The 72,089-nt window shown below is 39.2% G+C and overlaps 3 non-coding genes across 3 annotated transcripts; all 3 read left to right on the forward strand.

The window, feature by feature from the left end:
* The first annotated feature begins 2,661 nt into the window (after positions 1-2,661).
* LOC112760008 (small nucleolar RNA R71) lies at positions 2,662-2,765 on the forward strand. Its single transcript, XR_003180467.1, has one exon. It is a non-coding gene; the product is annotated as a small nucleolar RNA R71 (small nucleolar RNA).
* A 31,203-nt stretch (positions 2,766-33,968) lies between these two features.
* Positions 33,969-34,076, forward strand: LOC112760079 (small nucleolar RNA R71). The gene has a single exon (XR_003180535.1). It is a non-coding gene; the product is annotated as a small nucleolar RNA R71 (small nucleolar RNA).
* A 13,397-nt stretch (positions 34,077-47,473) lies between these two features.
* On the forward strand, positions 47,474-47,581 carry LOC112761702 (small nucleolar RNA R71). The gene has a single exon (XR_003182084.1). It is a non-coding gene; the product is annotated as a small nucleolar RNA R71 (small nucleolar RNA).
* Positions 47,582-72,089: the final 24,508 nt, after the last annotated feature.

Consider the following 72,089-nt stretch of genomic DNA (forward strand, 5'->3'; position numbering starts at 1 on the left):
CGTGACTTCTACATGTATGCACACTTATTATTTGGACACCAAACTTAGTGTTTGGTCAAGTCTCCTGATGACATGAAATCCATATTGGTTGTCCTTAATGAATGTGCTTAATTCTAATAAATCATAGTCACCTTGGCTCTTTGATTCTAAACAAATTTACTACCCTAAGTAATTGAAACCAAAGCATTAAAACATGCGAATGGTATACTTGTCATGAATTTCGAAATCCAGAGGACTTCGTGCTTTTCATGAACCGTGTTCAAAGAGGAACACCAAACTTAATCTTTGGTTGTGCACTAAAAATTGAATGCATTTTGAATAAAATTTGGGGTGCCTTCGGGCACACCAAACTTAGAGGCAAATTGCATTTTACATGCAATGTTTAGTGCACTCTTTCAGCAGTTGTCCTGAGGATTCAAGTTCATGCATAAGAAACCATGCTTTATTAGATGCACAACAAAACAAAAAAAGTAAGGATATTAAAACATGGGTTGCCTCCCATGAAGCGCTTCTTTAACGTCACTAGCTTGACGGTTGTCCCTTGTTAGGGTGGATTGTAGTGCTTGACGTCTTCTCCTCTCACTATGAAAACGTCCCCACTTGACTCATTCATGACTTCTAAATGTTCCATAGAAAGAACTTTCCTGATTGTGAACACTTGAGGGAGCTGGGAAGGAATGGTTTTGAGGCCAGGTGGGATTGGCAGATAATGACTTGATATCACGTTATCTCCCGGAGAAAAGCCTTCAGTGGGAATTTTCTTGTTTCTCCACCCTCTTGGCAATCTCCCTATCACTTTTCCCTTTCTCTTGAGGATTTCTTCATTGACCCTTATGTCAGGAGGGTCCTTCTGATTTGTTTCCACTGATTCTTGTGGCTTTAACTCTTGCAACTCTTGTTTGCCTTCCAAGGACTGTTTTAGAGTTTCAGCTGCTAGATTACTTTCCTCCAAACACAGATGGCTACTATTATCCTTAGGCTTTTCAGGTTCTGGTTCAGGCTCAGATGTAGGTTTGAAAACTTTGAAAATGAGTTGTTCATCATGTATTCTCAGAATTAGCTCTCCTTGTTCTACATCTATGAGCGCTCTAGTAGTGGCTAGAAATGGTCTGCCCAGAATGATAGGGTGTAAGTAGCTTTCCTCCATGTCCACAATGACAAAGTCTGTGGGAAAGTAATAATCCCCCACTTTCACCAGCACATTTTCAACCACCCCTTCAGCTTGCTTCTGAGTTTTGTCGGCCAGTTGTATGATTACATCAGTGGATCTCACCTCATTCAGTTGTAGCCTCTTCATAAGAGTTAGAGGCATCACATTTATGCTAGCTCCTAGATCACAGAATCCTCTGTCAATTTTTGTTTCCCCTATGATGCAAGGGATATGAAAACTTCCTGGGTCCGTTTTCTTGGAGAGTGTGTCCTTCTTGATGAGAGCACTGCATTCTTTGTTCATTGTTACCGTTTGTCCTCCCTTCAAAACTCTTTTCTTGCTTAACAATTCCTTTAAATACTTGATGTGTGTAGGCATTTGATGGAGAATCTCAAGAAAGGGAATATTGACATGGAGAGAGTTAAATGTCTCTAAAAACCTTGAATAGGTTTTCCCTTTTTCACCTCCTCCTAACCTCTGAGGAAATGGTGCTTTTGGTTGGTATATTTCCAGCATGCCTTTTTGCAGTTCCTTGGCTTGCTCAGTTCCACTTTCCTGCTTAACTTCTTCCACACCTTCTTTCAAGATTTCTGGCTCCTGCTCTGAGGGCCTGATTCCTTCTTCTTCTGAAACTTCCTTCAATATGGTGATGGCCTTGCATTCTTCCCATCTCACTCTCTTTTGTTCCCCTTTAGGATTCTTTTCTGTGTCACTAGGGAACACTGCAGTTGATTTGACGGCCTGTTGAGATAGCTCTCCTACTTGAGACTCCATCCTCTTGAGCTTTTCACCATGGTTTCTTAAGGTAGCTCTCACATCATCCCTGAAGCTTTTCAATTCGGTTATGTCTTGACTCATGGTTGCCATCATTCCTTCTATCCGGTTTAATTGATCTTGAAATTGTTGGTTCGGATTAAGTTGGTAGGTTGATTATTTTGGCCATGATATGATGGTTGGGGTAAGTATTTTGTGTGGCTTGGTATGATCTTTGGTTGGAGTTTTGGTATGTGGAATTGTTATGTTGGTTGTGGTTGTAAGGTTTGTGGTTTTGTGGTTGGGTTTGTTGGTTCCCCCACCCAAAGTTTGGGTGATTTTTCCATCCTGGGTTGTAAGTGTTGGAATTTGGATCATATGATTGCCTTTGTTGGTTTCCCACATAGTTGGCCTCTTCCCAATCACCTCCTTCAATGCTTACTTCCTCTTGATCTTGTGTGTGTATTGCAGCCACTTGCTTTGTTTCTAATTGCCTGGTAAGCTCTGCTAGTTGCTTGGCAAACACCTTGTTTTGGGCTAGAATTGTATCAACATGGTTCAGCTCCATGACTCCCTTAGTGTTGTGCCTTTCTGATGCATAGTAGTACTCATTCTCAGCCACTGTCTCAATCACTTCAATGGCCTCTTCCACAGTCTTTTTCCTGTTCAATGAACCTCCTGATGAATGGTCTACAGCCTTCCTTGATTCATAAGAGAGTCCATCATAGAAAATATGCAATTGCACCCAATCATGGAACATGTCTGGTGGGCATTTCCTTGTCAAATCCTTGAATCTCTCCCATGCCTCGTAGAGAGTTTCACCATCTTGTTGTCTAAACGTTTGAACCTCAGATCGAAGCCTATTGACCTTTTGTGGGGGGTAGAAACGTGCCAGAAACTTGCTTTCCACCTCATCCCATGTTGTTAGACTCCCCCTAGGGAATGATTCCAGCCACTTAGCTGCTTTGTCCCTAAGTGAAAATGGGAACAAAAGCAGTTTATAGGCATCTTCCTGGACTCCATTAGACTTCACAGTGTCACAAATTCTCAGGAATTTTGTGAGATGTTGGTTTGGGTCTTCATTAGCACTTCCACCAAATGAACAATGATTCTCCACAAGTGATATTAGCTGTGGTTTGAGCTCAAAATTGTTGGCCTGAATGGGTGGTTTCTGGATGCTGCTACCACAATTCCCAGAGGTTGGGTTTATCTATGAACTAAGAACCCTCCTCTCAGGAATGGCATTGTTTCCATCAGCTCTCTCATGGTTGTGAACTTCTCTATCCATGTTGAGGTCTAGAGCTTCCTCAAAATTATCCTCAGATTCTCCTTCAGATTCCTCTTCTCCCACTACTCTCTTCCCTCTTGCTTCCCTTCTCAGTCTATGAAGGGTCCTCTCTGGTTCGGTATATGGAGGAGTTGATGTCTCTCCTCTCCTACCTGTCATACAAGAACACAGCACAGGCACAAACAAGTGAAATACTCTTGGTTAATGGAAGAGTATGGTTAGAGCAATTGAGGAATTAATTCAAACAGTTAGTGAGTCAGTGAGTTAGTTGCTTGAATTTAAAGGCATAAAGAAAGAAAACATGTAACCGAGTGCAGAAATTAAAATTCAACAAGTAACTTGAACAGAATTAACAAAGCAAGAGAAATTGCTCAATCTAGTTAGCTTCCAATTGGAGAATTGTCAATCGAAGACCAATCCCCGGCAACGGCGCCATAAACTTGATGCGCATAAACTAGTTATGCTACGATTTAGGAAGTTGCACGATCGGCAAAATTCCTTCCGACAAGTGCACCGGTTATCGTCAAGTAAAAACTCACAATAGAGTGAGGTCGAATCCCACAAGGATTGGTTGAGTGAGCAATTCGGATTAGAAGTGTGTTCTAGTTGAGCGGAATCAAATTGAGATGAGAATTGCGGAATGTAAAATTGGCGGGAAAAGTAAATGACAAGAAAATTAAATGGCGGAATCTTAAATTGCATGAATTAAAGAGCAGAAACTAAATTGCTGAAATTAAAAGGGAATGGGGGTTGATTGCATGAATTGAGTTGCAGAATGTAAAGAGAAGATGGAAATCAGAATTGGGGGATTCATTGGGTTATAGGAGATATTGAGATCTCCGAATCAACATGTTTATCTCTTCCTCAAGCAATGCGTTCATTGAATTTTGCTTGGCAATCTTATATGATTGGATCCCAATCCCTTGGCTCACCAATACTCTCTAAAAATGAACAAATTCCCAATCCCTTAGTTTAAATGTTCATAAGAAGAGATGATGCTCGATCACTGATTATACCACACAGTTTCATGAACCACAATTTGGTAGGATTACATGTCACAATATCCATCCAAACCCCAATCCAATTCACTGTGAGAAAGCTTCTCTAGCATGAATCCTCCATTCCTTTCCCAAGGTTCCGAAGGATTCCAATTATGGGTAGTTTCTTTCCCAAGACAACTACCCAATGGAATTAGATCGAGAAGCTTTCTAACAAAATTCAAGAGAAAAGATTGAAGAAGAAGATAAACTATTATTGATTCATTGAATTACAATAGAGCTCCCTAACCCAATGAAAGGGGGTTTAGTGAGTCATAGCTCTGAATTCAATTACAAAGATATGAAAACTAGCTAAAAGTGAAGGTAAAAGTCCAAAAATCCCTTTCTAACTTAAATTCTATCCTATTTATACACTTTCTATATTGAGCTTTCTGTTGTGTTTCTTGGGCTTTGAGGCCTCTCCCTGCTTTCCTTTTGCTTTGGGTTTATGATCCATAATCTTGATGAGGCTGCTGATCCAAATTCTGTAACATTCATTGAGCCAACTTAGTGATAATCAAATAATGGCACATGACTCAATAAATTGAAATTTCAGACTCATCAATCCTTCAGGCCCAATCCCATAAACCATGATATTCAATTGGGTTTCATACCAGAATGAGTTTAAGTTAATGTTTGTGCTCAAATACTAACTTAAACCACAATATTTTTGGTCCAGAAACCTTTTCCAAGAGTGGCGTTTAAGTTGCAGTTTAAGCTTAAACTGCAACTTAAACGCCAGACACTTCCAGTGAGGCATTTTGTAGAAGCACGTTTAAGCTTCAGTTTAAGGTTAAACTGAAGCTTAAACGTGGAAATGGAAGAAGGCAGCCCTAGAGAGTCATGTAGTCGAACACGTTTAAGCTTCAGTTTAAGGTTAAACTGAAGCTTAAACGTGGATATAGGAAGGGCAGCCCCTGGAGGTCGAACACGTTTAACCTCCAGTTTAAGGTTAAACTGGAGGTTAAACGTGGAAATGGAAGGAGGCATCCTGGAGGTCGAACACGTTTAACCTCCAGTTTAAGGTTAAACTTGAGGTTAAACGTGGAAGCTTAGAAGAGTAGCCCTGGAGGTGTCGAACACGTTTAAGCTCCAGTTTGAGGTCAAACTGGAGCTTAAACGTGGAAATGGAGAGGGCAACCCTGGAGGAGAGTTCTTGGTCGAACACGTTTAAGCTCCAGTTTGAGGTCAAACTGGAGCTTAAACGTGGAATGGCTCCCTAGTGCTTTTCCCATTCTGGCGTTTAACCTCCAGTTTGAGGTCAAACTGGAGGTTAAACGTGGAACTCCTTCCTGAGTGGCATTCTCATTCTGGCGTTTAACCTCCAGTTTGAGGTCAAACTGGAGGTTAAACGTGGAATGCTTCTTTGGTGAGACTTTCCATTCTGGCGTTTAACCTCCAGTTTAAGGTTAAACTGGAGGTTAAACTTCAATTCCAGCATTCCTTAGCCTTCATGATTCTGGCGTTTAAGCTCCAGTTTAGGCTTAAACTGGAACTTAAACTCCCATGTGATATTTAAGCTTCCTTTATTGATTTTGTTGCTTCCTTGCTTAGCCTCTTCTTCCCTGAAATCATCCAAACAAATACATCAAAGTCTTGCAAAATTTCATGAGAAATCTTCCATTCATAGCATTCAAGTAATATAACTAAAACTCATGGAATTTGCATCAAAATCATATTTTTTGGATGGTTCATTGCTTTGTTCTTCATTTAACCATTTTTGGTTACTTTAAGCTCAAGAAAATGCATAAAACCACTAAAACTAACAGAAAAATACTAGTGAAACTAGCCTAAGATGCCTTGGCATCAGTGCGCAATCCCCAGAGCAAGTCTTTCATGAAGAACTAGACAGAATAACCCAAGAAGCAAGTCTCCTTAATAATGATAATCTCAAGTCAAGTTCTTCTAGTAATGAGCTTGCATCCGCGAGTGAATTCTCTGAGATCGAAGAATCTTCCCCAAGTGAATACGAAGATGATACGGAGGTAGATTTCTCTCAACCTTCAGTCTATGACTTAAGTGATGAGGAAGACATAGAATGCTTTGATTAGGACATGGATATGTTTGAAGAATCTTGCAAAGAAGTGGAGAAATTCACAGAAGAGCACAAGGGAGTAGAACTCACAGAACCACTGGAACCACCTATCCCAAGGCCATTACCACCCAATACAAGTTTCAAGTGGGTACAATCCTTAACCTTTAACTATGTTTTTCCACTTGAATATGGTTTGCTTAAAATAGATGACCAGCTTAGAGCTCTTTGCGGCTTTAAGAGTAAAAGGGAAATGGCTCGTACTCAGAGCTGGTGCACAAGGTTCAATAAGGTTCCACGCTTCGACTCGAAGTGGACAGATTGGCATCATGATCAATTGGATGGATCTCGGAAAATGTTTGGTCATTCTGGTGAGAATCTAATTTCTAAACCGCCCGGATGGAAAAATATAGATCAAGACGAAGGCGGATTTAAAAGCAAAGTTTGGGATCCTGGAATCTATGCTGACAATCATCACTCCAGGAGCCTGACAATCTGTTTGAAGCTGCTAAGAAGCTTCACATGCCTAGTTTGGGATCCCGGAGGCTATTGGCGTTCCAAGCATTGGTGGAGATTTCTGGATGAATTTAAGCATAAGCCGCCATAACAGGAAGCTCATCCAATGTCCAACTTAAGGACTTTAACTAAAAGTGCTAGGTGGGAGACAACCCACCATGGTATGATCGTTCCTTTTTCAATTTTTTTTATTTAGTTTTATTTGTTTTCAAGTCTTATTTCATTTTATTATATTGAACCTGGAGTTTTACATCGCATTCATATTGATCATTGCATTATGCATACTGCATAAAAAAAAATGGGTGCGCGACGCGACCGCATCATTCATGCGATTGCGTCAAGTTGCGAAAAATACTTCCCACGCGACCGCGTCATTCACGCGGCCGCGTGATCTGGAGATCGGCGTAAAGATCCAACGTCCAGAAAGTTAGGCTGGAATCGTGCAGCCATTGTGCATTTCACACAAACGGCCCACGCGATCGCATCCCCGACGCGATCGCGTCACTTGCAAAACATCAATCCCACGCGACAGCGTGAGTGATGCGATTGCGTCGCATGGATTACATAACACCCTAAAAGGAGACAGAGAGTTGCACTGAAACGATGCTGGATTCGTGCATTTAGCACAATTTCCAGCGACGCGATCGCATGCCCCAGGCGATCGCGTCATTCACTCTTTTAGCTATTCCATGCGATCGCGCCACTCACGCGATCGCGTCGACCCCCATTTCACTCCAGCCACGCGACCGCGTGCCCCACGCGATCGCGTGGATTCAAATTTATAACCCCCTAGTCACGCGAACCCTACCATTCGCGCCCCCCCAAACCCTTCTCCTTCCTCTCTTCTTCTCCGATCACACCACCACCACCCAGCCACCATCACCGACCGACTGCCACCCCGCCGACCACCCAGACCCCGCCGCCACCCACCCCCTTCCTTTCCCCCTTCTTTCTTCTTCTTCCTTCTTCTTTCTTCCTCACCGCCCCTGCCCTCCTCCGCAATCACCACCACCACGCCGCCATCACCGCCCAGCGCCACCCACTCCCCCTTCCTTCCCCTAACCCCCTACCCCATTACCCCTACCTTTCCCTCCCTGCCCCCGAACAGCAACCGCCGCCGCGCCACCCTCCTCTGCCGCGCTAGACACCACCGCCACCATCCCCAGCCACCTCTCTGCCCCACTCTCCTTAATTCGCCTACTAGGTTCCGACGAACGCCGCCCTTCTATCGATTTGTAGTTAATTCATATTTTTCTGTTTATGTTCATATTTAGGCTAGTTAGATATGCATGTTGTAGTGGATTCTAGGTTGTTAGGTAGCCTAGGATGTGGTTAGTGGATTTAGGTCTGTTTAATTACACTGTTCGTGTTTCTTGTTTTATCAATTTGCAATTCTGCTGTTGCTGTGAAGTTCGTAATGTTCATATGCTGCTCTTCAAGTTCATGCTGCTATGCTCTTTCTTATTCATACTATTTAATTGCAGCTTTAATTTTGATTCATATGCACTATTCTGTTGCTGTTTATTTTCTGGGACAATCCAATTTTAGCCGGAATGCTGCCCAAATTTCTGTAAAATGTTTCCATTCATGTCTTGGTTTTGACATTTTCAACTGTGCTTTCCTTAGATTTAACCAAACCAATTCATGAATGCCAGGGCAAGCTTTCTCATTCTCTTTGATTTTCTGGTTCATAATCTGCATTTTTTATGTTTAGATTCCAATTTTTTGCTATTTATATATCTATCTGAATCATCATCAACCTAATTTCCTTATTTGGTTATGAGTTACCTGTAGCCTTTAATTGTGAATGCTTGTTACTTAGAAACTTATCCTTATGCCACTTACATTAACCCACTTTTTACTAACTCACTAATTTCAACTTCTTCAACTCTTTTTCAATTATAACCAACCTAACCTTTCATGCTCTCTCTTCTTGGTTTTTCACTTTCTCCTTAACCTTCTAACCATGGCATACTGATAATTTTTCCTAATTAACATGCCTTCTATTACATTTTGGATTGTGAATTCTTCTTTTCAGACTTTTAACTCCTATACAATCCTTAATGCACATTTACTTAACTCATTTTCCTTATCCTATTGCTCCTTTGCCACTTTGTGTTTCTTTTGACTATTTGCCTACTTGTTTTCCTGTTTTATTATATCCTGGTTTTCTGTTTTTCAGGATGTCTGCCACCCAGAGAAAAGGAAAAGCAAAGGCTACTACTGGCAAACATAAAAGAGGAGAATCCGCTATGTCCATCCTGGATATCATGCACGATGACTCCTGGCGAGAGAAAAACTTTACTCCGCAGGAGAAGGCCGACCAGCTACTCCCTGCTACTGATCCAGTAAAGTTTGCAAACCGATACTGTGAGCTGAAGTATCCGGTGTTTGCAACCTCCAGGAACCTACACCTGGAGAGGACTTTGAAGATCCCAAAAGAACTCCAGCAATACACCTCTGATCATATCAAACAAAGAGGCTGGTTCTTCCTGGAGAGAAACCTGACAGAGGTCAATGCATCTTGGGTAAGGGAATTCTACTGCAATTACTTCAAGACTTCCCTAGATGCAGTGAACCTAAGAGGGGAGCAGATTCTGGTCACTGAAGAGGCCATAGAGGATGTTCTGAAACTTCTGCCTAAATCTGATCAGCTGGATGGTTATCAAAAAGTTGAGGAGGACATGCGCTTCATGAAGTTTGATTGGGATGCAGTCAAGGCCAGGATAGCCCTTGACCCAACCGTTCCTTGGATTATGGGTCCGAACACTACCATGCCAAAGGAAATCAAGCAGATTTACTTGAATGATGAGGCTCGGCTATGGCATCAGATACTTAGCAACTTCATTATGCCGAGTACTCATGAGACTGAGATACCAACCGCTATGATCACCCTCCTATGGTGTGTGATGGAGGGTAAGGACCTGTACCTGCCACGCTGTATCCGGTACTATATGGCCAGGGTCCACGTCCGAGGCACTCTTCCCTTTCCTTATCTGATTACACAGCTAGGCCGTCGAGCTGACGTGCCTTGGGAGGATGCTGATGAAAAGCCACCTGCTAGCAGGAACTTTCTGGCTTTGGGCTACAGACCTCCATTCCTCACTGCTACTGCTGAGACAGCCACACCATCTGCCGGCCCTTCTTCCTTTACAGCTACCCCTGCCACCACCACTGCACCTCCACCTGTCCCAGAGCCCGTCTATCATCTAGTGCACCGCCTGTTTCGACGGCTTGACCAGATGGAGCGTCGCACCAAGCGACGCTATGAGCACCTGAAGCTGATGATACAATCTGGCGACATCCCCTCCGAGCCTGACACACCATCCGAGGCATCTGAGGAGGAGGCGGATGATCACGAGGCAGAGACCCATCCACAGAGCGAGGTTGCGCAGGCAGGCACAAAGCAGGCCACATCACATCAGGAGGCTCCGCCTCAGATTCAGGCTGTAGACCCCGAGATCCCTATCCAGTCAGCACCTCCTTTGTAGCAGGCAGATCCTCAGACCACCACCACAGAGACTCCAGCTACCTGTTCTTTCAGTGATGACACACCTTCACACCCTGCTTGAGTGAGCATCAGGGACGATGCTTCATTTTAAGTGTGGGGAGGTCGCCATCTCTGGCGTACATTTTTTTGGTGAACCACTACAGACTCTCTTTATTTTATTTTGATACTTTTTAGTATTTTTCTTCTTATTTTTATTTTTCTTTTCTCAGTACTTATATATTGCTATTTTTATGTATTTTTACTTTATTTCTGCATTTTGCACTTTAGTTCATATTTTAGCCATTTAGTTTAGTAGCAATTCTAACTCATTAGTTATAGAAATTGTGGATTAATTAGTACAGTTTACCCTTTTTAGCATAAGATAGCTTAATTTAAATTGAAAAATATAAAAAGGGAGTAAACTAGGAACTTGAGCATAATAGAAACAACCCACACCTTGTATATATAGCATTATATGTTAGTTAGTTAACAACATTTCATCAAGGAGAAACACAAACTTTAAAGCCATTCAATATAAATTTTACATTGAGAATAATGGGAACTTTTAATTTTACTTGCATGACATACATAACTGATAAATGATTTTTGAGCTAGAGAACACACAGCCTGTGAGTTTTGAGCTTAATTGTATGGTTACATTCAAACCATAATTTTTATTCCTGTGTGTTCTGCCCTTCTTATTTATTCTGGTGGTCTTTACTTTGTTTTAATCTATATGTCCAATTATAGAATAGAAATACATACCAAGAGAGTGATTGAGGCCATTATTTGATTTTAGCTCACTTATCCCAAAATAGCCTACTTTTTACATCACCCTTGTTAGTCCCCTTGAGCCTTTAAGTCCCTCTTATTCTATCAGCCACATTACTAGCCTTAAGCAGAAAAATAAAATAAAAATCCCAAGTTGAATCCTTGGTTAGTTTAAGATAGAAATTGTGTAATTGTTTAAGTAGGGGAAACCTATTGAGAACATGGATGATAAAAACAAAAGGGTAGAAAAGTTGAAAAGAATAAAATTATTCAAATAAAAGTTTTGGGAAGCATGCTCATGTGAAATCAAAATAATTGAATTACCATGTGCAATAAAAAAAATGTGTTATTTTTTTCAGTATTGGAATAAAGGGGACACAAAAGAATTCCCCAAAATGTGAAATAAAGCAATACACATGGGATAAAAATAATAAACATTGAAACATGAGCATGTAACATCAAAAGTGGGAAAATATAGGAAAATAGGTAAAGAAGCTTTGCTTTACAAAGTATGTATGTTAGGTGAGATCTTAGACTAATTAAGGATTCACTTATTAGCTCACTTAGCCTTATACATATACCCTTACCTTTACCTTGGCCCCATTACAACCTTAACTAAAGACCTCATGATTTTTGGTATGTCTATATTCTATAATTGTTGATTGGTTAGATGAAGAACAAAGTTATAGAAAGTAAGAATAAAAAGAAGAATAAAGTGATTAACCCAATAAACACTGAGTGACTAGAGAGTAAACACAAAATCCAGTGAGGGTTCAATAGCTCATTAACATATATCTCTGCTTGAATTATTAATTGTCTTGCAAGTTTATAAAATGTTTTTCTCTCCCATCTCAACTGTAAAAGTGCTTTATCATTATCTAAGGTTTGGCTATATACATACATATATATATATATATATATATATATATATATATATATATATATATATATATATATATATATATATATGACTCCTTGAGAATGTGAATTAATTCAACTACATGTAAGCTTTATATACAAGTGAATAAAAATTAGAATTGCATGATGCATCTAGGTAGTTGCATTTAGATTAGATTGCATTGCATGGCATTCCACCACTTTAACCTAACATTACTCTTGGACTTAGCATGATGACATGCTATTGTTTAAGTATGGGGAGGTTGATAAACCCATATTTTATGATATATTTTGTGCTTAATCTGAGTGATTTATTCAATCCTTCACCCACTTATTCATATTATTTGCATGGTTTTACTTTCCCTTCTTTATTATGTGATGTATGTGAAAAACATGTTTCCTATGCTTTAAAATTAATTATTTTAATTACCTTTATTTCCATTCGATGCCGTGATTAGTGTGTTGAGTAGTTTCAGATCTTCTAAGGCAGGAATGACTTAAAGGATGGAAAGGAAACATACAAAAATGGAAGAAAAGCACAAACAGAGTTTTTGAAGAAACTGGCAGCCATGCGATCGCATGGGCGACGCGGCCGCATGCCAGCGCAAAAAGGCATCGACGCGGCCGCATGCCAGCGCAAAAAGGCATTGATGCGGCCGCATGACTGACGCGACCGCATGCCTCGAGCGAAACACATCTGACGCGGTCGCATGACTGACGCGACCGCGTGACAAGGAAAACTCCGAATGACGCGACCGCGTGACCCACGCAGACGCGTGACAGAGGCCACGCACCAGAAATTGCAGAAAATGCTCATAGCGAATTCTGAAGCCCTTTTTGGCCAAAATCCAAGTCCAGAAGGCATAGACTAGAGGTTATGAAGTGGGGGAATGCATCCATTCAAGGAGAGTCTCCACTTTAGTTAGTTTTCATGATTTAGATTTAGTTTAGAGAGAGGTTCTCTCCTCTCTCTCCTCTCTTTAGGATTAGGATTTAGAATTAGGATTTTATTCGCTTTCAGGATTATCTCTTTATCAGGTTCAATATTCCCTTTTATTTACTTTTGCAATTTAATTTATGAATTCTTCCATGTTACAGATTACTCTTTTGAATTAATGTTATTTGAGGTATTTCAGTTTAATATTGCTTTCTTTTATTTACATTATTGTTATTCCCATCTGAAGACATTTTTATTCCAGTAGATTTACTTTTCTCCTTTTTGGTCTTGGTTAAGAAATCAGTAACTCAGGAGTTATCAAACTCAAACATGATTGATAATTGTTATCTTTGTTAATTAAATTGAACTTCAATAATCCCAATATTTTCTTAGGAAATAAATAGGATTCGAAGATCAAACCAATTAATCCCTTGACCTTCCTTTATCTTAGTAAAGGTTAACAAAGTGGAATTAAGATTCGATTCTCATCATCATTGATAAGGGTAACTAGGATAGGACCTCCAATTTCTCATACCTTGCCAAAAGTTTATTTATAGTCATTTATTTATTTTACTTGCCATTTAAATTACTTGTTCTTCATTTACTTTATTTGCTAATTAGACTATTCACTTCTCATTCTCAAAACCCCAATTTACAATCTCCATAACCAATAATAAGAACATACTTCCTTGCAGTTCCTTGAGAAGACAACCCGAGGTTTGAATACTTCAGTTATCAATTTATTTAGGAGTTTATTACTTGTGACAACCAAAACGTTTGTACGAAGGGATTTCTGTTGGTTTAGAATCTATATCTACAACGCGACTATTTTTATAAAATTCTTTACTAGCAAAAATCCTAACGTCAGTCACCACATTTTCTTGGAATAGGTTCCATCAAGGAAGAAATTGAACTACGCAAGGATTATGTCTCCAATTCTCCTATCCTATCCTTGTGTGTACACAAGTCTTTCAAAAATTTTGCATACTTTGGAATTTGTTGAATAGCATCAAGGAGTGGTATGGTTACCTCAACCTTTTTGAACACTTGAAGCATGTTCAAATCAAATTCTGGTGTTTTCTTTGCCTTCTTCACCATGGAAGGAAATGGGATAGGAATGGACTCATCCACTATAGCTTTCCTCTTGGGTTCCTTGAGGTTTACTCCTTCTTCCTCATGCCTTTTATCTACCACCTCTTCTTCATGTGGAGCTTCAACAACTATCTCTTCCTCATGAATTTCTTCCATGACCCTTGGAGGTATCTCCTCTAATGTAGTCCCCGACTGTAGAGTGATGGCGTTGAATTAACTAAGCAAACGTGAGCAATTCCAATGAACAAGCAACATTCCACTTAATTCTATTATAAACCAAACAAGTAACTATAACTAAGGCAAATAGTTGAGAAATTTGGTTTTCAAATATGAATAATAAAAACAACTCTTGGCTAGGCATGGAAATTGGGGTCACCATCCTTGTCTAACAACCATATCTTGACAATTATGAGGAACCAAGCTCATTAAGTCTACTTCCAAAAGTCTTAAGTACGTAATATCTACTCCTAGACTTGAAGTACGTCAAATGGATTTGATCACATCAACCCATAAGTCCCAACCTACCTACTAATTAGATTAGTAGTGGGTTGGCGTCAATGAGTATCAAATTGACCACCAAGGGTTCTCAAATCACCAAATCCATTAGACCCAATGACTCAAGTTTACCCAATTCCCTTGGCCTAGGCCAAGAGTGAAGAAGACTACTCCATAATCAAAGTAAACAATTCATCAAACACATGGTAAGCATTAACAAAAGACATGTTTAAAATAGCAATTAAATTGAAATCTACAAGTACCCACTAATAATTATCAACATACAATCATCCAAACAACAAAACTAAACATAGAAATCATCAATGTAACATCAACAAGTCAAGATTCACAACATTCATGAAATGGGTATAAGATGACAATTAACAAGGATTCATAAAACTATCACTAGATATAAGCAAAATTGTAACAAGGAATTCAAATTGAACAATTAAAACTAGTAATTAACAAGATCCAATTCACAATCCAACAAGGGAAGATCAAATTAACGCTAGATCTAGAGAGGAACAAGGGTTTCTCTCTCTAGAATAACAAAGGAACCAAAAACTCTCTAGAATTGTGTCTTAGTGTAAAATGATTGATCCCCCTTTTCCCCTAGCTTCCTTGGGTCTTTTCCATGCAGAAACAGCTTGAAATTGGGCCTCATGAGCCTCAGAAATCGCCAGGCACGATTTCCTTTAATGAGGTCACGTGCAGCTTCCCATGCGTGCGCACCAAGTGCGCGTGCGCATCGATAGGGATCTCTTGATCCGCGCGAATGCGTCCATCCTTGCGCGCCGCTTCCAGCCACCTAAGACACGCGCGTGCGTGGAGTGCGCGGGCGCGCCGATGCTGCTCCTCCCAAGATTTCAATTTGATGAGCGGATATTTTATACGCTTTTTGGGGATAATTTCATATAGTTTAGAGTATGTTTTAGTTAGTTTTTAGTCTATTTCTAGTAGTTTTTAGGAAAAATTCATATTTCTGGACTTTACTATGAGTTGTGTGTTTTTCTGTAATTTCAGGTATTTTTCTGGCTGAAATTGAAGGAGCTGAGCAAAAATCTGATTCAGGCTGAAAAAGGACTGCTGATGCTGTTGGATTCTGACCTCCCTGCACTCAAAGTGGATTTTCTGGAGTTGCAGAACTCGAAATGGCATGCTTCCAATTGCATTGGAAAGTAGACATCCAGGGCTTTCCAGCAATATATAATAGTCCATACTTTGCACAAGGATAGATGACGTAAACTGGCGTTCAACGCCAGTTCTCTGCCCAATTCTGGCGTCCAGCGCCAGAAAAGGATAAAAAACTGGAGTTGAACGCCCAAACTGGCACAAAAACTGGCGTTCAACTCCACAAATGGCCTCTGCACGTGAATTGCTTAAAGTCTCAGCCCCAGCACACACCAAGTGGGCCCCAGAAGTGGATCTCTGCATCATCCATCATAGTCCACTCATATTTTGTAACCCTAGGCTACTGGTTTAGTATTTAAACAACTTTTAGAGACTTATTTTGTATCTCATGACATTTCAGATCTAAACTTTGTATTCTCTGACGGCATGAGTCTCTAAACCCCATTGTTGGGGGTGAGGAGCTCTGCTGTGTCTCGATGAATTAATGCAAGTATTTCTGTTTTCCATTCAAACACGCTTGTTCCTATCTAAGATGTTCATTCGCGCTTAACTGTGATGGAGGTGATGATCCGTGACATTCATCACCTTCCTCAAACCATGAACGCGTGCCTGACAACCACCTCCGTTCTATACACGATTGAATGAGTATCTCTTAGATTCCTTAATCAGAATCTTCGTGGTATAAGCTAGAACTGATGGCAGCATTCATGAGAATCCGGAAAGTCTAAACCTTGTCTGTGGTATTCCGAGTAGGATTCAAGGATTGAATGACTGTGACGAGCTTCAAACTCCTGAAGGCTGGGCGTTAGTGACAGACGCAAAAGGATAGTAAATCCTATTCCAACCGGATCGAGAACCAACCGGTGATTAGCCGTGCTGTGACAGAGCACGTGAGCGTAGTTTTCACTGGAAGGATGGAAGGTAGCCATTGACAACGGTGATCCACCAACACACAGCTTGCCATAGGGGGACGTGCGTGCGTGAACAAGAAGACAGAGGAAAGCAGAGATTCAGAAGACAAAGCATCTCCAAAACTCCAACATATTCTCCATTACTGCACAACAAGTAACTTTTAATTTATGCTCTACTGGTTACTCACAATTCAATTGATAAACATAGTTGACTTCCTGACTAAGATTTACAAGATAACCATAGATTGCTTCAAACCAACAATCTCCGTGGGATTCGACCCTTACTCACGTAAGGTATTACTTGGACGACCCAGTGCACTTGCTGGTTAGTGGTACGAGTTGTGAAAAGTGTGATTCACAATTCGTGCACCAAGTTTTTGGCGCCGTTGCCGGGGATTGTTCGTGTTTGAACAACTGACGAATTATTTTGTTGCTTAGATTAGGAAAAATCTTTCTTTTTTTTTTGGTTTAGAGTCTTTTATTATTTATCCCTTGTTAAAATACTTTAAACTTATAGCTCAGTTATTTAGAACGTGGTGTTTATGTTCATGATAATTGGCTATCATATTTTTTCAAACCTTTTTCAAAAATAATTTTTCTATTAAATCCTGTGCCAAACTTTAAGTTTGGTGTTTTCAAAAATAATCTTTCTAAAAATTTTTGAAGGTCCCATAACTCATTTGGCTAGAGCGTTAATCTGTGTTCTTGGTAATTGGGTTAGAATCTTTTATACTCTTTTCAAAACCTTCTTTTTCAAAAATATTTTTTTTCTATTAAATCTTGTGCCAAACTTTAAGTTTGGTGTTTTCTTATTGATTTCCCTTTGATTTTCGAAAATTTTGGTTTGGTTTTCTAAAAATTTTAAGTTTGGTGTTCTTCCTTCATGTTCTTGTGTTCTTGTGAGTCTTCAAAGTGTTCTTGAGTTTCCTTGTGTCTTGATCTTAAAATTTTTAAGTTTGGTGTTCCTTGGTGTTTTCCCTCCAAAATTTTCAAAAACAAGGAGCATTAGATCTAAAAATTTTAAATCTTGTACTATCTTATTGTTTTTCTCTCTCCTCACTAAATTCAAAAAATATCTTTTCAAAATATCTCCTCTAACTTCCTAACTTCTTATCTTTTCAAAATTTGTTTCAACTAACTAACTAACTTTTTGTTTGTTTCTTAACTTTTTCAAAACTACCTAACTAACTCTCTCTCTCTAATTTTCGAAAATATCTTCCCTCTTTTTCAAAAATTTCCTTTTTTTTAACTAATTGTTTTTAATTTTTTTACGAAAAAAAATTTAATTTCAAAATTCAAATTCTTTTTAGTTATTTTATTTTATTTAAGTATTTACTTCTTATAAAATAAAATAAATAAAAAGATAAATCAGTCCAAGTTATATCCATATATCCATCATGGACATAAGTGGAAATGAACAGTCCAGGAGGACTCTGGGGTCATATTCTAACCCCTCTACTGCTTCATATGGGAGTAGCATATGCATACCCTCCATTGGATTTAGTAGCTTTGAGTTGAATCCTCAGCTCATTATCATGGTGCAGCAAAGTTGCCAGTATTCCGGTCTTCCACAGGAAGAACCTACAGAGTTTCTGGCACAATTTTTACAAATTGCTGACACAGTACATGATAAGGAAATAGATCAGGATGTCTACAGACTATTACTGTTTCCATTTGCTGTAAAAGATCAAGCTAAGAGGTGGTTAAATAACCAACCTAAGGCCAGCATAAGAACATGGAAACAGCTGACAGAAAAATTCCTGAATCAATATTTCCCTCCAAAAAGGATGACACAGCTAAGACTGGACATCCAAGGCTTTAAACAAGGAGATAATAAATCTCTTTATGATGCCTGGGAGAGATACAGAGAGATGCTACGAAAATGCCCCTCTGAAATATTTTCAGAGTGGGTTCAGTTAGACATCTTCTACTATGGGCTTGCAGAAGGAGCTCAGATGTCTTTAGATTACTCAGCTGGTGGATCTATCCATATGAGAAAGACAATTGAAGAAGCTCAAGAGCTCATTGATACAGTTGCCAGGAATCAGCATCTGTATCTAAGCAGCAACCCTTCCATGAATGAAGAGGTTAAAACAGTAACTGCTGAATTCAGTACTGTAAAACAAGCTGCTGAATTCAATCAGCAATTAGATTTTCTAACAAAACAGCTAGCTGAATTCAAAGACAGGTTACAGGAGACAAGGATAGCTAATATACATATGGACGAACAGTTTAAGCAAACGAAGCAGCAGCTATCAAAGCAAATAGCAGAAGAATGCCAAGCAGTTCAATTAAGAAGTGGGAAAACATTAAATACCCCACCTCAAGGCATCAAAAATTCAAGAAATGAGCAACCCACCAAAGATTCCCCTGAGGACAGTAAAAGCCCAGGGAAAAATAATTCTGGCACTAAAACGCCAGAAAATGGGTGGAAGGCTGGCGCTGAACGCCCAGACCATGCCCAAAACTGGCGTTCAGCGCCAGAAACAAGGCAGGATTGGCGTTCAACGCCAGAAATGGGCAAGAATCTGGCGTTGAACACCCAAATGGGGCAGAATCCAGCGTTGAACGCCCAACAGGGGCACATTTCTGGCGTTCAGGCGCCAGGAACAGACGGTGAGCTGGCGTCTAACGTCACTCCAGCTTCTGACTCTGGCATTCAATTGCCAGTGAGGGATCAGACACACACAAGTGCTGACAACAACCCCTCTAAAAAGGCTTCTTTAACCACTAAGGTTGAGGAATATAAAGCCAAGATACCTTATCCTCAAAAACTCCGGAAAGAGAAGCAGGATAAGCAATTTGCTCGCTTTGCAGATTATCTAAGGACTCTTGAAATAAAGATTCCATTTGCAGAGGCACTTGAGCAAATACCTTCTTATGCCAAGTTCATGAAAGAGATCTTGAGTCATAAAAATGAGTGGAGAGAAACAGAAAGAGTTCTCCTCACTGAAGAATGCAGTGCAGTCATTCTGAAAAGCTTTCCTGAAAAGCTTAAAGACCCTGGGAGTTTTCTGATACCATGCATATTAGAAGGTGATTGCACCAAGACAGCTTTATGCGATCTTGGGGCAAGCATCAACCTAATACCTGCATCCACTATCAGGAAGCTTGGCTTAACTGAAGAAGTTAAACCAACCCGGATATGTCTCCAACTTGCTGATGGTTCCACTAAATACCCATCAGGCGTGATTGAGGACATGATTGTCAGAGTTGGGCCATTCGCCTTTCCCACTGACTTTGTTGTGCTGGAAATGAAGGAGCACAAGAGTGCCACTCTCATTCTAGGAAGACCCTTCCTAGCAACTGGACGATCCCTCATTGACGTCCAACAGGGGGAAATAACCCTGAGAGTCAACGATGACGAGTTCAAGTTGAACGCTGTCAAAGCCATGCAGCATCCAGACACATCAACAGACTGCATGAAAGTTGACCTTATTGACTCTTTGGTAGAAGAGATCAACATGGCTGAGAGTCTCGAATCAGAGTTGGAAGACATCTTTAAAGATGTTCAGCCTGATTTGGAGGATTCAGGGGACATGAAAGAGCCTCTGAACTTTCTTCTGAAAGAGGAAAAACCTCCTAAACCAGAGCTCAAGCCACTGCCACCATCCTTGAAATATGCATTTCTAGGAGAAGGTGACACCTTTCCAGTGATCATAAGCTCTGCTTTAAATTCACAGGAAGAGGAAGCACTTATTCAAGTGCTAAGGACACACAAGACAGCTCTTGGGTGGTCCATAGGTGACCTTAAGGGCATAAGCCCAGCTAGATGCATGCACAAAATCCTACTGGAGGATAATGCCAAACCAGTGGTTCAACCACAGAGGCGGCTAAATCCAGCCATGAAGGAAGTGGTGCAGAAAGAGGTCACCAAATTACTAGAGGCTGGGATTATTTATCCCATTTCTGATAGCCCCTGGGTGAGCCCTGTTCAAGTCATCCCAAAAAAGGGAGGCATGACAGTGATTCATAATGAAAAAAATGAACTGGTTCCTACAAGAACAGTTACAGGGTGGCGCATGTGTATTGACTACAGAAGGCTCAATACAGCCACCAGAAAGGATCATTTTCCTTTACCATTCATAGACCAGATGCTAGAGAGACTAGCAGGTCATGATTATTACTGCTTTTTGGATGGCTACTCAGGCTATAACCAGATTGCAGTAGATCCCCAGGATCAAGAGAAAACAGCATTCACATGTCCATCCGGAGTGTTTGCTTATAGAAGGATGCCCTTTGGGCTATGCAATGCACCTGCAACCTTCCAGAGATGCATGCTCTCTATTTTTTCTGATATGGTGGAAAAATTTCTGGAAGTCTTCATGGATGACTTCTCAGTATATGGAGACTCATTCAGCTCCTGTCTTGATCACCTGAAACTTGTTCTGAAAAGATGCCAAGAAACCAACCTAGTTTTAAACTGGGAAAAGTGTCACTTCATGGTGACTGAAGGAATTGTTCTTGGGCATAAAATCTCAAACAAGGGAATAGAGGTGGATCAAGCAAAAATAGAGGTAATTGAAAAATTACCACCACCTGCCAATGTTAAGGCAATCAGAAGCTTTCTGGGGCATGCAGGATTCTATAGGAGGTTTATAAAGGATTTTTCAAAAATCGCAAAACCTCTAAGCAATCTGCTAGCTGCTGACACGCCATTTGTGTTTGACACAGCATGCCTGCAGGCGTTTGAAACGCTGAAAGCTAAGCTGGTCACAGCACCAGTCATTTCTGCACCAGACTGGACATTGCCATTTGAGTTAATGTGTGATGCCAGTGATCATGCCATTGGTGCAGTATTGGGACAGAGGCATGACAAGCTTCTGCATGTCATTTATTATGCCAGTCGCATTCTAAATGATGCCCAGAAAAATTACACAACCACAGAAAAAGAACTACTTGCAGTGGTTTACGCCATTGACAAGTTCAGATCATACTTAGAAGGATCAAAAGTGATTGTGTATACTGACCATGCTGCTCTTAAATATCTACTCACAAAGCAGGATTCAAAACCCAGGCTCATCAGATGGGTATTGCTTCTGCAAGAGTTTGATATAGAAATAAGAGACAGAAAAGGGACAGAGAACCAAGTGGCTGATCATCTGTCCCGGATAGAGCCAGTGGAAGGGACGTCCCTCCCCTTTCTTGAGATCTCTGAGACGTTCCCTGATGAGCATCTATTTGCCATTCAGGAAGCACCATGGTTTGCCGATATTGCAAACTATAAAGCTGCAAGGTTCATACCCAAGGAGTACAATAGAATACAAAAGAAGAAATTAGTTACTGATGCAAAGTACTACTTGTGGGATGAACCCTATCTCTTTAAGAGATGTGCAGATGGAATTATCCGTAGGTGTGTCCCCAGAGAGGAAGCACAGAGAATCCTATGGCATTGCCACGGATCTCAATATGGAGGCCATTTCGGAGGTGAGCGAACAGCCACCAAGGTCCTCCAATGTGGCTTCTATTGGCCTACACTCTATAAAGATTCCCGAGAGTTTGTACGTAATTGTGACAGTTGCCAAAGAGCTGGTAACCTGCCTCATGGTTACGCCATGCCTCAACAAGGGATCTTGGAAATAGAGTTGTTTGATGTATGGGGAATTGACTTCATGGGACTTTTCCCACCATCATACTCAAACACTTATATTCTGGTGGCAGTTGACTATGTATCAAAATGGGTTGAGGCTATCGCCACACCCTCCAATGATACTAAAATAGTGCTGAAATTCCTCCAGAAACATATCTTTAGCAGGTTTGGTGTCCCTAGAGTGTTAATCAGCGATGGGGGCACTCACTTCTGCAATAAACAGCTTTACTCTGCCATGGTTCGGTATGGAATTCGCCACAAAGTGGCCACTCCATATCATCCACAAACCAACGGGCAAGCTGAAGTCTCTAACAGAGAATTAAAGAGAATCCTGGAACGGACAATAAATACCCGTAGAAAGGATTGGGCAAGGAGCTTGGATGATGCTCTGTGGGCTTACAGAACAGCATTCAAGACCCCTATAGGGACCTTTCCATACCAACTCGTGTATGGTAAGGCATGCCACTTGCCCGTGGAACTGGAACATAAGGCCTACTGGGCAACCAGATTCCTAAACTTTGATGCCAAATTAGCAGGAGAAAAATGATTGCTCCAGCTAAATGAGCTAGAGGAATTCAGATTCACAGCTTTCGAAAATGCCAAGCTTTATAAAGAAAAATAAAAAAAATTGCATGACAGAAAGCTGTCATCTAGAATCTTTGAACCAGGACAGAAGGTTCTGTTGTTTAACTCTAGACTCAGGCTATTCCCCGGGAAACTGAAATCCCGGTGGAGGGGACCATACGTGATTACAAGTGTATCACCATATGGTTATGTGGAGCTTCAAGATATTGATTCTGATAAGAAGTTCATTGTCAATGGACAGAGAATCAAGCATTATCTTGAGGGCAACATTGAGCAAGAATGCTCAAGGCTGAAGCTAGATTAAAAGCTCCGCAAGGTCCAGCTAAAGACAATAAAGAAGCGCTTGCTGGGAGGCAACCCAGCCATGGGGCAACAATCCTCTAAGCATTTTGCCCTATTTTTATTTTTATTTGTTTATATAAAGTTCACTGACACTAAGGTAAAGAATCATTTGCATAAGTTTACAGGGTTACAGAAGGAATCTACGCACAAAACAGAGATAGGGAGCTTACTGGCAAGAAAACGCCAGTGAAGGCCATTTTGGGCGTTCAGCGCCCAAAATGGGCATTCAGTGGGCGCTGAACGCCAGTAAGGATAGCTATCTGGCGTTCAACGCCAGAAAAGAGCAACAACTGGGCGTTGAACGCCCAGGAGAGCAGCATTTGGGCGTTGAACGCCCAAAACAGGCAGTGTTTGGGCGTTCAAACGCCAGGATGGTGGGGAGGAGCTCTCCTTCTACCCATCTCCTTCTTTTTCTTTTGCTTGAGGACAAGCAAAGCTCTAAGTTTGGTGTGCTTATCCGTGATCACTAAGATCATGGCCCCTAAAGGAAAACAACCCACTCCAAGAGGAGCAAGGGCGTGATTTAAAGGAACTGAAGCGCCAGAAATTCTCTCTTGAAGGACCAAGCACCTCACAGACTAGAGGAACATCCACTTCCCAAACCTCAAGGTTGTTGAGTTCTAATCTTAGCCTTAACTCTGTGATAACTGTTCTTATTTTAATTTTACCTTAGGAGTCATATAGTAGTAATTAGTATCTATTTTGATTTTATCTCCAATTAAGCTATAGTTTATTTTTCTCATCATCAACAAACATGAATAAAGTAGTAGATCTTTTGAATAAGAAGCAATAAAATTTCGAGTTTTAATAAGAGAAATTCTAATTAGTTAAATGTGGTGGCAATGCTTTCTGTCTTCTGAATGAATGCTTGAACAGTGCATATATCTTTTGAATTTGTTGTTTAAGACTGTTAAATATGTTGGCTCTTGAAAGAATGATGAACATGAGACATGTTATTGAGAATCTAAAAAATCATAAAAATGATTCTTGAAGCAACAAAAAGCAGCAAAGAACAAAGCTTGCAGAAAAAAAAAAAGAAAAAAAAAAGAAGAGAAAGCAAGCAGAAAAAGCCAAAGCTCTTAAAACCAAAAGGCAAGAGCAAAAAGCCAAAGCCCTTAAAACCAAAAGGCAAGGGTAATAAAAAGGATCCCAAGGCTTTGAGCATCAGTGGATAGGAGGGCCAAAAAGGAATAAAATCCTGGCCTAAGCGGCTAAATCAAGCTGTCCCTAACCATGTGCTTGTGGTGTGAAGGTGTCAAGTGAAAACTAGAGACTGAGCGGTTAAAGTCAAGGTCCAAAGCAAAAAGAAGAGTGTGCTTAAGAACTCTGGACACCTCTAATTGGGGACTTTAGCAAAGCTGAGTCACAATCTAAAAGGTTCACCCAATTAAGTGTCTGTGGCATTTATGTATCCGGTGGTAATACTGGAAAACAAAGTGCTTAGGGCCACGGCCAAGACTCATAAAATAGCTGTGTTCAAGAATCATCATACTGAAATAGGATACTCAATAACACTATCTGAATTCTAAGTTCCTATAGATGCCAATCACTCTGAGCTTCAATGGATAAAGTGAGATGCCAAAACTGTTCGGGAGCAAAAAGCTACTAGTCCCGCTAGTCTTCTATTTTATTTGTCTAGTTGCTTGAGGACAAGCAACAGTTTAAGTTTGGTGTTGTGATGAGCGGATATTTTATACGCTTTTTGGGGATAATTTCATATAGTTTAGAGTATGTTTTAGTTAGTTTTTAGTCTATTTCTAGTAGTTTTTAGGAAAAATTCATATTTTTGGACTTTACTATGAGTTGCGTGTTTTTCTGTAATTTCAGGTATTTTTCTGGCTGAAATTGAAGGAGCTGAGCAAAAATCTGATTCAGGCTGAAAACGGACTGCTGATGCTGTTGGATTCTGACCTCCCTGCACTCAAAGTGGCTTTTCTGGAGCTACAGAACTTGAAATGGCATGCTTCTAATTGCATTGGAAAGTAGACATCCAGGGCTTTCCAGCAATATATAATAGTCCATACTTTGCACAAGGATAGATGACGTAAACTGGCGTTCAACGCCAGTTCTCTGCCCAATTCTGGCGTCCAGCGCCAGAAAAGGATCAAAAACTGGAGTTGAACGCCCAAACTGGCACAAAAACTGGCGTTCAACTCCACAAATGGCCTCTGCACGTGAATTGCTTAAAGTCTCAGCCCCAGCACACACCAAGTGGGCCCCAGCACACCAAGTGGGCCCCAGAAGTGGATCTCTGCATCATCCATCATAGTCCACTCATATTTTGTAACCCTAGGCTACTGGTTTAGTATTTAAACAACTTTTAGAGACTTATTTTGTATCTCATGACATTTCAGATCTAAACTTTGTATTCTCTGACGGCATGAGTCTCTAAACCCCATTGTTGGGAGTGAGGAGCTCTGCTGTGTCTCGATGAATTAATGCAAGTATTTCTGTTTTCCATTCAAACACGCTTGTTCCTATCTAAGATGTTCATTCGCGCTTAACTGTGATGGAGGTGATGATCCGTGACATTCATCACCTTCCTCAAACCATGAACGCATGCCTGACAACCACCTCCGTTCTATACACGATTGAATGAGTATCTCTTAGATTCCTTAATCAGAATCTTCGTGGTATAAGCTAGAACTGATGGCAGCATTCATGAGAATCCGGAAAGTCTAAACCTTGTCTGTGGTATTCCGAGTAGGATTCAAGGATTGAATGACTGTGACGAGCTTCAAACTCCTGAAGGCTGGGCGTTAGTGACAGACGCAAAAGGATAGTAAATCCTATTCCAACCGGATCGAGAACCAACCGGTGATTAGCCGTGCTGTGACAGAGCACGTGAGCGTAGTTTTCACTAGAAGGATGGAAGGTAGCTATTGACAACGGTGATCCACCAACACACAGCTTGCCATAGGGGGACGTGCGTGCGTGAACAAGAAGACAGAGGAAAGCAGAGATTCAGAAGACAAAGCATCTCCAAAACTCCAACATATTCTCCATTACTGCACAACAAGTAACTTTTAATTTATGCTCTACTGGTTACTCACAATTCAATTGATAAACATAGTTGACTTCCTGACTAAGAATTACAAGATAACCATAGATTGCTTCAAACCAACAATCTCCGTGGGATTCAACCCTTACTCACGTAAGGTATTACTTGGACGACCCAGTGCACTTGCTGGTTAGTGGTACGAGTTGTGAAAAGTGTGATTCACAATTCGTGCACCACAATTCTTCATGTTCCTCTCTTTTTGTACATGCTTTCCTCCTCTCTTCTAGGTCATTCCTACCCTATAATTCCTGAAATTACTCAACAAATATATCACGGCATTGAATGGCAATAGAAGAGGATTAAAATATGGTAATTTTAAGGCAAAATAAGCATGTTTTCCATCATGGAGCAATATTGGGAAGTGAACACAAAACCATGCATTTCTTGCGAATAAGTGTGAGAAATATTGATAAAATCTCCCAAAATAAGCACAAGATAAACCACAAAATCGGGGTTTATCAATTGTGTAATGACGAATTTAGTGCTATGTTGGTGTGCTTTGGTATGTGGCTGAGCTGAATGCTGGTATAGAGGCTTGGTTTGAGATTGGTTTTGATGAAATTGAGGTTTCAAGTTTTTTTGTGTAAAACTGATTTTTGGCCAAAATTTGACGAGCCATAACTTGGCTTTCGGACCCCCAACTGGTTTCAAACTTATTTTATATTCAAATTGGGTCCATGATGTCTACGCCGTTCGAAGAACGGATGAAAAATATTTTAAAACAACAAAGTTATGCGCGTCAGAAGTTCAGAGGGAAAAACTAAAAATTCTGCAGCATTCAGCATTTTCCTGATTCTGCACTGCTTGTGTACACGACCACTATACGCGACGCGACAAAACTCTTCGGGTTTGACAGCTTGTGTACGTGAGCAGTGTGTTTGCGTACACGAATAATGATTTTTAAGGTGTTGCATACGCGACCACTTGCACGCGACGCAACCAACTCTTTCGGGTCAGGATTCTCGCATACACGAGCAGGGTGCTTGCGTACATGAGCATAGAAAATTATACGCCCACGTGTACGCATTACCTTTCAGTAAATGCACTCCCACGCGTACGAGTGGCCCCTTTTTCAGCAAAACTGGATTTTGTGTTTTTAAGCCTAATTTGAAACTTCTAAATCTCTATTTTCATTCTTTTAGCCCTAAATTATAGTAGTAATTCTTGTAAAAAGATGGAGTTAGGAAATGGAGGTAGCTTGGGGGTGAAGTAAGGTTGGAAATTGATGAATTATCAATGGAAATGTAAAAACACTTGGAGTGCATATGGTGTTATGACTTTAATAAAGATGATTATGCAATGATCACAAGTATTATGAATGCATTTGGCTTACGCACTCAATTATCCGAGATACGAGTTTCTCTGGGTAAAGTACCGTGACTTGCCACCACGTGTTCCAGGTTGAGACTCAATACTTTGTTGACCCTACGTTGTAAGGGTGACTGGGCACGTACAAATTATCGGGAATGGTATCCCCATTGAGCAATTTGATATATATATATATATATATGTGTGTGTTTTTGTGTGTGTGTGTGTGTGAAAAAGCTATGCATAGACTCTTGGCGATGCACGACGGGGGACAATCCAGGGTTTAGCAGCCGGACTTGTCGGGTTGGCTCGATAACCGACAGATGAGCCTCATCAGCCATAGGACATGCATGCATCATGTGCATATTGTTTGCTTGTTTGCTATGCATTAATTGGGAGTGCCTAATTCGTTATAATATGTTAACTGTTATACTTGCTATCTGTACTACTTGTACTCTATCTGTGTTTCCTTTTATCTGCTTGTCTGTTTATGCAAATTCAATGGAGATGGAAGAATAGAGGAAATATGGAAAGACTTAGACTTAAGGTTAAGTTCAAGTTAGGCTTAGATATCCTTAGAAGACCACCTGTTTATGGTTTTTATATTATCACTTTAAGCTTTAATATCTGAGTGTCGGCGTTCTAGGATTTCCTCTAGCATTTCCAAATGCAGGTCGAGAGGCACCTCGGTAGGCGTTTGGAGCGCTGCAGCGAAGTGGTTTTTGGGTTATTGTTTTGGTGTATATTTGTATATAATCTTACGTATTTAACTCTCCGACAACTTACCTTATTTTGGTACCTCTCAGAGTTTTTATGGAGAACTAGGGTTTTTAAACATGTATCTTTGGGTTAAAGGTTGTATATTTTGTATGTAAATATTCTTCAGTAAGCCTTAGCTTCGCAGATTGAGTCAGAGGCCTGTTATCTTGTATTCTTGATCTTCTAATCCTGTTTTCTGTTTATTTGTGGTATGCAAAATTATTACTCAGGTTGTAAAATTTGTTGCTCGTTCTCTCCCTGGCAATGGCGCCAATAACTGGTGCACAATACCATGGTCCAAACATAACTTCACAACTTCACACAACTAACCAGCAAGTGTACTGGGTCGTCCAAGTAATAAAACCTTACGTGAGTAAGGATCAATCCCACGGAGATTATTGGTATGAAGCAAGCTATGGTCATCTTGTAAATCTCAGTCAGGCGGATATCAAATGGATATGGAGTTTTCGAATAATAATAATAGATAAACAGAAAATAAAGATAGAAATACTTATGTATATCATTAGTGAGAATTTCAGATAAGCGTATAGAGATACTTTCGTTCCTCTGACCCCCTGCTTTCCCGCTGTCTTCATCCAATCAGTCTTACCCCTTTCCATGGCAAGCTTTCTGTAAGGGCATCACCGTTGTCAATGGCTACATCCCATCCTCTCTTGTGAAAAAGGTCCAAATGCTCTGTCACGGCATCGCTAATCATCTAGAGGTTTTCGATCATACTGGAATAGGATTCACCCTCCTTTTGCGTCTGTCACTACGTCCAGCACTCGCGAGTTTGAAGTTCGTCACAACCATCCCTTCCCAGATCCTACTCGGAATACTACAGACAAGGTTTAGACTTTCCGGATCTCAGGAATGGCCATCCATGGGTTCTAACTTATACCACGAAGATTCCGATTAAGGAATCCAAGAGATACTCATTCAATCTAAGGTAGAACGGAAGTGGTTGTCAGGCACGTGTTCATGGGGAATGATGATGACTGTCACGATCATCACATTCATGTTGAAGCACGAACGGATATCTTAGAAGCGGAATAAATTGAATTGAATAGAAAAACAGTAGTAGTTTGCATTAAATCATGAGGAACAGCAGAGCTCCACACCTTAATCTATGGAGTGCAGAAACTCTACCGTTGAATATACAAAAGTGATAATAGTCCAGGCATGGCTGAATGGCCAGCCTCCATACGTGATTAATATGATCCAAAGATGAACTAAAAAATCATAAGATGTCTAATACAATAGTAAAAAGTTATATTTATACTAAACTAGTTACTAGGGTTTACAGAAGTAAGTAATTGATGCATAAATCCACTTCCGGGGCCCACTTAGTGTGTGCTTGGGCTGAGCTTGAAGTTTACACGTGGAGAGGTCATTCTTGGAGTTGAACGCCAGTTTGTAACGTGTTTCTGGCGTTCAACTCTGGCTTGTGACGTGTTTCTGGCATTTAACTCCAGACTGCAGCATAAAACTGGCGTTCAACGCCCTTTTGCGTCCTCTAAACTCGGCCAAAGTATAGACTATTATATATTTCGGGAAAGCCCTGGATGTCTAATTTCTAACGCAATTGGAAGCGCGCCATTTTGAGTTCTGTAGCTCCAGAAAATCCACTTTGAGTGCAGGGAGGTCAGAATCCAACAGCATCAGCAGTCCTTCTTCTACCTCTGAATCTGATTTTTGCTCAAGTCCCTCAATTTCAGAAATCATAGAAAAACATACAAACTCATAGTAAAGTCCAGAAATGTGAATTTAACATAAAAACTAATAAAAACATCCCTAAAAGTAACTAGATCCTACTCAAAACATACTAAAAACAATGCCAAAAAGCTTATAAATTATCCGCTCATCACAACACCAAACTTAAATTGTTGCTTGTACCCAAGCAACTGAAAATCAAATAGGATAAAAAGAAGAGAATATACTATAAATTCCAAAATATCAATGAAACATAGCTCCAATCAGATGAGCGGGACTTGTAGCTTTTTGCCTCTTGAATAGTTTTGGCATCTCACTTTATCCATTGAGGTTCAGAATGATTGGCATCTATAGGAACTCAGAGTTCAGATAGTGTTATTGATTCTCCTAGTTCAGTATGTTGATTCTTGAACACAGCTACTTTATGAGTCTTGGCCGTGGCCCTAAGCACTTTGTTTTCCAGTATTACCACCGGATACATAAATGCCACAGACACATAATTGAGTGAACCTTTTCAGATTGTGACTCAGCTTTGCTAAAGTCCCCAATTAGAGGTGTCCAGGGTTCTTAAGCACACTCTTCTTTTGCTTTGGACCTTGACTTTAACGGCTCAGTCTCAAGTTTTCACTTGACACCTTCACGCCACAAGCACATGGTTAGGGACAGCTTGGTTTAGCCGTTTAGGCCAGGATTTTATTCCTTTAGGCCCTCCTATCCACTGATGCTCAAAGCCTTGGGATCCTTTTCATTACCCTTGCCTTTTGGTTTTAAGGGTTATTGGCTTTTTGCTCTTGCCTTTTGGTTTTAAGAGCTTTTGGCTTTTCCTGCTTGCTTTTTCTTTTTCCATTTTTTTTGCCATTTTTTCTCCTTTTTTTTTTTCGCAAGCTTTCTGTATTCACTGCTTTTTCTTGCTTCAAGAATCAATTTTGTGATTTTTCAGATTATCAAATAACATTTCTCCTTATCATCATTCTTTCAAGAGCCAACATATTTAACATTCTTAAACAACAACTTCAAAAGACATATGCACTGTTCAAGCATTCATTCAGAAAATAAAAAGTATTGTCACCACATCAAAATAATTAAACTCGTTTCAAGGATGAATTAGAAACCATGTACTTCTTGTTCTTTTGTAATTAAAACATTTTTCATTTAAGAGAGGTGATGGATTCATATTCACTACTTTAAGGCATAGATACTTAGATACTAATGATCATATAATAAGACACAAACATAGATAAACATTTAGCATAAGAAAACGAAAAATAGAAAGTTTAAGAACAAGGAATGAGTCCACCTTAGTGATGGTGGTGTTTTCTTCTTGAGGAACCAATGATGTCCTTGAGCTCTTCTATGTCTCTTCCTTGTCTTTGTTGCTCCTCCCTCATAGCTCTTTGATCTTCTCTAATTTCATGGAGGATGATGGAGTGCTCTTGGTGCTCCTATCCTTAGTTGCTCCCAATAATTGTGTGGAGGAAAATGTATCCCCTGAGGTATCTCAGGGATCTCTTGATTTGCAGTCAAATGTTCTACCACTGAGCTATAGACCCTTGAGATGAATCTCTCCATCTCCTATGACTTGGAGGTGGAAGCTTTTGTCTTCCCTTTCCTCTTCCTAGAGGTTTCTCTGGCCTTAGGTGCCATCAATGGTTATGGAAAAATAAAAAAAACTATGCTTTTACCACACCAAACTTAGAATGTTGCTCGCCCTCGAGCAAAAGAAGAAAGAATAGTAGAAGAAGAAGAAGAAGATATGGAGGAGATGGAGGGATGTGTGTATTTGGCTATATGGGTGGGCTTGGGTGGGAAAGTGATTTTGAATTTTGAAGGTAGGTGGGGTGTATGGATGTGAGTGGTGACTGGAAAAACAGAAGGGATGACTATGAATGGAGAGAGAGGGTGATATAGGATTATGAGGAGGTAAGGTGAGTGGAGGTATGTGGGGATCCTGTGGGGTCTACAGATCTGGAGGTGTCAAGGATTTACATCCCTGCACCAATTAGGCATGTAAAATGCCTTTGCATGCAATTCTGGCATTTAAACGCCGAACTGATGCTTGTTCTGGGCGTTCAACGCCCAGATGCAGCATGTTTCTGGCGTTGAACGCCAGTTCTATGCTTGTTTCTGGTGTTCAGCGCCAGATCCATGCTCTGTTCTGGCGTTGAACGCCAGCCAGATGCTCCTTACTGGCGTTTAAACGCCAGTGAGTCCTTCCTCCAGGGTGTGATTTTTCTTCTGCTGGTTTTGATTCTGTTTTTAATTTTTGTATTTATTTTGTGACTCCACATGATCATGAACCTAATAAAACATGAAAGAACAACAAAAATGAAAATAAAATTAGATAAATAAAAATTGGGTTGCCTCCCAACAAGCGCTTCTTTAATGTCAATAGCTTGATAGTGGGCTCTCATGGAGCCTCACAGATGTTCAGAGCATTGTTGAGACTCCCCAACACCAAACTTAGAGTTTGGATATGGGAGTTCAACACCAAACTTAGAGTTTGGTTGTGGCCTCCCAACACCAAACTTACAGTTTGACTGTAGGGGATCTGGTTGACTCTGTTTTGAGAGAAGCTTACTGTGCCTCTTTTCCATGTTTACAGAAGGATGTCCTTGAGTTTTATACTCAAGGGAGTCCTCATTCAATTGAAGGACTAGTTCACCTCTGTTAACATCAATCACAGCTCTTGCTGTGGCTAGGAAGGGTCTTCCAAGGATGATGGATTCATCCTCATCCTTCCCAGTATCTAGGATTATGAAATCAGCAGGGATGTAAAGGCTTGCAACCTTTATTAACATGTCCTCTACTTGTCCATAGGCTTCTTTTCTTGAGTTGTCTGCCATCTCTAATGAGATTCTAGCAGCTTGCACCTCAAAGATTCCCAGTTTCTCCATTACAGAGAGTGGCATGAGGTTTATTCCTGACCCAAGGTCACATAGAGCCTTCTAAAAGGTTATGGTGCCTATGGTACAAGGTATTAGGAACTTTCCAGGATCCTGTTTCTTCTGAGGCAATCTCAGTTGATCCAATGCATTTAGTTCATTGGTGAACAGGGGAGGTTCATCTCCCCAAGTTTCATTACCAAATAAATTGGCATTCAGCTTCATGATTGCACCAAGGAACTTGGCAACTTGCTCTTCAGTAACTTCTTCATTCTCTTCAGAAGAAGAATACTCTTAAGAGCTCATGAATGGTATAAGGAGGTTCAATGGAATCTCTATGGTCTCTAGATGAGTCTCAGATTCCTTTGGTTTCTTAGAGGGAAACTCCTTATTGATCACTGGGACGTCCCAGGAGGTCTTCCTCCTTGGGATTGACGTCCTCCCCTTCCTCCTTGGATTCGGCCATGATGGTTATATCAATGGCCTTGCACTCTCCTTTTGGATTTTCTTCTGTATTGCTTGGGAGAGTACTAGGAGGGATTTCAGTGATCCTTTTACTCAGCTGGCCCACTTGTGCCTCTAAATTTCTAATGGAGGACCTTGTTTCATTCATGAAACTCAGAGTGGCCTTAGATAGATCAGAGACTAAGTTTGCTAAATTAGAGGTATTTTGTTCAGAGTTCTCTGTATGTTGCTGAGTGGATGATGGAAAAGGCTTGCTATTGCTAAACCTGTTTCTTCCACCATTATTAAAGCCTTGTTGAGGCTTTTGTTGATCCTTCCATGAGAAATTTGGGTGATTTCTCCATGAGGGGTTATAGGTGTTTCCATAAGGTTCACCCATATAATTTACCTCTGCTATTGCAGGGTTCTCAGGATCATAAGCTTCTTCTTCAGAAGATGCCTCTTGAGTACTGTTGGATGCAGCTTGCATTCCATTCAGAATCTGAGAAATCATATTTACTTGCTGAGTCAATATTTTATTCTGAGCCAATATAGCATTCAGAGTATCAATTTCAAGAACTCCCTTCTTCATAGGCGTCCCATTATTCACAGGATTCCTTTCAGAAGTGTACATGAACTGGTTATTAGCAACCATGTCAATGAGTTCTTGAGCTTCTGCAGGCATTTTCTTTAGGTGAATGGATCCACCTGCAGAAGTATCCGATGACATTTTAGCTAATTCAGACAGACCATCATAGAATATATCCAGGATGGTCTATTCTGAAAGCATGTCAGAAGGACACTTTTTGGTCAGTTCCTTGTATCTCTCCCAAGCTTCATAGAGGGATTCACCTTCTTTCTGTCTGAAGGTTTGAACATCCACTCTAAGCTTACTCAGCTTTTGAGGAGGAAAGAACTTGGCTAAGAAAGCCTTTACCAGCTTATCCCAAGAGTTTAGGCTATCCTTAGGTTGAGAGTCCAACCATATTCTAGCTCTGTCTCTCACAGCAAAAGGGAAAAGCATGAGCCTGTAGACTTTAGGATCTACTCCAGTAGTCTTAACAGTATCACATATCTACAAGAATTCAATTAAGAACTGAAAAGGATCTTCAGATGGAAGTCCATAAAACTTGCAGTTTTGCTGCATCAGAGAAACTAATTGAGGTTTCAGCTCAAAATTGTTTGCTCCAATGGCAGGAATTGAGATGCTTCTTCCATGTAAATTGGAATTAGGTGCAGTGAAGTCACCAAGTATTCTCCTTGCATTATTATTATTTTCGGATGCCATCTCCTCTTCCTATTCAAAAATTTCTGTAAGGTTATCTCTGGATTGTTGTATTTTAGCTTCTCTTAGTTTCCTCTTCAGAGTCCTTTCAGGTTCAGGGTATGCTTCAACAAGAATATTCTTATCCTTGCTCCTGCTCATATGAAAAAGAAGGGAACAGAAAATAATAATAAGGATCCTTTTTACCAGAGTATAGAGGTTCCCCTGTGTGAGTAGAAGAAGAAAAGAATGTAATGTAAAGAAGAGAAGAGGAAAAACTCGAACACAGAGAGGGAGGTAGTGTTCGAATTTTTAGATGGGAGAGAAGTATTAGTAGATGAATAAATAAATAGAAGGAGATGAGAGAGAAGGATTTTCGAAAATTATTTTTGAAAAATGGTTAGTGATTTTCGAAAATTAAAAGAAGAAATAAATTAAAATAAAAATTTGAAACAATTAGTTAATTAAAAAGAATTTTTGAAAAAGAGGGAGGGATTTTCGAAAATTAGAGAGGGATAGTTAGTTAGGTGGTTTTGAAAGAGATAAGAAACAAACAAAAAGTTAGTTAGTTAGTTGAAAAAGATTTGAAAATCAATTTTGAAAAGATGAGAAGATAAAAAGTTAGAGAAGATATTTTAAAATCAAATTTTTGGAAAAGATATGTTAAACAGATATGATTAAAAAGATATGATTTTGAAAAAGATAAGATAAAAAGATATTTTTGAAAAGATATGATTGAAATTAGTTTTGAAAAAGATTTGATTTTTAAAATCACAATTAATGACTTGATTCACAAGAAATCACAAGATATGATTCTAGAACTTAAAGTTTGAATCTTTCTTAACAAGTAAGTAACAAACTTGGAATTTTTGAATCAAAACATTAATTGTTGAAGATATTTTCGAAAATATGATGTAAAATTAAGAAAAATATTTTTGAAAAAAAAAATATTTTAAAAATTTTCGAAAATAAATAAGAAAAATGAAAAAGATTTGATTTTTGAAAAAGATTTTGAAAAAGATAAGATTTTTAAATTGAAAATTTGATTTGACTCATAAGAAACAACTAAATTTTAAAAAGTTTTGAAAAAGTCAACTTCAAATTTTTGAAAATTTATGAGTGAAAAAGGGAAAGATATTTTTTGAATTTTGAATTTTTAATGATGAAAGAGAAAAACATGAAAAAGACTCAATGCATGAGGATTTTTAGATCAAAACATGTGATGAATGCAAGAACACTATGAATGTCAAGATGAACACCAAGAACACTTTGAATGTCAAGATGAACACCAAGAACATATTTTTGAAAAATTTTCAAGAAAAGAAAACATGCAAGACACCAAACGTAGAAATTTTTCTTGTATAGACACTATGAATGCAAGAATGCATACGAAAAATAAGAAAAGACACAAAACAAGAAAATAGGAAGATCAAACAAGAAGACTGGCCAAGAACAACTTGAAGATCATGAAGAACACTATGAATGCATGAATTTTCGAAAAATGCAAAGAATGTTTAGAAAAAAATGCAATTGACACCAACTTGAAATTGACTCAAGACTCAAACAAGAAACACAAAATATATATTTTTTTATTTTTATGATTTTATGATTTTTTTGGATTTTTCGAAAATTAATGTGAAAAAGAAAAATAAGGATTCCAAAATTTTTAAGAAGAATTCCAAGAATCTTTCAATATTAGCCCAAAGCTCCAATCAAAGGGTTGGATATGGCTTAATAGCCAGTCAGCTTTAGGATATAAATTAGGCATGCAACAGCTGATAATCAAATTAACTTGCCTCTATGCTGATGGTTGGAAGCCCCTATCCAAAAGAATTAGACCTGGCTTTACAGCCAGCCAGGCTTCAACATGCTTCATGAAACACTAGAATTTATTCTTAAAAATTTAGAATAATTTTCGAAAACAGATGAGAAATTTTTGAAAGATTTTTGAAAATTTTTTGAAAATAAAACAAAAAGAAAATTACCTAATCTGAGCAATAAGATGAACCGTCAGTTGTCCAAACTCGAACAATCCCCGGCAACGGCGCCAAAAACTTAGTATGCGAAATTGTTACTCAGGTTGTAAAATTTGTTGCTCGTTCTCTCCCTGGCAATGGCGCCAATAACTGGTGCACAATACCATGGTCCAAACATAACTTCACAACTTCGCACAACTAACCAGCAAGTGCACTGGGTCGTCCAAGTAATAAAACCTTACGTGAGTAAGGGTCGATCCCACGGAGATTGTTGGTATGAAGCAAGCTATGGTCATCTTGTAAATCTCAGTCAGGCGGATATCAAATGGTTATGGAGTTTTCGAATAATAATAATAGATAAACAGAAAATAAAGATAGAAATACTTATGTATATCATTAGTGAGAATTTCAGATAAGCGTATAGAGATGCTTTCGTTCCTCTGACTCCCTGCTTTCTCGCTGTCTTCGTCCAATCAGTCTTACCCCCTTTCCATGGCAAGCTTTCTGTAAGGGCATCACCGTTGTCAATGGCTACATCCCATCCTCTCTTGTGAAAAAGGTCCAAATGCTCTGTCATGGCATGGCTAATCATCTAGAGGTTCTCGATCATACTGGAATAGGATTCACCCTCATTTTGCGTCTGTCACTACGCCCAACACTCGCGAGTTTGAAGTTCGTCACAACCATCCCTTCCCAGATCCTACTCGGAATACCACAGACAAGGTTTAGACTTTTTGGATCTCAGAAATGGCCATCCATGGGTTCTAACTTATACCACGAAGATTCTGATTAAGGAATCCAAGAGATACTCATTCAATCTAAGGTAGAACGGAAGTGGTTGTCAGGCACGTGTTCATGGGGAATGATGATGACTGTCACGATCATCACATTCATGTTGAAGCGCGAATGGATATCTTAGAAGCGGAATAAGTTGAATTAAATAGAAAAACAGGAGTACTTTGCATTAAATCATGAGGAACAGCAGAGCTCCACACCTTAATCTATAGAGTGCAGAAACTCTACCGTTGAAAATACATAAGTGATAATGGTCCAGGCATGGCCGAATGGCCAGCCCCCATACATGATCAATATGATCCAAAGATGAACTAAAAAATCATAAGATGTCTAATACAATGGTAAAAAGTCCTATTTATACTAAACTAGTTACTAGGGTTTACAGAAGTAAGTAATTGATGCATAAATCCACTTCCGGGGCCCACTTGGTGTGTGCTTGGGCTGAGCTTGAAGTTTACACGTGGATAGGTCATTCTTGGAGTTGAACGCCAGTTTGTAACATGTTTCTGGCGTTCAACTCTGGCTTGTGACGTGTTTCTGGCGTTTAACTCCAGACTGCAGCGTAGAACTGGCGTTCAACGCCCTTTTGCGTCATCTAAACTCGGCCAAAGTATGGACTATTATATATTGCTGGAAAGCCCTGGATGTCCACTTTCCAACGCAATTGGAAGTGCGCCATTTTGAGTTCTGTAGCTCCAGAAAATCCACTTTGAGTGCAGGGAGGTCAGAATCCAACAGCATCAGCAGTCCTTCTTCTACCTCTGAATCTGATTTTTGCTCAAGTCCCTCAATTTCAGCCAGAAAATACCTGAAATCACAGAAAAACACACAAACTCATAGTAAAGTCCAGAAATGTGAATTTAACATAAAAACTAATAAAAACATCCCTAAAAGTAACTAGATCCTACTAAAAACATACTAAAAACAATGCCCAAAAGCGTATAAATTATCCGCTCATCAATTTGTGCTTATAAACTTTAGTTTTCTTCGCACGCAAGTAATCCTTAATTTTGACTGTTGCACTTTCTATTTTGTGATTTTGCTTTATCCATTTTCAAGGCTCGTCGTATACTGTATCCTTTTCAATATTATTATGTATATATTTTATTTTTAGAGGTCGTAATACCACACCACCTCTGTTTTACAGCTTAAGCGTAAAGCTATATGTGGTAGGGTGTTACAGCCAACACTCGAATAGTCATTTGAATGATTGGATGTCCTCATTTTTCATCAGGGCGCATCCGAGATGTGTCGACTGACCGTGGTGATTCACACCCACAAAAGAACCAAAAACTAGATTGTACCTGCAAAAATAGACACTCTCACATGGTTTTGAACCGAAAATGTGTAGATTCAGTGAACCTAAAAGCTTAATTTTGGTGAACCGAATACCTGTTTGTGTTGTAGGTGGTGTCGACTGAAATCATGTCTCCGAAATACTCGCATGCAGCCCTACTTCTTCCGTTGGCCTAGAATGAATTTTTGATGGAGTGATCGCATTCGAGGTTGAGCTCGAAAAAGAAATTTTGGTTCTTCTCTTTCATTCTTAATAAGTACTTCCCGAAATTTTTGGAAACATTCCGTACTTACCTTGTGATGTAATTCCTCATGTCTTTTTCTATAAAACTTAGTTCCCGATGACTGCCAGCTGGTACTACGAATGATTGGTAAATTTTGCTCGGTCTGCTTTTGGCTTTCTCATTGGTTTCGATGGTACGACGCACGAACATGCTTAGTATGACATTCCGAATTTTTGAAAATTAAATAATGAGTTATTCATGATTTATTATTTTATTTAAAGAAAATTATTTTTCTAAGAGTAATTAAATTAAATTTTGTGATACTTTAAGTTTAAAATCTATTAGAATTTTTAAATAATTTTTATTATAATGAGATACTTCGAGAAAGATAATTTTGTTACTATATTATCATTATTATATTATTACTTAGTTTCATTCAATAAACCAAAACCATTAAGGGGAACAAAGTAAAAGGGATTGAAAGCATGTAATGCATATATACATATATAATAATGACACATATTTTCTTTACTTTATTATCATTGACACCTAATACCACCTTAACACCACAAATCCTTAAATTTCACCATCAACCTTTACTCATCTTTATTTTCTTTCCTTCATTACCGAACTACACTTGGAAAAGAAAGAAAGAGAAGTGACCGAGAGTGAGAAAGAGAAACCTTGGAACCTCCAAGATTCCAACTCCAATTTCTTGAGATCCATAACTCCAATTAAAAATCTAATTCGATAAAAGTGTTCGTATCTTTCTTCTCTACACGTTGGCATCACTTTTGTTTGGTAAAAGTTGATGGTGACGTAGCTCCTCTTCTCCTTGAGTTCAGCCAATCGGAGTTCTAGGAGGCACAAACGATTTCTAATGTTTTCTTCTTCAGCAACTCGATCAAAGAGCTTCTCTAGAGTTTCCATTGTTTTGATTTCATATGGAGGGAAGGTTTGATAATTTTATAATTATTAAATGTGAATTTGATAAGTGAATGTTGGTTTGGTTGATTACTATTTAAGTTTGATTAAGTCTATCCTAAATTAATGTTGTTTGCTTGGGATTTTGGTTCGGCTATATATGAACAGCCTGCTGGGCATTTTGATTATTTTGGGAGTCAAAAATGGATTTTTAAAAGCTTTAAGAATTTTTTAAGCTAATTTTGAATTATTAAAGAAATACTTATGTTATGAGTTTTATCGAGAAAAGTATTATGTTTGAATTTGATTTATCAAGAGAAGGAGTTTAATGAAAGAGAAATGGATTTGAATTGTTTTTAAAGAGATGTTTTGATATTTGGAAAATACCTGGGCAATTCACAAGGGTTGTGGCTTTGTCCTACTTGCTCCGGGTCAAGATTTTAAAAGATTGTGGTTTTGAATGTGTGACCTAGCAAGGATCGTGGTGGTGTACTGCTTGTCTAGTGTCACGATGGACTTTGAGATCAAGGTCATTTACCGTCCACGGGTGTGCTGTTTTTCAATTGAAAATGTCTGTGGGAATCGAGGTGGTTTACTACTCGCAAATGGTGGGGATCAAGGTAGTTTACCGCTCATTAGGTGAAGATCGTGGTACTGTACCGTTTTCCAGTTTTCAAGAGGACAATACCCAGGTTAGCTACCGGACATGTCAGCTTAGTTATATAACCGACAAATGAGCTCATTAGCCATAGAACAAACATTCATCATACTTGTTTGCACATATGTGTTTGTGAGTGTGTTTTCTGTGATTGTAGGTGTGCTATATGATTGTTTGATTTCTATGTTCTTTATTTGTTAAGTCTAAATCTATTCTATTGCTCATTACTGTTGGCTATGTGGTGCATGGAATTCTGATCACACTTTTCACAACTTCGCACAACTAACCAACAAGTGCACTGGGTCGTCCAAGTAATACCTTACGTGAGTAAGGGTCGATCCCACGGAGATTGTCGGCTTGAAGCAAGCTATGGTTATCTTGTAAATCTTAGTCAGGAGATTAATGAAAATTGATTTTGTTTATAAAAAGTAAATAACATAAAATAGATGGTACTTTGGTGCACGAAATTGTGATCCCTGGTGATGGCTCCAAAAACTTGGTGCTCTAATCTTATTTCATAAATTGTCATAACCTCGATACAACTAACCAGCAAGTACACTGGGTCGTCCAAGTAATAAACCTTACGTGAGTAAGGGTCGATCCCACGGAGATTGTCGGTATGAAGCAAGCTATGGTCACCTTGTAAATCTCAGTCAGGCGCATAATAATTGATTATGGAGTTTTCGAAAATAAAGAAGAAAACAAGGATAGAGATACTTATGTAAATCATTGGTGAGAATTTCAGATAAGTGCATAGAGATGCTTTCGTTCCTCTGAACCTCTGCCTTCCTGCTGCCTTCATTCAATCAATCCTACTCCTTTCCATGGCTGGCTTTTTGTAAGGATGTCACCGTTGTCAATGGCTACTTTTAATCCTCTCGGAAAAATGGTCCAAATGCTCTGTCACAGCACGGCTAATCGTCTGCAGGCATCATCCTTGTCTATGGCTGCATCCCATTCCTCTCTGTGAAAATGGTTCGATGCGCTGTCACTGCATGGCTAATCATCTTGGAGGTTCTCGATCATACTGGAATAGAATTTACTATCCTTTTGCGTCTGTCACTACGCCCAGCACTCGCGAGTTTTAAGTTCGTCACAGTCATTCAATCCCAGAGTCCTACTCGGAATACCACAGACAAGGTTTAGACTTTCCGGACTCTCATGAATGCCTCCATCAATCTAGCTTACACCACGAAGATTCTGATTAGGAGATCCAAGAGATAATCATTCAATCGAAGGTAGAACGGAAGTGGTTGTCAGGCACGTGTTCATAGGGAATGATGATGATTGTCACGTTCATCACATTCAGGTTGAAGTGCGAATGAATATCTTAGAAGCAGAATAAGTTGAATTGAATAGAAAAACAGTAGTACTTTGCATTAATTCATGAGGAACAGCAGAGTTCCACACCTTAATCTATGGAGTGTAGAAACTCTACCGTTGAAAATACATAAGTGAAAGGTCCAGGCATGGCCGAGAGGCCAGCCCCCATGATCTAAGAACTAGGAGTCCCAAGATGATCAAAGGATCAAAAGATAATCCAAAGATCTCTTATACAATAGTAAAAAGTCCTATTTATAATAAACTAGCTACTAGGGTTTACAGAAGTAAGTAATTGATGCATAAATCCACTTCCGGGACCCACTTGGTGTGTGCTTGAGCTGAGCTTGAATGTTACACGTGCAGAGGTCATTCTTGGAGTTGAACGCCAGCTTTTGTGCCATTTTGGGCGTTGAACTCCACTTTGCAACTTGTTTCTGGTGCTGGACGCCAGAATTGGGCAGAGAGCTGGCGTTGAACGCCAGTTTGCGTCATCTGAACCTGGGCAAAGTATAGATTATTATATATTGCTGGAAAGCCCTGGATGTCTACTTTCCAACGCAATTGGAAGCGCGCTATTTTGAGTTCTGTAGCTCCAGAAAATCCATTTTGAGTGCAGGGAGGTCAGAATCCAACAGCATCAGCAGTCCTTCTTCAACCTCTGAATCTGATTTTTGCTCAAGTCCCTCAATTTCAGCCAAAAAATACCTAAAATCACAGAAAAATACACAAACTCATAGTAAAGTCCAGAAATGTGAATTTAACATAAAAACTAATGAAAACATCCGTAAAAGTAACTAGATTCTCCTAAAAACATACTAAAAACAATGCCAAAAAGCGTATAAATTATCCGCTCATCACAACACCAAACTTAAATTGTTGCTTGTCCCCAAGCAACTGAAAATCAAATAGGATAAAAAGAAGAGAATATACTATAAATTCCAAACTATCAATGAAACATAGCTCCAATTAGATAAGCGGGACTTGTAGCTTTTTGCCTCTTGAATAGTTTTGTCATCTCACTTTATCCATTGAAGTTCAGAATGATTGGCTTCTATAGGAACTCAGAGTTCAGATAGTGTTATTGATTCTCCTAGTTCAGTATGATGATTCTTGAACACAGCTTCTTTATGAGTCTTGGTCGTGGCCCTAAGCACTTTGTTTTCCAGTATTACCACCGGATACATAAATGCCACAGACAGATAATTGGGTGAACCTTTTCAGATTGTGACTCAGCTTTGGTAGAGTCCCCAATTAGAGGTGTCCAGGGTTCTTAAGCACACACTTTTTTTTGCTTTGGACCTTGACTTTAACCGCTCATCTCAAGTTTTCACTTGACACCTTTACACCACAAGCACATGGTTAGGGACAGCTTGATTTAGCCGCTTAGGCCAGGATTTTATTCCTTTAGACCCTCCTATCCACTGATGCTCAAAGCCTTGGGATCCTTTTTATTTACCCTTGCCTTTTGGTTTTAAGGGTTATTGGCATTTTGCTCTTGCCTCTTGGTTTTAAGAGCTTTTGGCTTTTTATGCTTGCTTTTTCTTTTTCTTTCTATTTTTTTTCGCCTATTTTTTTTTCTGCAAGCTTTGTTCTTTGTTGCTTTTTCTTGCTTCAAGAATCATTTTTATGATTTTTCAAATTATCAAATAACATGTCTCCTAGTCATCATTCTTTCAAGAGCCAACATATTTAACATTCTTAAACAACAACTTCAAAAGACATATGCACTGTTCAAGCATTCATTCAGAAAACAAGAAGCATTGTCACCACATCCATATAATTAAGCTAAGTTCAAGGATAAATTCAAAACTCATGTACTTCTTGTTCTTTTGAATTAAAACATTTTTCATTTAAGAGAGGTGATGGATTCATAGGACATTCATAACTTTAAGACAAAGTTACTAAATACTAATGATCATGTAATAAGACACAAACATAGATAAGCACTTTAACATAAAGAAAACGAAAAACAGAGAATGTAAGAACAAGGAATGAGTCCACCTTAGTGATGGTGGCGTTTCCTTCTTGAGGAACCAATGATGTCCTTGAGCTCTTCTATGTCTCTTCCTTGTCTTTGTTGCTCCTCCCTCATTGCTTTTTGATCTTCTCTAATTTCATGAAGGATGATGGAGTGCTCTTGATATTCCACCCTTAATTGTCCCATGTTGGAACTTAATTTTCCTAGGGAGGTATTGATTTGCTCCCAATAGTTTTGTGGAGGAAAATGCATTTGAGGCATCTCCGGGGTCTCATGGTGATGAGCTTCATACGCCTCTTGAGCTCCATGAATGGGCTCTCTTGCTTGCTCCATCTTTTTCTTAGTGATGGGCTTCTCTTCCTCAATGTAAATGTCTCCTTCTATGAAAGCTCCAGCTGAGTAACATAGATGGCAAATAAGATGAGGAAAAGCTAGCCTTGCCCCAGGAGAGGGCTTTTCGGCTATTTTGTAGAGTTCAAGGGAGATGACTTCATGAACTTCTACTTCTTCTCCAATCATGATGCTATGGATCATGATGGCCCGATCCACAGTAACTTCAGATCGGTTGCTAGTGGGGATGATGGAGCGTTGGATGAACTCCAACCATCCTCTAGCCACAGGCTTGAGGTCCAATCTTCTTAGTTGAACCGGCTTGCCTTTGGAGTCAATCTTCCATTGAGCTCCTTCCACACATATGTCCATAAGGACTTGGTTCAACCTTTGATTAAAGTTGACCCTTCTAGTGTAGGGGCGTTCATCTCCTTGCATCATGGGCAAGTTAAACGCCAACCTCACATTTTCCAGACTAAAATCTAAGTAATTCCCTCGAACCATTGTAATATAATTCTTTGGATTCGGGTTCTTACTTTGATCATGGTTCTTAGTGATCCATGCATTGGCATAGAACTCTTGAACCATTAAGATGCCGACTTGTTGGATGGGGTTTGTTAGAACTTCCCAACCTCTTCTTTGGATTTCATGTCGGATCTCTGGATACTCATTTCTCTTGAGCTTGAAAGGGACCTCGGGGATCACCTTCTTCTTGGCCACAACATCATAGAAGTGGTCTTGATGGGCTTTGGAGATGAACCTTTCCATCTCCCATGACTCGAAGGTGGAAGCTTTTGTCTTCCCTTTCCCTTTTCTAGAGGATACTCCGGTCTTAGGTGCCATCAATGGTAATGGAAAAACAAAAAGCTTATGCTTTTACCACACCAAACTTAGAATATTGCTCGCCCTCAAGCAAGAAAAGAAAGAATTAGATGAAGAAGAAGAAGAAAATATGGAGACGAGGGGGGAGGTGTGTTTCGGCCAAGAAGGGAAAGAGAGGGTTGTGTTGTGTGAAAATGAAGAAGAATGGAAGGCTTTATATAGGGAAGGGAGGGGGGTTAAGGTTTGGCCATATGGGTGGGTTTGGGTGGGAAATTGATTTTGAATTTTGAAGGTAGGTGGAGTTTATTGGGTAGGTTTATGGGGAAGAGTGGGTGGATGTGAGTGGTGAAGGGTTAATAGGGAAGAGGGATGGAGGTGATAGGTGAAGGATTTTGAGGAAGAGTGTTTATTGGGAATAGAGGATGATTGAGAAGAGAGAAGAGAGTGAGTGGAGGTAGGTGGGGATCCTGTGGGGTCCACAGATCCTGAGATGATCCTGTGGGGTCCACAGATCCTGAGGTGTTCAAGGATTTACAACCTTGCACCAAATTAGGCATGTAAAATGCCCTTGCACACAACTCTGGGCGGTCAGCGCCAGATTGGTGCTTGTTCTGGGCGTTGAACGCCCATTTGTGGCCCATATCTGGCGTTGAACACCAGAACCATACTTGTTCTGGGCGTTCAGCGCCAACTCTTCTCCAGGGTGCATTTCTGGCATTCAAACGCCCAGATGCTGCCCATTTCTGGCGTTCAGCACCAGAACCATGCTCTGCTCTGGTGTTGAACGCCCAAAACATGCTTCTTACTGGCGTTTAAACGCCAGTAAGGTCTTCCTCCAGGGTGTGATTTTTCTTCTGCTATTTTTGATTCCGTTTTCAATTTTTATATTTATTTTGTGACTCCACATGATCATGAACCTAATAAAACATGAAAAACAATAAAAATAGAAATAAATAAACATTGGGTTGCCTCCCAACAAGCGCTTCTTTAATGTCAATAGCTTGACAGTGGGCTCTCATGGAGCCTCACAGATGTGCAGAGCTTTGTTGAGACCTCCCAACACCAAACTTAGAGTTTGGATATGGGGGTTTGACACCAAACTTAGAGTTTGGTTGTGGCCTCCCAACACCAAACTTAGAGTTTGACTGTGGGGGCTTTGAGAGAAGCTTTTTCTGCTTCCTCTCCATGGATGCAGAGAGAGATCATTGAGTTGTAAACACAAGGTTGTCCTTATTTAATTGAAGGATCAATTCTCCTCTGTCCACATCAATCACAGCTCTTGCTGTGGCTAGGAAACGCCTTCCTAGGATGATGGATTCATCCTCTTCCTTTCCAGTGTCTAGGACTATGAAATCAGCAGGGATGTAAAGGCCTTCAACCTTTACTAACACGTCCTCTACTTGTCCATAAGCCTGTTTCCTTGAATTGTCTGCCATCTCTAATGAGCATTTAGCAGCTTACACCCCATAAATTCCCAGTTTCTCTATTACAGAGAGGGGCATGAGGTTTATCCCTGAACCAAGGTCACACAGAGCCTTTTCAAAGAGCATGGTGCCTATGGTACAAGGTATTATGAACTTTCCAGGATCCTGTTTCTTCTGAGGCAATGTCAGTTGATCCAGATCACTTAGTTCATTGGTGAACAAGGGAGGTTCATATTCCCAAGTCTCAATACCAAATAATTTGGCATTCAGCTTCATGATTGCACCAAGGAACTTGGCAGCTTGCTCTTCAATGACATCCTCATTCTCTTCAGAAGAGGAATACTCATCAGAGCTCATGAAGGGCATAAGGAGGTTCAATGGAATCTCTATGGTCTCTAGATGAGCCTCAGATTCCTTTGGTTCCTCAGAAGGAAACTCCTTATTGATCACTGGACGTCCCAGGAGGTCTTCCTCACTGGGATTCACGTCCTCCTCTCCCTCTTTGGGTTCGGCCATTTTGGTAATATCAATGGCCTTGCACTCTCTCTTTGGATTTTCTTCTGTATTGCTTGGGAGAGTACTGGGAGGGATTTCAGTGATCTTCTTACTCAGCTGGCCCACTTGTGCCTCCAAATTTCTAATGGAGGACCTTGTTTCATTCATGAAACTCACAGTGGCCTTAGATAGATCAGAGACTAAGTTTGCTAAGCTAGATGGATTCTGCTCAGAATTTTCTGTCTGTTGCTGAGTGGATGATGGAAAAGGTTTACTATTGTTAAACCTATTTCTTCCACCATTATTAAAGCCTTGTTGAGGCTTTTGATCCTTCCATGAGAAATTTGGATGATTTCTCCATGATGAGTTATAGGTGTTTCCATAAGGTTCACCTAAGTAATTCACCTCTGCTATTGCAGGGTTCTCAGGATCATAAGCTTCTTCTTCAGAAGATGCCTCTTGAGTACTGTTGGATGCAGCTTGCATTCCATTCAGACTCTGAGAAATCATATTGACTTGCTGAGTCAATATTTTGTTCTGAGCCAATATGGCATTTAGAGTATCAATTTCAAGAACTCCCTTCTTCATAGGCGTCCCATTATTCACAGGATTCCTCTCAGAAGTGTACATGAACTGGTTATTAGCAACCATGTCAATGAGTTCTTGAGCTTCTGCAAGCGTTTTCTTTAGGTGAATGGATCCACCTACAGAAGTATCCAATGACATCTTTGATAGCTCAGATAAACCATCATAGAATATATCCAGGATGGTCCATCCTGAAAGCATGTCAGAAGGACACTTTTTGGTCAGCTGCTTGTATCTTTCCCAAGCTTCATAGAGGGATTCACCTTCTTTCTGTCTGAAGGTTTGAACATCCACTCTAAGCTTGCTCATCTTTTGAAGAGGAAAAAACTTGGCTAAGAAAGCCGTGACCAACTTATCCCAAGAGTTCAGGCTATCTTTAGGTTGAGAGTCCAACCACACCCTAGCTCTGTCTCTTATAGCAAAAGGGAAAAGCATGAGCCTGTAGACTTCAGGATCTACTCCATTAGTCTTAACAGTATCACAGATCTGCAAGAATTTAGTTAAGAATTGAAAAGGATCTTCAGATGGAAGTCCATGAAACTTGCAGTTCTGTTGCATCAGAGAAACTAGCTGAGGTTTCAGCTCAAAATTGTTTGCTCCAATGGTAGGGATGGAGATGCTTCTTCCATGTAAATTAAAATTTGGTGCAGTAAAGTCACCAAGCATTCTCCTTGCATTATTGTTGTTGGGTTCGGCTGCCATCTCCTTTACTTGTTCAAAATTTTCAATAAGGTTATCTCTGGATTGTTGTAATTTAGCTTCTCTTAGTTTCCTCTTCAGAGTCCTTTCAGGTTCTGGATCAGCTTCAACAAGAATGCCTTTTTCTTTGTTCCTGCTCATAAGAAAGAGAAGAGAACAAGAAAAGAAGAGGAATCCTCTATGTCACAGTAAAGAGGTTCCTTAATGTTAGTAAAAAAAAGAAAAGGAATAGGGGTGAAGAAGAATGAAGAATCCAAACACAAGGGTAAGGATAGGAGCAGTGAATTGAGATGAGGAGATGTTAGTAGATAAATAAATAAATAGAATAAGATGGGAGAGGGAGAATTTTCGAAAATAATTTTTGAAAAAGAGTTAGTGATTTTCGAAAATAGTTTTTGAAAAAGGTTAGTGATTTTCGAAAATTAAAATCAAAAATTAAAAAGAAGTTTTGAAAAAGAGAGGGAGATATTTTTGAAAATTAGAGAGAGAGAGTTAGTTAGGTAGTTTTGAAAAAGGTAAGAAACAAACAAAAAGTTAGTTAGTTAGTTGAAACAAATTTTGAAAATCAATTTTGAAAAGATAAGAAGATAAGAAGTTAGAAAAGATATTTTGAAATCAAATTTTTGAAAAAAGTAAGATAAGAAGATATTTTTTTTGAAAAGATATGATTGAAATTAGTTTTGAAAAAGATTTGATTTTTTAAAATCACAATTAATGACTTGATTCACAAGAAATCACAAGATATGATTCTAGAACTTAAAGTTTGAAACTTTCTTAACAAGTAAGTAACAAACTTGAAATTTTTTGAATCAAAACATTAATTGATGATGTTATTTTCGAAAATTATGTGATAAAAATAAGAAAAAGATTTTTGAAAAATATTTTTATAATTTTCGAAAATAACTAAGAAAAATGAAAAAGATTTGATTTTTGAAAAAGATTTTGAAAAAGATAAGATTTTTGAATTGAAAATTTGATTTGACTCATAAAAACAACTAGATTTTAAAAATTTTTGAAAAAGTCAAATCTAATTTTCGAAATTTTAAGAGAGAAAAAGAGAAAGATATTTTTTTGATTTTTGAATTTTTAATTATGAGAGAGAGAAACATGAAAATGATGCAATGCATGAGAATTTTAGATCAAAACATGTGATGCATGCAAGAATGCTATGAATGTCAAGATGAACACCAAGAACACTATGAAGATCATGATGAACATCAAGAACATATTTTTGAAAAATTTTTAAAGCAAAGAAAACATGCAAGACACCAAACTTAGAAATCTTTAATGCTTAGGCACTAAGAATTCAAGAATGCATATGAAAAACACCATACAATACAAAACAAGAAAACATCAAGATCAAACAAGAAGACTTACCAAGAACAACTTGAAGATCATGAAGAACACCATGAATGCATGAATTTTCGAAAAATGCAAGATGAATATGCAATTGACACCAAACTTATAACATGACTCAAGACTCAAACAAGAACACAAAAATATTTTTGATTTTATAATTTTTTTGTATTTTTTCGAAAATTATTATGAAAAATAAAAATAAGGATTCCAAAATTTTTAATATGAATTCCAGGAATCTTATGCTTTTTAGTCTAAAGCTCCAATCAAAGGGTTAGGCATGGCTTAATAGCCAGCCAAGCTTTAGTATGTAACTCAGAAATGACACGCCTGACATTCTCTACAGGCATGGCTTTACAGCCAGCCAGGCTTCAACATGCTTCATGAAACACTAGAATTCATTCTTAAAAATTCTGAAGAAAAATATATTTTTGAAAATATTTTTTTTTTAAATTTTTTTCAAAAATAAAGGAGAAATTTTTGAAAGATTTTTGAAAAATTTTTTGAAAAGAAAACAAAAAGAAAATTACCTAATCTGAGCAACAAGATGAACTGTCAGTTGTCCAAACTCGAACAATCCCCGGCAACGGCGCCAAAAACTTGGTGCACGAAATTGTGATCCCTGGTGATGGCTCCAAAAACTTGGTGCTCTAATATTAATTCATAAATTGTCACAACCTCGATACAACTAACCAGCAAGTGCACTGGGTCGTCCAAGTAATAAACCTTACGTGAGTAAGGGTCGATCCCACGGAGATTGTCGGTATGAAGCAAACTATGGTCACCTTGTAAATCTCAGTCAGGCGGATAATAATTGATTATGGAGTTTTCGAAAATAAAGAAGAAAACAAGGATAGAGATACTTATGTAAATCATTGGTGAGAATTTCAGATAAGTGCATAGAGATGCTTTCGTTCCTCTGAACCTCTGCCTTCCTGCTGCCTTCATCCAATCAATCCTACTCCTTTTCATGGCTGGCTTTTTGTAAGGATGTCACCGTTGTCAATGGCTACTTTTAATCCTCTCGGGAAAATGGTCCAAATGCTCTGTCACAACACGGCTAATCGTCTGGAGGCATCACCCTTGTCGATGGCTGCATCCTATTCCTCTCTGTGAAAATGGTCCGATGCGCTGTCACTGTATGGCTAATCATCTTGGAGGTTCTCGATCATACTGGAATAGAATTTACTATCCTTTTGCATCTGTCACTACGCCCAACACTCGCGAGTTTGACGTTCGTCACAGTCATTCAATCCCAGAGTCCTACTCGGAATACCACAGACAAGGTTTAGACTTTTCGGACTCTCATGAATGCCGCCATCAATCTAGCTTACACCACGAAGATTCTGATTAGGAGATCCAAGAGATAATCATTCAATCGAAGGTAGAACGGAAGTGGTTGTCAAGCACGCGTTCATAGGGAATGATGATGATTGTCACGTTCATCACATTCAGGTTGAAGTGCGAATGAATATCTTAGAAGCGGAATAAGTTGAATTGAATAGAAAAATAGTAGTACTTTGCATTAATTCATGAGGAACACCAGAGCTCCACACCTTAATCTATGGAGTGTAGAAACTCTACCGTTGAAAATACATAAGTGAAAGGTCCAGGCATGGCCGAGAGGCTAGCCCCCATGATCTAAGAACTAGGCATCCCAAGATGATCAAAGGATCAAAAGATAATCCAAAGATCTCTAATACAATAGTAAAAAGTCCTATTTATAATAAACTAGCTACTAGGGTTTACAGAAGTAAGTAATTGATGCATAAATCCACTTCTGGGTCCCACTTGGTGTGTGCTTGGGCTGAGCTTGAATGTTACACGTGCAGAGGTCATTCTTGGAGTTGAATGCCAGCTTTTGTGCCATTTTGGGCGTTGAACTCCACTTTGCAACTTGTTTCTGGTGCTGGACGCCAGAATTGGGCAGAGAGCTGGCGTTGAACGCCAGTTTGCGTCATCTAAACCTGGGCAAAGTATAGACTATTATATATTGCTGGAAAGCCCTGGATGTCTACTTTCCAACGCAATTGGAAGCGCGCTATTTTGAGTTTTGTAGCTCCAGAAAATCCATTTTGAGTGCAGGGAGGTCAGAATCCAACAGCATCAGCAGTCCTTCTTCAACATCTGAATCTGATTTTTGCTCAAGTCCCTCAATTCCAGCCAGAAAATACCTGAAATCACAGAAAAATACAACAAACTCATAGTAAAATCCAGAAATGTGAATTTAACATAAAAACTAATGAAAACATCCCTAAAGGTAACTAGATTCTACTAAAAACATACTAAAAACAATGCCAAAAAGCGTATAAATTATCCGCTCATCATACTTGTTATTCAATAATGAGGAACAGGTTGAGGTTTCAGAGATGCTCTGTCGTCTGAATCTCTACTTTCCTACTGTCTTCTTATTCAAACACGCATGGCTTCCTTCAATGGCAAGCTGTATGATCCTCTCGTATGAAAAATACCAGGTACGATCTCTGCACGGTTAATCAAATGTCGGATTTCTCGTCTCGGATGAAAAATACCAAGTACAGCTACTGCATGGCTAATCATCTGTCGGTTTCCGCTAGCGTCGGAATAGAACCCTTGTCCTTTTGCACACTGTCACTGCGCCCAACATTCGCAAGTTTGAAGCTCGTCACAATCATCCCTTCCCAGATCCTACTAGGAATACCACAGACAAGGTTTAGACTTTCCGGATCCCAGGAATACTGCCAATGATTCTAGCCTATACCATGAAGATACTAATCTCACGGACACGGTCCGTGTATTAGATATCCAAGAGATACGCACTCAAGCTATCGCCCAATGACTACGTTGAGCACAGATAGAGCGGGAGTGGTTGTCAGGCACGCGTTCATAGAATTGAAAATAATGATGAGTGTCACGGATCATCACACTCTCTATATTGAAGTACGAATGAGTATCTTAGAATAGAATCAAGCGTGATTGAATAGAAAACAATAGTAATTGCATTAATCCATTGAAACACAGTAGAGCTCCTCACCCCCACCTATGGGGTTTAGAGACTCATGCCGTAGAAGATACAATATGAAATGTAAAATGTCATTAGTTACTGAATGAATCTCTAAAAGTAGTTTCTATACTAAACTAGTGACTTAGGTTTACAGAAAATGAGTAACTAAGTGCAGATAGTGCAGAAATCCACTTCTGGGACCCACTTGGTGCGTGTCTGGGCTGAGCTTTAAAGCTTTTTCGTGCATATGCCCAAAGTTGGAGTTAAACGCCACCCTGGGTGCCAAAATGGGCGTTTAACGCCAAGAATTATGCCAGTTCTAGCGTTTTACGCCAGAAAGTTTTAGGCTGGCTTTCACTGCCAGTTTGGGCCATTAAATCTCGAACAAAATATGGACTATTATATATTGCTGGAAAGCCCAAGATGTCTACTTTCTAAGGCAATTGAGAGCGTGCCAATTGGGCTTCTGTAGCTCCAGAAAATCCACTTCGAGTGCAGGAGGGCCAGAGTCCAACAGCATCTGCAGTTCTTTTTCAACCTCTAAATCAGATTTTTGCTCAGGTCCCTCAATTTCAGCCAGAAAATACTTGAAATCACAGAAAAATACACAAACTCATAGAAAAGTCCAAAAATATGATTTTTGAATAAAAACTAATAAAAATATAGTAAAAAGTAATTAAATCATACTAAAAACTATCTAAAATCAATGCCAAAAAGGGTATAAATTATTCGCTCATTACAACACCAAACTTAAACTGTTGCTTGTCCCCAAGCAACTAAAAACAAAATAGGATAAAAAGAAGAAAAAATACAATAAATTCCAAAATTATCAATGAAGATTAGTTTTAATTAGATGAGCGGGGCTAGTAGCTTTTTGCTTCTGAACAGTTTTGGCATCTCACTTTATCCTTTGAAGTTCAGAATGATTAGCCTCTATAGGAACTCAAAATTCAGATAGTGTTATTGATTCTCTTTTTTCGGTATGTTGATTCTTGAACACAGCTACTTTATGAGTCTTGGACGTGACCCTAAGCATTTTGTTTTCCAGTATTACCACCGGATACATAATTGCCACAGACACATAACTAGGTGAACCTTTTCAGATTGTGACTCAGCTTTGCTAGAGTCCCCAGTTAGAGGTGCCCAGAGCTCTTAAGCACATTCTTTTTGCTTTGGACCATGACTTTAACCGCTCAGTCTCAAGCTTTTCACTTGACACCTTCACACCACAAGCACTTGGTTAGGGACAGCTTGGTTTTGCCGCTTAGGCCAGGATTTTATTCCCTTGGGCCCTCCTATCCATTAATGCTCAAAGCCTTGGATCCTTTTTCCCCTTGCCTTTTGATTTAAAGGGTTATTAGCTTATTCTGCTTGCTTTTTCTTTTTCCCATTTTTTTGCAAGTTTTTCACTGCTTTTTCTTACTTCAAGAATCAATTTTATGATTTTTCAGATTATCAATAACATTTCTCCTTTTTCATTATTCTTTCAAGAGCCAATAATTTTAACATTCATAAACAACAAAATAAAAAATATGCACTGTTCAAGCATTCATCAGAAAACAAAAATTATTGCCACCACATCAAAATAATAAAACTAATTTCAAGATAAATTTCGAAACCCATGTACTTCTTTTTCTTTTGCAAATAAAAATGTTATTCAATTAAGAAAGGTGAGGGATTCATGGAATCATTCATAGCTTTAAGACATAGACTCTAAACTTTATTGATCATGGAATAAAAATAAGACATAAAATAAACATAAAAGCAGACAAATAATAATAAAAGAAAGGAAATTAAAGATATAAAAATAAAGGACTCTAATATTAAAGCTTATGTAACTCTTTAAAATAGGTTTCTAATAATAAAAGTTATCACATAGTTAGGACTCAACAACCTTGATTTTGAGGGGTAGGTGCTCCTTCAATCTGTGGGACATCCAACTCTTCAAGGGACAGCTTCTGACGCTTTAGCTCCTGTATCTCACGCCCTTGTTTCTCTTGTTCTATGAGCATTTTGCAGAGCATGCTGTTTTGATTCTGCTGCTCTTCTTTGAGTTAATTCACAGCTTCTTGCACCTTGGTGACAGATGCTTCTAAGTGGGCCCAATAGTCAAATTGAGGAATTTCTGGGAGGAGCTCATGCACCCCCCTCTTGATGAGGTTATCTTGAATTTGAGGTCCATCCATCACTTTTTTGGTGATTGGTCAACTGTGATATATTCATCCACACCCATCTGTACCCCAGTATCTTTGGATAACAGACTAATTAAGCTTGGGTAGGCCAATTTGGCCTCATTGGATTCCTTGTTTGTAAACATGTAAATTTCAACAGGGATCAGCTGATAAATCTTTACCTCTTTCCCCAGCATAATACAGTGGATCATCATTACCCTCTTGACAATGACTTCAGATCGGTTGCTGGTTGGGAGTATAGAACGCTCAATGAAATCCAGCCACCCTCTAGCAACTGGTTTGAGATCTCCTCTCTTTAACTGGTTTGGGACACCTTTTAAATTGGTAATCCACTTGGTTCCAGGGAGGCATATATCCTCTAGAACTTGATCTAGCCTTTTATCCTTAGCCATTCTCCTGTTAAAGGACTCTGGATCATCTTGTAGTTGAAGAAGTTTGAGAACTTCTCTTACTTTGTCAAAGTGGAAGTAAATAACCTTCCCTCTGACCATAGTTCGAAAGGAGTAGAAAGCAGTTCCCTCTAATCTTTGCTTTTCTGTCATCCACATATTTGCATAAAATTTCTGGACCATGTTTCTTCCAACATGTATCTCAGGACTAGCCAGGACTTCCCCACCCCTATTTTGAATCTACTCTTGGATCTCTGAGTATTCATCTTCTTTCAGATTGAACCTAACTTCCGGGATCACTGATCTTCTGCACACAATTTAGAAATAATGGTCTGCATATTCTTTGGTGCAGAAGTTCTCATGCATCCAACGTGGTTTTGGATTGCTTTCTTTCTTCTCTCTTGAAGCGGTTTGTTTTCCTTTGGGTGCCATGAGATTAGTTTGTTTTATCTCAAGGATCACGGAAATCACACCAAACTTAGAAATTTGCTTGTCCTCAAGCAAAATAAAAAGAAAGAAGATGAATAGAGGGAGAGAAAAATTTGAATGATGGAGTAAAGGGGATGGCCGAATTTATAAATAAAGGGAAGGGAGGGAAGGGGTTCAAAATTTTAGAAAAAGATATGATTTGAAAGATATGATTGATAAAAGATAAACATGATATGAAAAAAAGAGAAGATTGTTTTCAAAATTTAAGAGATATGAAAAAGATATGAGGAAGTTAGATCTGAATTTTTGTTTATGCATCTAAGAAATAAAAGATGATATGAATGAGTTAAAAAGATTTGAAAAGAAATTGGAAATAGGAATGAGTTTTTGAAAAAGAATTGAAATGAGTTGAAAATGAATCAAGAAGAATTTATAAGATTATAAATTTTTGTGAATGGAAATTAAAAAATGAATGTTTGTAATGTTTGGATGCAGAAAAGTTTGATTTAAAACATGAAAATTCAAAAAAAAATTGAATTAGAAATGAAATTACCTCTCCCCTAGCTGTTCTGGCGTTAAACGCCCAGAATGATACCCATTCTGGCGTTTAACGCCCATCTGGTGGCCATTTTGGGCGTTTAACGCCCAGCCAGGTATCCTGGCTGGCGTTAAACGCTAGAAATCCTTCTTTACTGGGCATTTTTCTGAACGCCTAGAATGCTGCCAATTCTGGCGTTAAACGCCCAGAATGCTGCCCATTCTGGCGTTTAACGCCTAGAATGATATCTTTACTGGCGTTAAACACCCAGAATGGTAGCCATTTTGGCATTTAACGCCCAAATTGCCTCTTTACTGGTGTTTTAACGCCAATGAGCTCTTTTTCTCTATGATTCCTCTGCTTTATGTTCTGAACCTTTATTTCCTTGACTTGTTTACTGAAAAAGCATTAACAAACATGAATAAAAAAATTAAATGGACTTATATAATTGTTATAAACATCTAATTTTTTTGTAATGGCTGGGTTGCCTCCCAGCAAGCACTTCTTTATTGTCTTTAGTTGGACTTTTACTGAGCTGTTAATTCAGTCTCAGTTTTGAGCATTCTTGCTCAACATTACCTTCAAGATAATGTTTGATTCTCTGTCCATTAACAATGAATTTTTTATCAGAATCAACATCTTGAAGCTCTACATAACCATACGGTGACACGCTTGTAATCACATATGGTCCCCTCCACTGGGATTTCAATTTCCCAGGGAACAATCTGAGCCTAGAGTTAAACAGTAGGACCTTCTGTCCTGGCTCAAAGACTCTAGATGACAGTCCTTTGTCATGCCATGTTTTTGCTTTCTCTTTATAAATTTTAGCATTTTCGAAAGCATTGAGTCTGAACTCCTCCAGCTCATTCAACTGGAGTAATCTCTTCTCTCCAGCTACCTTAGCATCAAGGTTTAGGAACCTGGTTGCCCAGTAGGCCTTGTGTTCCAGTTCCACTGGCAGATGACATGCTTTTCCATACACAAACTGGTATGGAGATGTTCCTATAGTGTCTTGAATGCTGTTCTGTATGCTCATAGAGCATCATCCAGACTTCTTGCCCAATTCCTTCTACGGGTACTTACAGTCCGTTCCAGGATTCATTTTAGTTCTCTATTTGAGACTTCAACCTGCCCATTTGTCTGTGGATGATATGCAGTCGCCACTTTGTGGTTAATTCCATATCAGACCAGAGCAGAGTCAAGCTGTTTATTGCAGAAATGAGTGCCTCCATCACTGATCAGTATCCTAGGGACACTAAACCTACTGAAAATACGCTTCTAAAGGAACTTCATTACTGTCTTAGTATCATTAATGGGTGTTGTAATTGTCTCTACCCATTTAGATACATAGTCTACTGCCACTAGAACATAAGTGTTTGAATATGATGGCGGGAAAGGCCCCATGAAGTCAATACCCCATACATCAAACAACTCAATCTCTAAGATCCCTTGCTGAGGCATGGCATAACCGTGAGGTAGGTTACCAACTCTTTGGCAACTGTCACAATTACGTACAAACTCTCGGGAGTCTCTATAGAGAGTAGGCCAGTAGAAGCCACATTGGAGAACTTTTGTGGCTGTTCGCTCACCTCCGAAATGTCCTCTATATTGTGATCCATGGCCAAAGAGTTTTCTGTGCCTCTTCTCTAGGCACACATCTATGGATTACTCCGTCTGCAAACCTCTTAAAGAGATATAGTTCATCCCATAAGTAGTACTTTACATCAGAAATCAGTTTTTTTGTTTGCTACTTACTGTACTCTTTGGGTGTGAATCTCACAACTTTATAGTTTACAATGTCTGAAAACCATGGTACTTCCTGAATGGCAAAGAGTTGCTCATCCGGAAAGGTTTCAGAGATCTTAGTAGGAGGGAGGGACGCTCCTGCTACTGGCTCTATCCGGGACAAATGATCAGCTATTTGGTTCTCTGTCCCTTTGTCTCTTATTTCTATGTCAAACTCTTGTAGAAGCAACACCCATCTTATGAGCATGGGTTTTGAATCCTGCTTTGTGAAGAAATATTTTAGTGCAACATGGTCAGTGTAGACAGTCACTTTTGATCCCACTAAATAGGATCTGAACTTGTCAATGGCATAAACCACTGCAAGCAACTCATTTTCTGTTGTTGTGTAATTCTTCTGTGCATCATTCAAAACATGGCTAGCATCATAAATGACATGTAGAAGCTTGTCATGCCTCTGTCCCAATACTGTACCAATGGCATGAAAACTGGCATCACACATTAGTTCGAATGGTAATGACCAGTTTGGTGCAGAAATGACTGGTGTTGTGACCAGCTTAGCTTTCAGAGTCTCAAACGCCTGCAGACACTCTGTGTCAAAGATAAATGGCGTGTCAGCAGCTAGCAGATTGCTCAGAGATTTTGCAATTTTTGAAAAATCCTTTATAAACCTCCTATAGAATCCTGCATGCCCCAGAAAGCTTCTGATTGCCTTAACATTGGCAGGTGGTGGTAATTTTTCAATTACCTCTACCTTAGCTTGATCCACCTCTATTCCCTTATTTGAAATTTTGTGCCCAAGGACAATTCCTTCAGTCACCATAAAGTGACATTTTTCCCAGTTTAAAACCAGGTTAGTCTCTTGGAACCTTCTCAGAACAAGTGCTAGATGGTCAAGACAGGAGCTGAATGAGTCTCCAAATACTGAGAAGTCATCCATGAAGACTTCCAGAAATTTCTCTACCATATTAGAGAAGATAGAGAGCATGCACCTCTAAAAGGTTGCAGGTGCATTGCACAGACCAAATGGCATCCTTCTGTAGGCAAATACTCCAGAAGGATATGTGAATGCTGTTTTCTCTTGGTCCTGAGGATCTACTGCAATTTGGTTGTAACCTGAATAGCCATCCAAAAAGTAGTAGTATTCATGACCTGCTAGTCTCTCTAGCATCTGGTCTATGAATGGTAAAGGAAAATGTTCCTTTTTGATGGCTGTATTGAGTCTTCTGTAGTCAATACACATATGCCACCCTGTAACTGTTCTTGTAGGAAACAATTCATTTTTTTCATTATGAACCACTGTCATGCCTCCCTTCTTGGGGACAACTTGAACAGGGCTCACCTAGGGGCTATCAGAAATAGGATAAATAATCCCAGCCTCTAGTAGCTTAGTGACCTCTTTCTGCACCACCTCCTTCATGGCTGGATTTAGCCTCCTCTGTGGTTGAACCACTGGCTTGGCATCATCCTCCAATAGGATCTTGTGCATGCATCTGGCTGGGCTAATGCCCTTAAGATCACTTATGGACCACCCAAGAGCTTTCTTGTGTGTCCTTAGCACTTGAATTAATACTTCCTGTGGTTTTAAAGTAGAGCTGATGATCACAGGAAAAATGTCATTTTCTCCCAGAAATGCATATTTCAGAGATGATGGCAGTGGTTTGAGCTTGGGTTTAGGAGGCGTCTCCTCTTCCTGAGGAGTTTTCAGAGGTTCTTCTGTTTTCTCTGGTTTCTCCAGATCAGGCTGAACATTTTAAAAAATGTTCTCTAGCTCTGATTCGAGACTCTCAGTCATGTTGACCTCTTCCACTAAGGAGTCAATAATATCAGTGCTCATGCAGTCTTTTGATGTATCTGGATGCTGCATAGCTTTGACAGCATTCAACTTGAATTCATCCTCATTGACTCTCAGGGTTATCTCCCCTTTTTGGACGTCAATGAGGGTTCGTTCAGTTGCTAGGAAAGGTCTTCCTAGAATGAGAGTTGCACTCTTGTGCTCCTCTATTTCCAGCACTACAAAGTCAGTGGGAAAGGTGAACGGCCCAACCTTGACAATCATGTCCTCAATTACGCCTGATGGAATCTTAACGGAGCCATCAGCAAGTTGGAGGCATGTCCGGGTTGGTTTAACTTCATCAGTCAAACCAAGCCTTTTGATAGTAGATGCAGGTATTAGGTTGATACTTGCCCCAAGATCATATAGAGCTGTCTTGGTACAAGCACCCTCTAATGTGCATGGTATCATAAAGCTTCCGAGGTCCTTAAGCTTCTCTGGCAAGCTTTTCAGAATGACTGCACTACATTCTTCAGTGAGGTAAACTTTTTTAGTTTCTCTCCAATCCTTCTTATGACTTAAGATCTCTTTCATGAACTTAGCATAAAAGGGTATTTGCTCAAGTGCCTCTGCAAACGAAATTTTTATTTCAAGAGTCCTGAGATAGTCTGCAAAGCGGGCAAATTGTTTATCCTGTTCTGCTTGGCGGAGTTTCTGAGGATAAGGCATCTTGGCTTTATATTCTTCAACCTTAGTTGCTGCAGGTTTATTTCCTACAGAAGGGGTTGGAGAAGCTTGCTTAAGGGGGTTGTTATCAGCACTTGCAAGTGTTTAATCCCTTATTGGCATTTGAACGCCAGAATTGGGTGCTGCATGAGCGTTTAACGCCAGATTGCCACCCTTTTCTGGCATTTGGATGCCAGAACTGGCCATCCCTTGGGCGTTTAACGCCACTTTCTTACCCTTTTCTGGCGTTTGAACGCCAGAATCATTCTTCTCTGGGCTCTTACTGTCCTCAGAGGGATTTTGGGTAGTGGATTGGTCATCCTCTGTCAGTTGTTCCTTTCTTGGCTTTCTGCTACTTTGAGTTGAGACATTCAATGTCTTTCCACTCCTTAATTGAACAGCTTGGCATTCTTCTGTTATCTGTTTAGATAGCTGCTGTCTTGTCTGACCCAATTGTGCTTCCATATTCTGGTTAGCATTTTTAGTGTCTTGGAGAATCTCTTTGAATTCTGCAAACTATTTTGTTATAATAAGAAATTGCTAATTGAGTTCAGCAACTTGTTCTTGAGGACTAAGTTTAGTGGATACTGCTTTAGCTTCTTCTTTCATGGAGGACCCACTACTTAAGTATAGATATTGATTTCTAGCAACTGTATCAATGAGCTCTTGAGCCTCTTCAATTATCTTTCTCATATGTATAGATCCACCAGCTGAGTGGTCTAGAGATATTTGGGCCTTTTCTGTAAGCCCATAGTAAAAGATATCCAACTGCACCCATTCTGAAAATATTTCAGAGGGGCATTTCCTTAGCGTCCCTCTGTACCTCTCCCAGGCATTATAAATGGATTCATTATCCTCTTGTTTAAAGCCTTGGATGTCCAGTCTTAGCTATGTCATCCTTTTTGGAGGAAAATATTGATTCAGGAATTTGTCTGATAACTGTTTCCATGTTCTTATGCTTACTGTAGACATCCTGATCTACTTCCTTATCACGTACTGTGTCAGCAATTTGTAAGAACTGTGCCAGAAACTCAGTAGGTTCTTCTTGTGGAAGATCGGAATACTGGCAATTTTGCTGCACCATGATAATGAGCTGAGGATTTAGCACAAAACTGCTTGCTCTGATGGGGGTATATAGATATTATTCCCATAGGAAGCATTAGTAGGGTTAGCATATGACCCCAGAGTCCTTCTAGACTATTCATTTCCACTTAGGTCCATGATGGAGAAAAGGGGGATGATGTGAATTGCAAATAAAATATTTTTGTTTTTATTTTATTTAATTAAGGATAAACCGAATTAAAAAGGAAATAAGATAAAATAAAATAAAATAATTGGAAAATAGAATATAATTTTCGAGAACTAAAAGAAAAAAATAAAATAAAAAAATTCAAATACTAAAATGACTAATTAATTAAAAAGATTTGAAAAATTTTGGATATGATTTTCGAAAAATGAAGAGAGAGAAAGTGGTTAGAAAATTTTGAAAAAAATATGTCTTAAAATTAAAGATACTTGTAAGAAAATAAATAAATAAAAGAAAAGATTTGAAAATGATATGATTTTAAAATTTAAAGATTTGAAAATTTTATAAAGGATTTTTGAAAAATATAAAAAAAAAGAATTGAAAAAAAGATTTAAAAAGATAAATTTTGAAATTGAAATTCTAACTTGACTAACAAGAAACTACCAAATTTTAAAAATTTTGACTAAGTCAACCTAGGTAATTCGAAAATGATAAGTAATTAAAGGAAAAGATATTTTTTTTTTTTGAATTTAATGAGGAAAGAAAAAAACAATAAAATGACACCAAACTTAGAATTTTTGGATCAAATCAAAGAAAATAAACAAGAAAACTTTGAATGTCAAGATGAACACCAAGAACACTTTGAAGATCAAGATGAACACCAAGAACAAATTTTGGAAATCTTTAAGAAAAGAAAAACACAAAGGACACCAAACTTAAAGATTTTTATACTTTGGACACTAATAATTCGAAAATGCACAAGAAAAACAAGGAAAGACACAAAACAAGAAAAACTAAAGATCAAATAAGGAAAATAAACAAGAATAGCTTGAAGATCAATAAAGAACACAATGCATATATTTTCGAAAATTAAAGAAAAAATTTAAAACATGCAATTGACACCAAGCTTAAAGCATGAAACTAAACTCAAACAGAAAACTCAAGGGAAAATTAAAGATTAATAAAGAAAAATAAGATTTTTGAAAAGAAAATAAAGGACTCAAATTTAGTGACTCTAAACCAAAAAGATAAATTTTTCCTAATCTAAGCAACAAAATAAACCGTCAGTTGTCCAAACTCAAACAATCCCCGGCAACGACGCCAAAAACTTGGTGCACAAAATTGTGATCACAGTTTTCACAACTCCGCACTACTAACCAGCAAGTGCACTGGGTCGTCCAAGTAATACCTTACGTGAGTAAGGGTCGATCCCACGGAGATTGTCGGCTTGAAGCAAGCTATGGTTATCTTGTAAATCTTAGTTAGGAGATTAATGATTAAATTGATTTTGTTTATGAAAAATAAATAACATAAAATAGATGGTACTTGTGATTCAGTCATGAGGAACAGGTTGAGGTTTCGGAGATGCTCTGTCGTCTAAATCTCTGCTTTTCTACTGTCTTCTTCTTCAAACACGCATGGCTTCCTTCAATGGCAAGCTGTATGATCCTCTCGGATGAAAAATACCAGGTACGATCTCTGCACCGCTAATCAACTGTCGAATTTCTCGTCTTGGATGAAAAATACCAAGTACAGCTACCGCACGGCTAATCATCCGTCGGTTCCCGCTAACGTCGGAATAGAACCCTTGTCCTTTTGCACATTGTCACTGCGCCCAACATTTGCAAGTTTGAAGCTCGTCACAGTCATCCCTTCCCAGATCCTACTAGGAATACCGCAGACAATGTTTAGACTTTCTGGATCCCAGGAATGGTGGCAATGATTCTAGCATATACCATGAAGATACTAATCTCACAGACTCGGTCCGTGTATTAGATATCCAAGAGACACGTACTCAAGCTATCGCGTAATGACTACGTTGAGCTCAGATAGAACGGAAGTGGTTGTCAAGCACACGTTCATAGAATTGAGAATAATGATGAGTCTCACGGATCATCACACTCTCTATATTGAAGTACGAATGAGTATCTTAGAATAGAATCAAGCGTGATTGAATAGAAAACAGTAGTAATTGCATTAATCCATTGAAACACAGCAGAGCTCCTCACCCCCACCTACGGGGTTTAGAGACTCATGCCGTAGAAGATACAATATGAAATGTAAAATGTCATAAGTTACTGAATGAATCTCTAAAAGTAGTTTTTATACTAAACTAGTGACTTAGGTTTATAGAAAATGAGTAACTAAGTGCAGATTGTGCAGAAATCCACTTCCGGGACCCACTTGGTGCATGTCTGGGCTGAGCTTTAAAGCGTTTTTGTGCATATGCCCAAAGTTGGAGTTAAACGCCATCCTGGGTGCCAAAATGGGCGTTTAATGCCAAGAATTATGCCAGTTCTGGCGTTTTACGCCAAAAAGTTTTAGGCTAGCTTTTAGCGCCAGTTTGGGCCATCAAATCTCAGACAAAGTATGAACTATTATATATTGCTGGAAAGCCCAAGATGTCTAATTTCCAAGGCAATTGAGAGCGCGCCAATTGGGCTTTTGTAGCTCCATAAAATCCATTTCGAGTGCAGGAGGATCAGAATCCAATAGCATCTGCAGTCCTTTTTCAGCCTCTGAATCAGATTTTTGCTCAGGTCCCTCAATTTCAGCCAGAAAATACCTGAAATCACAGAAAAATACACAAACTCATAGCAAAGTCCATAAATGTGATTTTTGAATAAAAACTAATAAAAATATAGTAAAAAGTAATTAAATCATACTAAAAACTATGTAAAAATAATGCCAAAAAGGGTATAAATTATCCGCTCATCATTATGGTAATAAAATGAACATAACTATACACCTCGATCCTACTAAGAACTCCCTAATTCTTACCCCCTATTTCCACCCCTTTCAGCTACATGTGCGAAGGTTTAGTGCGGAGCTATAGGAGCATAGAAGATTATGTTTAAGAGTTGAGTTGTTAGATTTTATTTTCCCGAGGTTATATATATATATTTGTGATTGAATGGTTTAAAGTATGGACTCTTCATTTTTTCGGATAAAATTTCGGTTCTTATTCGTGAAGGCTCAATATTAAATAAAGAAAGTATAGAATAAAAAAATTTAGAGGTAAGTAACGCCTGATCTTTTGGTACGATCATGAGGTGCTAAAAGTTAGGGTGTTACACTTAGCTCCCTGTGTTGTTTGAGCATTTTTGCCCTGTCTGGACAGCATGGGTGTAAATGATTCATAACAACTTTGGAAATTGTCCAAAGACTGATGTCCGTAGGGATGGAAACGGGGCGGGTAGGGGCGGGTTTTTGCTCTACCCGACCCCGCCCCGCCGTACAACAACCCGCATAAAACCCGCCCCTCTTCTACCCGCGGGTAGTAAAACGTTGAACCCTAACCCGCCCCTGCGGGTACCCGCCCCTGCGGGTACCCGCCCCATCCCTACCCACCCCTATAATTATTAAAATCCAATAAATAAAATAAAATTTCAAAATTTATATAACCATCATCACATACATAACATAAATTAAAGTAAAAATTTAAATATGATACAATATTATTAATCATTTACTAATTATTTTACATATATTATATATATTATATATATAGCGAGGCGGGTAGGGGCGGGTATTACCTAAACCCGACCCCGCCCCGCCCCTCCCAAGAACCCGCCCCGTTAAAAACCTGCCCCGGTGCGGGTGGGTACCGCGGGTTTGGGTGGTATTGCCATCCCTAGATGTCCGTGAATATGTGTACGTAGATCCTGGCTGGACAGTTCATGCTGGCTAAAGGATTTGTCTTCAGAGTTGGAGATATTTTGGATTTCCACCTCCCCTCTCTACTGCATATGATTAGTTGATTCTTAATCTCGTCTCCCTTCCGAGTCGTGTTCCTTATTTTGGTAGAAAAACTGACAAGTTTAGAATAATTTTTGTTGAACTTTTCAGCTTCTTCTAGTGTCTTGAAAGTCATCCTGACTTTTGGGACAAATTATTCATCCACAACACTAGTGCACAAAACTGGCTCCGCACGCTTTGTACAGATAGACCGGTAATTATACCGAGTTGTCCAAGTAATACCTCAGGTGAGTGAGGGTCGTTCCCACAGAGATTGTTGGTTTAAGCAAGCAATGGATACCTTGCAGATCTTAGTCAGGCGGATAGAAAATATATTTTGTCATGAAAAACACATAAAACAGATAAATAAATAAAACGTTACTAGATAGGTGTGAAATCAATGGTATGAGAATGGTTGATGCTTCAGAGATGCTTCTTCCTTCTGGCTCAACTTTTCTCACCATCTACTCCAACTTCTGTTTGATTCATTCCATGGTAGGTTGTATATCATTAACGCCGGGTCAGCGGTCATTAATCTCCTTTGCTTCAGATCAAACGCCAGGTCAGCGATCATCCAATCTGAACGGAGGTGAAGCTCTAACAGTCCATTCCCTTGGTTATCCTACTCAAAATGCCATAGATAAGGTCGAATCTTTGGGATCAGAGAATACTGCTTCTTTGGTTTTAGCCTATACCACAAAGGCCCTAATCGCCCCGCACCTCGGTTAAACTGATGCCTCGAGAAGTCCCCAACGAAGCCGTGGATTATCCGTCTAAGAGATGTATAATCAAGCTTGTCGTTCAGTACTATCCCGTCAAGGACTCGCAAGAACCCATTTAGAATGAGGATGATTGTCACGGGTTACCCGATTCATAAGGTTGAAGAATGAAGATACATCTTAGAATAGAATCAAGCATAGATTGAAGTAGAATAGTGATTATTAATTCATACGAATCAGTAGAGTTCCTAACCATAACTTTAGGAGGTTAGTGACTCATACTGTACATTCGAAAATACAAAATGGGGGAAAAAGAAGATTGGCCGCCTTAAACAAGGGTGATCTCCTCCTATATATACTAATCTGCTAACTAAGAATTACAGAAATAAAATAACTAGTCTTGTAGTGCGAAAATCCACTTTCCGGGCCCACTTGGTGAGTGTTTGAGCTGCGCCAAGGGTGTCTCCACGTGCTAGGACTCCTTAGGGGCATTGAACACTAGCTTGGGCCTTCGTTTTGGGTGTTGGACGCCAGCTGCTCCCTTTTGGACGTCCAACGCTAGGAATAGGGTAGGTGGATGCCGTTGAACGCCCATTTTGCACCTTTATTTCCAAAGAAAAGTATAGACTCTTATCTATTTCTGGAAAGACTTGGATGTTAGCTTTCCATAGCCGTTAAGAGCACGCCATTTGGACTTCTGTAGCTCCAGAAAAGCACATTCGAGTGCACTGAGGTCAGATCCTGACATCATCTGTAGTCTTTTCTCTGTCTCTGAATCAGACTTTTGCTCAAGCTCCTCGGTTTTAGCCAGAAAATACCTGAAATTATCATAAAACACACAAACTCAAAGTAGAATTCAAAAATCTGAATTTTGCACTAAAACCTATGAAAACATAATAAAACTTGAGCAAAACTGATAAACCTCAATTTTGTGGTTTATCTTGTGTAGAATTTGGGGGGTTTTATCAATATTATCCACCCTTATTCATATAAATCACATGGTTTTGTGTTTCCTTCCTAATTTTTCTTCATAGCTTAAAACATGCTTCTTTAACCTTAAAAATGCTATATTTTAATCCTGTTCCATTACCATTCGATGTCGTGATGTGTTTATTGAGTGGATTCAGGATCTATATGGAAAAGAAACATGCACAAGTGGAAGGGACATGAAGAATGAAGCTTTGGAGAACTGGAGGCGACGCGCACGCGTGGATTGGCACAGTAGTGACCGATGCGTACGCATGCTCGACGAGTACGCGTGGCTCGCAGAACTCAGATGACGCGCACGCATGGCCGATGCGCACGCATGTCGCCTAGCACGTGAATTCATTAAAGAAATCGTGGCTGGCAATTTCTGAGAGGCTCCAGGCCCAATCTAAGCTCAATTCTGCATGGAAAAGACCCAAGGAAACAAGGGGGAAAGGGGGGGGACTCAATCATTCACACCTTACACATAGTTTTAGCTAGTTTTTGGTTCTTATTTTCTAGAGAGAGAAACTCTTACTTCTCTCTAGATTTAGTTTGTTTTTGATCCTCCCTTGTTGAAATTCTGAATGGGTGATGAGCGGATAATTTATACGCTTTTTGGCATTGTTTTTAGTATGTTTTTAGTAGAATCTAGTTACTTTTAGGGATGTTTTCATTAGTTTTTATGTTAAATTCACATTTCTGGACTTTACTATGAGTTTGTGTGTTTTTCTATGATTTCAGGTATTTTCTGGCTGAAATTGAGGGACTTGAGCAAAAATCAGATTCAGAGGTTGAAGAAGGACTGCTGATGCTGTTGGATTCTGACCTCCCTGCACTAAAAATGGATTTTCTGGAGCTACAGAACTCAAAATGGCGCGCTTCTAATTGCGTTGGAAAGTAGACATCCAGGGCTTTTCAGAAATATATAATAGTTTATACTTTGTCAGAGTTTAGATGATTCAAACTGGCGTTCAACACCAGCTCTCTGCCCAATTCTGGCGTTCAGCGCCAGAAACAAGTTGCAAAGTGGAGTTCAACGCCCAAAATGGCACAAAAGCTGGCGTTCAACTCCAAGAATGACCTCTGCACGTGTAACATTCAAGCTCAGCCCAAGCACACACCAAGTGGGCCCCGGAAGTGGATTTATGCATCAATTACTTACTTCTGTAAACCCTAGTAGCTAGTTTATTATAAATAGGACTTTTTACTATTGTATTAGACATCTTTGGATTATCTTTTGATCCTTTGATCATCTTGGGACGCCTAGTTCTTAGATCATGGGGGCTGGCCTCTCGGCCATGCCTGGACATTCATTACTTATGTATTTTCAACGGTAGAGTTTCTGCACTCCATAGATTAAGGTGTGGAGCTCTGCTATTCCTTAAAGATTAATGCAAAGTACTACTGTTTTTCTATTCAATTCAACTTATTTCGTTTCTAAGATATTCATTCGCACTTCAACCTGAATGTGATGAACGTGACAATCATCATCATTCCCTATGAACACGTGCCTGACAACCACTTCCATTCTACCTTCGATTGAATGATTATCTCTTGGATCTCCTAATCAGAATCTTCGTGGTGTAAGCTAGATTGATGGCGGCATTCATGAGAGTCCGAAAAGTCTAAACCTTGTCTGTGGTATTCCGAGTAGGAATCTGGGATTGAATGACTGTGACGAACTTCAAACTCGCGAGTGCTGGGCGTAGTGACAGACGCAAAAGGATAGTAAATTCTATTCCAGTATGATCGAGAACCTCCAAGATGATTAGCCATGCAGTGACAGCGCATCGGACCATTTTCACAGAGAGGAATAGGATGCAGCCATCGACAAGGGTGATGCCTCTAGACGATTAGCCGTGCTGTGACAGAGCATTTGGACCATTTTACCGAGAGGATTAAAAGTAGCCATTGACAACGGTGACATCCTTACAAAAAGCCAGCCATGGAAAGGAGTAGGATTGATTGGATGAAGGCAGCAGGAAAGCAAAGGTTCAGATGAACGAAAGCATCTCTATGCACTTATCTGAAATTCTCACCAATGATTTACATAAGTATCTCTATCCTTGTTTTCTTCTTTATTTTCGAAAACTCCGTAATCAATTATTATCCGCCTGACTGAGATTTACAAGGTGACCATAGCTTGCTTCATACCGACAATCTCCGTGGGATCGACCCTTACTCACGTAAGGTTTATTACTTGGACGACCCAGTGCACTTGCTGGTTAGTTGTATCGAGGTTGTGACAATTTATGAATTAAGATTAGAGCACCAAGTTTTTGGAGCCATCACCAGGGATCACAATTTCGTGCACCAATGGGGTCTTGTTAATTTTAGTTTCAACTACTTAATTTGAGTTCTCTGGTTATAACTTTGTGTAGATCTTGTGTTGAATCTATGTTCTCTTATCATTTTCCCTTTTTCTTCTCATATCATGAACTTTGTTGATCTTGGATTTCTATTAGTGCATTGATGTTTTCTATGATTGATAGTGTTATTTGAGTTATTTTCTATTGATAATTGTTAGTGGGTCCTTGTAATTTTCAATTAATTTGCAATTTGAATATGTCTTTTGTTAATGCATACCATGTGTTTGATGAAATGTTTCCTTTGATTATGGATTAGTTTTCTATACTCTTGGCCTAGGCTAAAGGGTTTGGGTGAACTTGAGTCATTGGATCTAATTGATTTGGTGATTTGAGAATCCTAGTGGTCAAATTGATACCCATTGACACCAATCTACTACTAAGCCAATTATTAGTTGGATTGGGACTTATGAGTTGAGATTGATCAAGCCATTTGACGTACCTCAAGCGTTGAAGTAGATATTGTACATACTTTAGGCATAAAAGTAGACTTAATGAGCTTGATTCCTCATAATTGTCAAGATATGGTTATTAGACAAGGATGGTGACCCCAATTCCCACGCCTAGCCAAGAGTCCCGTTTATTATTCATAGTTGAAACCCCAAAAAACCCAATTGCTTGACTCTTGTTATAGTTAGTTTAATTGTTTACTTAGTTCTAGAATAGAAGTAGAATTATATGTTCCCTTACTAGATTAAAGTTGCTTATACTTGGCTTTAGTTGCTTTGATTTAGTTTCTTGCATTTTAAGATTCCTTGCATGTTAGGTTTAATAGTTTAAATTCTTGTTTATGACTCTCAACCCTGAAATTCTAACCAATATTGATGCATATGTTTGCCCATTCTCTTGAGGACGACCCGAGACTAATACTCTCGGTTACTTTATATTGGGATTGACTTTGTGACAACCAAATCAAAGTTTGATCGATAGGAATATATGTTGGTCTAGGACTATACTATGACAATGACATTGGTTTTCTATTGATGAAAATTCTAGATCAACGGTAAATCTTACTACATCAAATTTTTGGTGCCGTTGCCGGGGAATGGTTGCAACGTGTGCTTTGATATTGGTTATGTGAATATGTGAATATTGTAGATAGTTTACTTGCTTTCATTAGTTTGTTTTTAGTTTAGATTATCTTTAATGCATGAGCTATGACTTCTAAGTTGAATGACTCGGTCTCAACCGAATTCTAGCTTAGCCGAGATTGATCCTGAAATTGAAAGAACCTTGTTACATACTCGGCAAGCTAGGCGGCGGTTGGATTACACGGTTAGTGCTTCACCCTCTCTTGAGGAACCCTCCGAAACACTAAATGGAACCGAGAGTGACTTAGAATCCATAACTTCCTATTCCTCTATTGGCACTACTGATACATCTTTGCATACTACAGGTGAAAACCATATGGCAGAACCACGTAGGATTACCTTGCATGAACAAGAAGCACCGGATCTCATTCTTCAACCGTTGCAAGCTAGGTATCCAAATCTTGATCCAAATTTTGAGTTGAAGAATAGTCTGATTAACTTGCTTCCTAAGTATCATGGACTACCGGGCCAAGACCCCATTAGGCATTTGAGAGACTTTCAAGTTGCTTGTTCTATGGCTCGAAGGCATGGTGCCGATGAGATTGCTATCATAGTTTTTGCTTTCCCCTTCTCTCTTGAGGAGTCGGCAAAAGAGTAGTTCTACTCCCAACAGGATGAAGTGGTAACTGAATGGAACTTATTGAGAAGAGAGTTTTTAGACAATTTCTTTCCTCCGGAGAAGACCGATTACATCCGGAAGGAAATTTTTTGTATAATGCAAAGAGACCAAGAGACACTCTATAAATATTGGACTCGATTTAAGAGGTTGTTGGAATCTTGTCCACATCATGGTTAGAAACTTACTTGCTCATTAGCTATTTCACTGGAGGTCTTTGTGCGGCGGATAAGAGATTGCTCACCATCTCTAGTAGTGGTTCCCTTTCTAAGAACAAGACGGCGGCAGAAGCATGGAGTTTGATAAATGATGTCGCCGAGGCTACCCAACATGAGAGAGTGAAGAACAATCCTCCCAAGAGTGTGGTGGAAGCACCTCCTTCCGAATCAGCTTTGACTAAAGTGCTTGGAGACATGACCACTCTTCTCATGGAGATTCGCAAAGAACAAAAGGCATTTCACTCAATCCAAGCCATCCAAGCCCCACCTCAAATCCTCTAACTTGAAGGACCTCCTAGAGTATGTGGTTTATGCTCTAGTACCACACATTACACCGACCAATGCCATCAAGTCCAAGAGGATTACACTCACATGGTAGCCAACGTGAACTACAACAACTGCCCACCCTATCAATCTCAAGGCCAAAATAATTACTCTCATGGTAACAGTACTAATCAAGGGTGGAGTGACGAACGGACTTTTGTGTGGTTTAGAATTCACAAATAAATTCTCGTTGCAAGTATAGTTTCTAAACCAACAAACAATCCTTTCATGCAAAAATTTGGTTGTCACAAGTAACAAACCCCTAAATTTATAAACCGAAGTATTGAACCTTGGGTCGTTCTCCCTAGGAATTGCAACAAAGTGTCTTGTTATTGGTTATGAGACATTTTGGGGTTTTTGGGATAAGAGGCATGAAAAGTAAATAGCAATGAAAATAAACTAACAACTAGAAAGGTCTTGGCAAGGAATGAGAATTAGAAGTCCTATCCTAGTTATCCTCCTCAATTGTGACCACAATTATCCATTGCTACCACTTAGTTAACCTCTAACCATGGAGGAAAGTCAACTGGATGAATTGATTTGATTCCACAAGTCCTAGCCAACTCCCAAGGGGAAAGACTAGCTTTAGTGGTATCCAAATCAATTAGCAACTTCTAATTATCAATCAACACGGGAATTAGATAACTCAAGCGTCACTAATTACTCTACCAAAGCTAAGAACACTAAAATCTACA

Source organism: Arachis hypogaea, chromosome 16 (assembly GCF_003086295.3).
Source record: "Arachis hypogaea cultivar Tifrunner chromosome 16, arahy.Tifrunner.gnm2.J5K5, whole genome shotgun sequence".
NCBI lineage: Eukaryota > Viridiplantae > Streptophyta > Magnoliopsida > Fabales > Fabaceae > Arachis > Arachis hypogaea.